General features: G+C 34.5%; 5 protein-coding genes across 5 annotated transcripts; 1 reads left to right on the top strand and 4 right to left on the bottom strand.

The window, feature by feature from the left end:
- Positions 1-2,919: 2,919 nt before the first annotated feature.
- Positions 2,920-6,348, bottom strand: LOC128216062 (M-phase inducer phosphatase 1-like). Its single transcript, XM_052922655.1, has 8 exons — positions 6,332-6,348; positions 5,871-5,916; positions 5,468-5,635; positions 5,063-5,212; positions 4,602-4,757; positions 3,856-4,085; positions 3,347-3,464; positions 2,920-3,057 (listed from the first exon to the last, which is right to left on the bottom strand). The coding sequence occupies exons 1-8, from the start codon at positions 6,346-6,348 to the stop codon at positions 2,920-2,922; spliced, it is 1,023 nt and encodes a 340-aa protein (XP_052778615.1).
- A 4,806-nt stretch (positions 6,349-11,154) lies between these two features.
- Positions 11,155-14,977, bottom strand: LOC128216061 (cdc25-like protein phosphatase twine). Its single transcript, XM_052922653.1, has 8 exons — positions 14,961-14,977; positions 14,458-14,503; positions 14,060-14,227; positions 13,655-13,804; positions 12,791-12,946; positions 12,091-12,320; positions 11,582-11,699; positions 11,155-11,292 (listed from the first exon to the last, which is right to left on the bottom strand). Exons 1-8 carry the CDS (start codon positions 14,975-14,977, stop codon positions 11,155-11,157), a joined length of 1,023 nt encoding a protein of 340 aa, XP_052778613.1.
- Positions 14,978-22,006: 7,029 nt separating this feature from the next.
- LOC128216060 (M-phase inducer phosphatase-like) lies at positions 22,007-24,514 on the bottom strand. Its single transcript, XM_052922652.1, has 6 exons — positions 24,356-24,514; positions 23,826-23,975; positions 23,399-23,554; positions 22,749-22,978; positions 22,424-22,541; positions 22,007-22,144 (listed from the first exon to the last, which is right to left on the bottom strand). Exons 1-6 carry the CDS (start codon positions 24,512-24,514, stop codon positions 22,007-22,009), a joined length of 951 nt encoding a protein of 316 aa, XP_052778612.1.
- Positions 24,515-36,646: 12,132 nt separating this feature from the next.
- Positions 36,647-41,586, bottom strand: LOC128216059 (M-phase inducer phosphatase-like). Its single transcript, XM_052922651.1, has 8 exons — positions 41,582-41,586; positions 39,268-39,313; positions 38,791-38,955; positions 38,293-38,442; positions 37,893-38,039; positions 37,391-37,620; positions 37,064-37,181; positions 36,647-36,784 (listed from the first exon to the last, which is right to left on the bottom strand). The coding sequence occupies exons 1-8, from the start codon at positions 41,584-41,586 to the stop codon at positions 36,647-36,649; spliced, it is 999 nt and encodes a 332-aa protein (XP_052778611.1).
- A 3,586-nt stretch (positions 41,587-45,172) lies between these two features.
- On the top strand, positions 45,173-51,431 carry LOC128216057 (cdc25-like protein phosphatase twine). The gene is made up of 8 exons (XM_052922650.1): positions 45,173-45,177; positions 47,712-47,757; positions 48,486-48,653; positions 48,992-49,141; positions 49,438-49,584; positions 49,955-50,184; positions 50,878-50,995; positions 51,294-51,431. Exons 1-8 carry the CDS (start codon positions 45,173-45,175, stop codon positions 51,429-51,431), a joined length of 1,002 nt encoding a protein of 333 aa, XP_052778610.1.
- Positions 51,432-52,838: the final 1,407 nt, after the last annotated feature.

Here is a 52,838-nt window from a genome sequence, read left to right as displayed (position 1 = left end):
TATATAAAAATAAGTGGTGGTTTACAAATATGGTATATTACTGAATCAATACTTTGTAATAAAAAAAATATTACTTACAAAGTCACAAAGATGATGTTACTGTCCTGATGATAGTTTGGGGATCTAAAATGATTTAATAAATCAACACAACAATTCGTCAGGTAGAAATAGCCCCTCCCCTATTGGCCCAGAGTTTGTTGTCATTTATGGCCCAATAAACGGTTAATTTGCATATTTTTGGCAGGTTTTCATACTGACCCATTTGCTTATCATTAAGGTAGCATTGTGGCTCCTGATTGTTTTTACACGACTCAATTAAGCGCCATAAAATTCCACGTGATAATTTCACCTTCCGTTTTATCGTGTATTGTCAATATGTCAGCTTTATCTGTCAACTTACTGTGGTTTTACCTTGTTCAATGAATCACTGATTTTTCAACAGTTTATAGCTCCTAAGATTTTCTTATACATGCTCTGAAAAACATGACATCTTGAGTCTATCTCTATAAATCCGAAGAAATATTGAACATACATTCCATGACAAATAGGAAAAAAAGTTAAAGTAAGTCGTTTGAAATGCTTTGAAAATGTCAGAGACTACTCAATGATTTTCTATCAAACATATATAGGACGAAGGGGCCTTGTGTAGACGAAACGAATCACAGACCCTTCTACTTAGAGAAATGCTGACGTTAAGATTCCCAAACATTCTATCAGTTCTGAATAAAAAATAATTACTGCCTATTAGATAATAACCTAGTGGCATTTAGTTCCATGTAAAACCGTTAAGAATTGCATCTTCAAATCTTCACAGACATGAGTTGATTTTACGCCTGCATAACATTAGTTTTGAAAAAAAAAATATACTGATACATTGTACACCCCTTTGTATACGCATACAACATTTTATATAAATAGTTTGAAATATTTTTAAATGTCTGCGACTCTCCAATTTATTTCATTAAACATGCTTAGCACGAAGGCAATTGTGTTGCCGAAGCTTAGCACAGACCCTTGTTATTACAGAAAAGCAACATGAAGTTAATAAAGCTCTATATCAATCTTAAGTAAAAAAAAAATGATCAAATGAAATATATTTTAGCAATATTTTTAGGTTGAAAAGAATCTTACTTATTTTGTGTTTACAGCTCGGTATGAAATTTGGTAAAGATTTGCAATAAATATTAATTGACATTAATTATAATTGCATGCGTAGTCGCTTTCACATGACTCAATTAATGAATATACTCCTACCACAAATGGGATGATTACCTTCGATTACATTTACAAGGGCCATATTAGTGGACCATATATAACCTTGCGATCTTATCAGCTTCCGTGCATTTGTACTCAGTCGACGATAGTTTGTAAGTGTCAATATTAAAAAGGGAAGTTATCATATTTCCTGAATATATGTAGTCCATAAGATTTCACTTAATTGTAATCATAATTGTTTTACCCAGAATTGAAGTTCAAATTTCATATCATATCTTGCAAGGAGGAGACATCTTCTATGGTGATAACATATCTATTGAGCGAAACTGTTTGTATGATTTATAGAATACACACATTTATTTATGATATATATTATTCCATTTGTTTTTAGATACATGTTGACAAAATGTATGTATTTCAACATGAATTAGACTGGAAATGTTTAAATCAATAAGTTTTTCGACTGCTGAAATGTGGTTATGATCTTAGTCAGTTTGCACCATTCTTATAAAATCTTAATGATTTAGAAGTGCTCGCTCGTTGCGGTCACTCCGCCCTTTTTATATTGTATTACATACAACAGATCTACATGTACTTAGTATAGATACATTAACATTGTATGAATTGGTACAACACATACCTCATACCCGTTGCTGCTATATTCCAGAATAGTAATAATTCTTTAAACACGATACAGTTGAACAAAATAAGAGTTTGAAAAATACGTTGATGCCGTTGAAATGTCAAACGAAATATGAATTTTCGAACAGAAGTCACTTGGCAAAAAAATATGTCAACGTGAAGTTATTTACAGTTTGCACGTGAAGTAATTATAAAGTTTGCGCTAATACAATACGGAAGTTCCAAACAATCTTTAAATATACAAAGAGTTCAAATAGCGGTCTAGTTTCTTGATGAGGAAATTATAACACTATTTAAATGTAATTAATGCTTCATTTAAGCTAAATACAGTAATCAAGGGCATTCATAATAAACAAGTTGAAAGTCGCGATAAATACAGACGATCGCACCTTTGAGTTGGTGAGATGTCGCGCGCATTGATACAAACGTTAGCCATTCAGAATCATGTATCTCTTATTTCTGACAACAGCAACAGTAAAATATTATCATCTTATATTATTTCATATTATTTTACTTCTGCATTGAATAATTATTTTTATATTTGAGTATTTTGCCATTTTCACATCAGCATCAATTTAAGGAAACAAAGCATAAAATTACGAGAGTTAGATGCCTTATAATTAGGATTTTAAAGCAAAATGCATATCACTTCTTTTCTTTTATTTAAAAAATGTTGATGACAGAAAATAAGAAGACATCATTAAATACAGTCATAAGTTAAAATGAAAGAGCTATATACAACACAACTAAAGTCTAGAACGAAAGAAAAGACAAGAAAGAATCAAGGAGAAATGAGGAAAACACACATTGGAACAAGTCAAAATAAATTAAACTCGAATGACATTCAAAAACAACAAAATAAGATCTCAATATTGAGATAATTGCAAATTATTTATCACAGATCGGCTTTAACTGTCGCTTTCCAACCAAGAGACGATATATATTTTAGAGTCATAGCACTGTCCAGTCACACACACTACTCAGTGGCTTCTGTAACAACCGGCCCTTGCGCATTCGTGTTTCAGGGTGACGTCGCCAAAAAGACATCAGCACAATGGCGTTCTAGAAGCGCAGGCTGGTGCGAAGTCGATTTGCGCGTTCCCCCGCTGTCCAGGACTTTGACTTTGCCCGGAAGTGACGAAGGTCAGTCACGTGGTCCTTATGCAACATCGGCATGTATTGCTTGGGCTCACACTGGACCTAAAACAGGATAAATGGTACATGTATTGGAATGGTTCGATTTTATTAATCATATTCGAATACGTGTTCATATGTCTCAAAATGGCGCCTGACACTCAGAGATCTTAAATGAATAACGGGGATAATCAATTTGATCTTCTTTTTTAACCTTATGCTTAAAATCATATGCTAATTTATGTTATGCTCTTAGAAATATATTAATGTGCACTATAATTCTATGCTGTGCTTCTTAACGCATTTCAAAAATATTTTAATAAAAAAATTAACTTGAATTAAAATAAGCACACGCCATATGTTTGTGGAAGAAAGCCTTGTATCCGCCCTCTAGCAGGTAGACTTCCGGGAAGGCTAGGCGCGGGTAGACGTCCGTGTGGAGGCCACGGTCCTCGCTCCGTAAGTGACGGTACCTGAACATATTATAAGAACATATGTATTTCAGTTTAAAATTATATATCGTAATATGAGGATAAACCCGCTTTATATCATGTTGTTATTTGCAAGCATTTCCTTACATTTCTTCTTAATTTTATGTTTGCATAATGAATACAAGTAATATATAATGTAAAAGTCATCCCCACCATATAAATCACTTATATAAGTCATTCTGTTTAAAGGTACTTAGTTGATGCTCAGGAATATATAACTTCTTGATACATCTTTCCGCAAAACAAAGTCGACATTTTGTCAATGTCAGATGTACAAGTGTAATTGCAATAGAACGTCAAGAACACACGCCAGTACTTTACCATGATAGGTGTATGATTAACTAGAAAACAGTAGATCTTTTGAGACACTTACATCTTTGGTCCCCTCTCAGACGAAAACTCGCAGTGGAAGACAAGCACGTGCCGACCGGAAGTGGCGTCATCGTTCATGTGTGAAAGGAGGAAGTCTCGGACCATGTCTCGCGTGAAGAGATTCACGGCGCCACGGATGTGGCCGCCCTCGAACTCGTACGGGTAGCGGCAGTCGATCACTGTCAGGCGCCCTATTTTGTCGTCATAGCAACCACGCAGCACCGCGTCCATCTGGAAATATCATAGTCAAGTGTTACAAGATTATTGGCAAGTTGTCTCCTCATTTGTTTTTGTTCTCTATATTCTTTCTTTAATATTTTTTATATATATTTGATATAATAGTTTGAGAATAATATTATTACCTCATAAACAGCAAATATATAATATACTGAGAAGGGATATCGTTTTTGGACCAAAGGTCCTGTTAAAAAAAACCTCCAGAATGGTACGGTTTATATTGTACATGTATGCTTATTATAAAACAAGTTAATTCACTAAAATGATAGAGCACTAACCTATAAACTCGCTGAAGAAAATTGCAATTTATAAAAAAAAAGTTAACGGGCCAATGTGGTCCCTTACACGGATATGAATGATATATTACACCAAAAATTGGCCCGCTTTAGAAAATTGCAATTAAATAAAGGAAGACGGGCAAAAGTGGTGTCTAACAATTTATAACTGAGATATGTTACAAGAAGCATCACCGATTTCAATGACTAAAAAGAAAACAGGCTATGAACTTACAGCATCGGGTGAGATGGCCTTGAGGTCCTTGTGTTTGCCGGGTATTGTGGGGATGGTGTAGGGCCGGGAGCCGTCCGCCACTACTTCCGGATCCGTGGACAGCGTGTTTACCACCGACTTGATCTCATCTCCGCGGCCGCTAGGGGTCTCCACATTCTGGATAAGAAACATGTTGCTATACCAGACATCTAAATCAATCAGTATTGACATAGCATAATGCATTTTTTATTGTTGTTGTTGTTGTTGTTGTTGTTAATGATGTTTTCATTTAAAATACTGACATATTTGTCAACGGAAGCGAAACGTCCCATAATTATTTTCATTCAGCAACACATTGACTCATTACACAGGTCACATTGGAAGTTCTCAATATTTTTAAATGAATTGTTAATGTTATCGGTTTAGTTGTTTGATGTAAAAATATTAATAGTTAAAATATGCTTAATGAAAAGAGAACATACGTCTAAAGTGATGTTGCTAAGGGCGACCGCTGTCTCTTTCAGACGCTTGCTGCCCGGAGTGTCCTCGTGTTCATCGGCTAAACGCTTGCTTGAAAACAGGCTTCTCTTAACATCGAACGACAAGAATCGGCCCAGTGGCTTCCGGCACACCTGTTGGTTACAACACGCACATTGTTTAATGATAAAATCAAATAGCTATTCATCTTTTTAAATCAATCAATTATTTCATCATTCAATCATCTGAACAATCACTCATTCATCATCCAATCAACCAACATAACCATAACTTTGATAGCTGCTGACAACGAGTCTTTAATTTACTAGACAATCTGGTTTATTTTCATGGCGATCTCAGCCTAGTATTTTTTAATTACTAACGTTATTATTGATCTTGATTTAACTCGCCTCAATATTGGATCTGTCATGACCGGAAATGACGGTTGGGGTGTCGGTGGCTGCCCATTCGTCATCCTTGTCTGCAGTGTTTCCTCCCCTGACTGGCGGAGTGAGAAAGATGCCGATATCGCTCTCTTCCGGCTTGCTTGGTGTCGTAAGTCTCAACATGTCGCAAAGCTACACGGGAAACAATGGACAATTAGTATTTTAGTACAAAATCAATAACATACTTTGAAGCTGTGTATCAGAAAGAAAATAAAAGGTTCAAAACTTAAAAGACAACAACATTGTACTAGGATGCGTGCGTGTGTGCGTTAGCGTGTAGCGGGTAATTTATATATAATGCAAAAACATTCGTGTACATCTTTATCTTTATCAAAAATAAAAGTAAGCAAGAAACATGTTAACTTACAGTTGAAGGTTCGCTGCTGCAGATGCTACTGGTCTCAGTCTTGAAACTGGAATTACAAAACACAGTAATATACCATACATCTTTAGCACACCCTCACGGATTCATATTATCACATAGCGCATCTTTAATTAGCGCAATTATCGGTCTACAGTCACATAGCCCGGTATGGTCACAGCTAGTCCGGGCTATATGCCACCATAAAAGACAATGATTACGCATCGCCATGATCAAAGACGCCGCGGGTGCTTGATTGGACCGATCAAAATATACGCTGAGTACCATAAATCACGGCATGCTACGACATGTGGCTGCATCTCAAGTGGCTTACCGTCCGTTAATATGTCCTTAAATAATATTAATTCGCCAATCTAAAACAACAGTTAAAATAAAAGTGTTGTTGATGAAATTTCATCTATTATGCATTACACACCTTTAATACATTACTAATAAATATAACTTACGTCCGTTCTCTCTCCATATTTTAAGCACAAATGAACACTGTTTGTGTTTACTATAGAAACTGTTTTATTATATGAAGTCAATCCACAGACAGACACAAATTGTCTGGCTCTGATAACATATAAGTATGTATTTTTACAACCTAAATTCCACGTTACTGCACTAAGCTTATAATGCGAATTTTACATACAGTGATGTAAGGTTGTTCAACATTATGTTTTCCTTTACGTTTTGAGTAAATGTGCTCAAACTGTTCTCTCTCTAATCTTGTTTTTCTTGCCTTAAATAAGTGCGGTCTCTGCTTTTACAGCATAAATTTATGGAACGCTTATAAACTTCAGGCAATCGAATGCTCGGGCTTAAAGGGATCTTCAACATTGTCCATCAATTTCTGTATGATGCTATAAAAGCCTTTAGAAGCAAACTGCTACAACACTCAAGATGCTACGAAAACGCCAATTGAGTTTGTTTATGAAAATATTTCTCTATAAAATGCAAAGCCTCTTATATACAAATCTCAAGATTACAAAATATATAAATATGTGGTGATTTACAAATATGGTATATTACTGAATCAATACTTAATAAAATAAACATCACTTACAAAGTCACAAGGATGATGTTACTGTCCTGAAGAACGTTTGGGGTTTTAAAATGATTTAATAAGTTTAATAAGTCAACACAGCCATGCGTCAGGTAGAAATAGCCCCTCCCCTATTGGTCCAGAGTTTGTTGTCATTTATGGCCCAATAAACGGTTAATTTGCATATTTTTGGCAGGTTTTCATACTGACCCATTTGCCCACCATTAAGGTAGCTTTGTGGCTCCTGATTGTTTTTACACGACTCAATTAAGGGCCATAAAATTCCACGTGATAATTTCACCTTCCGTTTTCTCGTGTATTGTCAACATGTCAGCTTTACCTGTCAACTTACTGTGGTTATACCTTGTACAATGAATCACTGATTTTTCAACAGTGTATAGCTCCTAAGGTTTTCTTATACATGCTCTGAAAAACATGACATCTTGAGTCTATCTCTATAAATCCGAAGAAATATTGAACATACATTCCATGACAAATAGGAAAAAAGTTAAAGTAAGTCGTTTGAAATGCTTTGAAAATGTCAGAGACTACTCAATGATTTTCTATCAAACATATATAGGACGAAGGGGCCTTGTGTAGACGAAACGAATCACAGACCCTTCTACTTACAGAAATGTTGACGTTAAGATTCCCAAACATTCTATCAGTTCTGAATAAAAAAATAATTACTGCCTATTAGATAATAACCTAGTGGCATTTAGTTCCATGTAAAACCGTTAAGAATTGCATCTTCAAATCTTCACAGACATGAGTTGATTTTACGCCTGCATAACATTAGTTATGAATTTTTTGTTATACTGATACACTGCACACCTTTGTATACGCATACAACATTTTATATAAATAGTTTGAAATATTTTTAAATGTCTGCGACTCTCCAATTTATTTCATTAAAGATGCTTAGCACGAAGGCAATTGTGTTGCCGAAGCTTAGCACAGACCCTTGTTATTACAGAAAAGCAACATGAAGTTAATAAAGCTCTATATCAATCTTAAGTAAAAAAAATGATAAAATGAAAGATATTTTAGCAATATTTTTAGGTTGAAAAGAATCTTACTTATTTTGTGTTTACAGCTCGGTATGAAATTTGGTAAAGATTTGCAATAAATATAGAGATGGAGGGAGCGAGAGCCTGCGTATGCCTAGGGCCCGGAAAATATAGACAATGGACATTAATTCTAATTGCATGCGTAGTCGCTTTCACGTGACTCAATTAATGAATATATTCCTACCACAAATGGGATGATTATCTTCGATTACATTTACAAGGGCCATATTAGTGGACCATATATAACCTTGCGATCTTATCAGCTTCCGTGCATTTGTACTCAGTCGAAGATAGTTTGTAAGTGTCAATATTAAAAAGGGAAGTTATCATATTTCCTGAATATAGGTAGTCCATAAGGTGTCACTTAATTGTAATCATAATTGTTCTACCCAGAATTAAAGTTCAAATTTCATACCATATCTTGCAATGAGGAGACATCTTCTATGGTGATAACAATGTATTGAGCGAAACTGTTTGTATGATGTATAGAAGCCTCACATTTATTTATGATATATATTATACCATTTGTTTTTAAATACATATTGACAAAATGTATGCATTTCAACATGAATTTGACTGGAAATGTTTCAATCAATAAGTTTTTCGACTGCTGAAAAGTGGTTATGATCCAAGTCAGTTTGCACCATTCTTATACAATCTTAATGACTTAGAAGTGCTCGCTCGTTACGGCCACTTTGCCCTTTTTATATTGTATTACATACAACAGATCTACATGTACTTAGTATAGATACATTAACATTGTATGAATTGGTACAACACATACCTCATGGCCGTTGCTGCTGTATTCCAGAATGGTAATAATTCTTTAAACACGATACAGTTGAACAAAATAAGAGTTTGAAAAATAACCGTTGAAATGTCAAACGAAATATGAATTATCGAACAGAAGTCACTTGGCAAGAAAAGATGTCAACGTGAAGGTATCTACAGTTTGTACGTGAAGTAATTATAAAGTTTGATTTTATACAATACTGAAGTTCCAAACAATCTTTAAATATACAAAGAGTTCAAATAGCGGTCTAGTTTCTTGATGAGGAAATTATAACACTTTTTAAATGTAATTAATGCTTAATTAAAAGTAAATGCAGCAATCATGGACATTTAAAATAAACAAGTTGAAGGTTGCGATAAATACAGACGATCGCACCTTTGAGTTGATGAGATGTCGCGCGCATTGATAGACACGTTAGCCCCATTCAGAATCATTTAGCTCTTATTTCTGACAACGGCAAGATTAAAATAGTATCATCTTTTATTTCATAAAATGATATTTTACTTCTCCATTGCATTGATATTTCTATATTTGAGTATTATAGAAGATATCTGTGATTTATTGTAAAACGTTGCGTGCTCGCCGAATGGTTTTAACCCGATAGCGAGAGTAAATAGGCTCCCCCCACCACATTGAAATGTTATTTTTATATTTCAGTATTTTACTATTCACACATAACTGATCTTTTACATGATTGCAATACAATGGTAAATCGCCATTGCAATTACGGTAAGGCGGCACAAATTGTTATTTTGCTCGTTGTTTAATGCATTCTTTGATGTGGATGCTACAGAATATTCAATTCAAACCACCTTTTTCACTGTATTTTTGTAACCTTAAACATGGTTCTTTTCTATTAATATTAACTCCGTTAAACATATCTGTCAAATGAGATGAGTGGATCAAGTACGCTCAAGGATGGTGTTCAAATCAGTACTGAATACCTCTTAAATAAGTAATTTGATATGAAAAATACTAAAACTAATAATATGGATGTCATATACAACTTTGCAGTCTTTATGATAGATTTCGCTTGAATGATGTATTCAATTAACCCATATCCAAAACAAAACTTTAGATAGAAAGACCTGTCTATTATTGACCCGGGCTTATTGCCATGTGTTGCCACAAAGTTTAAATTGCTTCCATTAGTATGGTATGGAATGGATATTATATATTAATATTGAAGTATAGAATATCCCCAAGGAATATTACGCTCTATGAGTTTATTGATAATCCACTGGTAGCTTTCTGAGTTTTCGAAAATATTTAATAAGGCAGCGAACAAAGCCATGCATGACCTATTTCTTAAAATAAATAACCTTAAGCAAGCTGTAGATCTTCCAATGAAAGTTTTCCGCTTCAATATACGGATGCGAAGACTGGGGCTTTGAAAACCTGGAGCTAATGAGTTACTGCATAGCAGGTTTTTGCGCCGAATAACACTTACTTGAAAAAACAACAACAAGGTTTTATGCACGCCTTAGAAATGAGTAGATACAATCTTAATGTAAAAGTTAAAACTCGAATGATAAATTTGGGAGTAAACTCATTTCATCCGCTAAATCGAAAAAAAGTTTCTTGTTCTATAAATACATGATACAATATCCCGTAGCCCAATCATATTAAGTCAATACTTGATCAAACTGGAAATTCACATGTCTGTCTTACGCGGAACGTTAGTTCACTTGTCAACTCCACTTTTGTTGACAAATTTCAGCAAACCTGTTTCGAACAGTTTAATAGCTCATCTCAGGGTTAAATGTATTCCTAATTTATATCTGATGAAACATTTAAACAGTACATAGTATATTACCGAACGTTCTGTGATTTCATTTATTAATGCGACTCTAATTTAAACAATGAAATTGAGCATCAACTTATGGAAACAAAGCGTAAAATTACGAGAGTTAGATGCCTTATAATTAAGATTTTAAAGCAAAATGCATATCACTTCTTTTCTTTTATTTAAAAAATGTTGATGACAGAAAATAAGAAGACATCATTAAATACAGTCATAAGTTAAAATGAAAGAGCTATATACAACACAACTAAAGTCTAGAACGAAAGAAAAGACAAGAAAGAATCAAGGAGAAATGAGGAAAACACACATTGGAACAAGTCAAAATAAATTAAACTCGAATGACATTCAAAAACAACAAAATAAGATCACAATATTGAGACAATTGCAAATTAGTTATCACAGATCGGCTTTAACTGTCGCTTTCCAACCAAGAGACGATATATATTTTAGAGTCATAGCACTGTCGAGCACTAATTCCAGTCACACACACTACTCAGTGGCTTCTGTAACACCCGGCCCTTGCGCATGCGTGTTTCAGGGTGACGTCGCCAAAAAGACATCAGCACAATGGCGTTCTAGAAGCGCAGGCTGGTGCGAAGTCGATTTACGCGTTCCCCCGCTGTCCAGGACTTTGACTTTGCCCGGAAGTGACGAAGGTCAGTCACGTGGTCCTTATGCAACATCGGCATGTATTGCTGGGGCTTACACTGGACCTAAAACAGGAAAAATGGTACATGTATTGGAATGGTTCGATTTTATTAATCATATTCGAATACGTGTTTATATGTCTCAAAATGGCGCCTGACACTCAGAGATCTTAAATGAATAACGGGGATAATCAATTTGATCTTCTTTTTTAACCTTATGCTTAAAATCATATGCTAATTTATGTTATGCTCTTAGAAATATATTAATGTGATCTATAATTCTATGCTGTGCTTCTTAACGCATTTCAAAAATATTTTAATAAAAAAATTAACTTGAATTAAAATAAGCACACACCATATGTTTGTGGAAGAAAGCCTTGTATCCGCCCTCTAGCAGGTAGACTTCCGGGAAGGCTAGGCGCGGGTAGACGTCCGTGTGGAGGCCACGGTCCTCGCTCCGTAAGTGACGGTACCTGAACATATTATAAGAACATATGTATTTCAGTTTAAAATTATATATCGTAATATGAGGATAAACCCGCTTTATATCATGTTGTTATTTGCAAGCATTTCCTTACATTTCTTCTTATTTTTATGTTTGCATAATGAATACAAGTAATATATAATGTAAAAGTCATCCCCACCATATAAATCACTTATATAAGTCATTCTGTTTAAAGGTACTTAGTTGATGCTCAGGAATATATAACTTCTTGATACATCTTTCCGCAAAACAAAGTCGACATTTTGTCAATGTCAGATGTACAAGTGTAATTGCAATAGAACGTCAAGAACGCACGCCAGTACTTTACAATGATAGGTGTAAGATTTACTTGAAAACAGTAGATCTTTTGAGACACTTACATCTTCGGTCCCCTCTCAGACGAAAACTCGCAGTGGAAGACAAGCACGTGCCGACCGGAAGTGGCGTCATCGTTCATGTGTGAAAGGAGGAAGTCTCGGACCATGTCTCGCGTGAAGAGATTCACGGCGCCACGGATGTAGCCGCCCTTGAACTCGTACGGGTAGCGGCAGTCGATCACTGTCATGCGCCCTATTTCGTCGTCATAGCAACCACGCAGCACCGCGTCCATCTGGAAATATCACAGTCAAGTGTTACAAGATTATTGGCAAGTTGTTTCCTTATTTATTTTTGTTCTTTCTTTCTTTAATATTTTTTATATATATATGATATAATAGTTTGAGAATAATATTATTACCTCATAAACAGCAAATATATAATATACTGAGAAGGGATATCTTTTTTGGACCAAAGGTCCTGTTAAAAAATCTCCAGAATGGTACGACTTATATTGTACATGTATGCTTATTATAAAACAAGATAATTCACTAAAATGATAGTGCACTGACCAATAAACTCGCTTAAGAAAATTGCAATTTATCAAAAAGTTAACGGGCCAATGTGGTCCTTTACACAAATATGAATGATATATTACACAAAAAATTGGCCCGCTTTAGAAAATTGCAATTAAATAAAGGAAGACAGGCAAAAGTGGTGTCTAACAATTTATAACTGACATATGTTACAAGAAGCATCACTTACAGTATCTGGTGAGATGGCCTTGAGGTCCTTGTGTTTGCCATGGACGGTGGGGATGGTGTAGGGCCGGGAGCCGTCCGCCACTACTTCCGGATCCGTGGACAGCGTGTTTACCACCGACTTGATCTCATCTCCGCGGCCGCTAGGGGTCTCCACATTCTGGTTGAGAAACATGTTGCTATACCAGAAATCTAAACCAATCAGTACTGATATAACATAATGTACTTTTTTTATTGTTGTTGATGTTTTCATTTAAAATACTGAAATATTTGTCAACAGAAGCGAAACGTCCAAAAATTATTTGTCGGCGGCCACTACTTTAGAAATATTCCAACTAAGGGACTAGTTCATAAATTGCAGAACAATGCTTTCAACATTTTCCACTTTGCATGATAAAATATGAAGTTTAGTATGTTTTATAAACCTTTACACTTTAACTGATAATGAAACCTTAAATTATAATAGCCCTGCTTATCATTTTGAAAATTTTGATTTTAAATACCAACTCAATCATAACAACTCAGCCATCTCCGTCAAGCTTCGAGATAGATACAGGCCGAGGTGTTCCGATTGATACCAACCTCCGCCCAAATAGATGAAGGTTACACGGAACTATTTTTTTTTTTTACAATATCCCTTATGTTTGTAAACCTCCTACGCTGTAATCTCCATTGGTAACAGAAAAAAGGCGATTTTTGAAATATTAACATTGAGCTTATTTTCATTTAGCAACACATTGACTCATTACACAGGTCAACATTGAAAGCTCTCAATATCTGTAAATGAATTGTTTATTTTATCGGTTTAGTTGTTTGATGTAAAAATATTTATAGTTAAAATATGCTTAATGAAAAAAAGAGAACATACGTCTAAAGTGACGTTGCTAAGGGCGACAGCTGTCTCTCTCAGACGCTTGCTGCCCGGAGTGTCCTCGTGTGCATCGGCTAGACGCTTGCTTGAAAACAGGCTTCTCTTAACATCGAACGACAAGAATCGGCCCAGTGGCTTCCGGCACACCTGTTGGTTACAACACGCACATTGTTTGATGATAAAATCAAATAGCTATTCATCTTTTTAAATCAATCAATTATTTCATCATTCAATCATCTAAACAATCACTCATTCATCATCCAATCAATCAACATAACCATAACTTTGATAGCTGCTGACAACGAGTCTTTGATTTACTAGACAATCTGATTTATTTTCATGGCGAGCTGAGGCTAGTATTTTTTAATTACTAACGTTATTATTGATCTTGATTTAACTCGCCTCAATATTAGATCTGTCATGACCGGAAATGACGGTTGGGGTGTCGGTGGCTGCCCATTCGTCACCCTTTTCTGCAGTGTTTCCTCCCCTGACTGGCGGAGTGAGAAAGATGCCGATGTCGCTCTCTTCCGGCTTGCTTGGTGTCGTAAGTCTCAACATGTCGCAAAGCTACACAGGAAACAATGGACAAATAGTATTTGAGTACAAAAATCAATAACATACTTTAAAGCTGTGTATCAAAAAGAAAATAAAAGGTTCAAAACTTAAAAAACAACAACATTGCACTATGATGCGTGTGTGTGTGCGTTAGCGTGTACCGGGTAATTTATATATTATTTAAAAACATTTATGTACATCTTTATCAAAAATAAAAGTAAGCAAGAAACATGTTAACTTACAGTTGAAGGTTCGCTGCTGCAGATGCTACTGATCTCCGTCTTGGAACTGGAATGACAAAACACAGAAATATACCATAAATCTCCGCCACACGCTCACGAGCTCATAATATCACATAGCGCATCTTTAATAAGCGCAATTATCGGTGTACAGTCACATGACCCGCTGTGGTCACAGCTAGTCCGGTCAATATGTCACCATAAAAGCATATAATTACGCATCGCCATGATCAAAGACGCCGCGGGTGCTTGATTGGACCGATCAAAATAAACGCTGAGTACCATGTTACGACATGTGGCTGCATCTCAAGTGGTTTACCGTATGTAAATATGTCCTTAAATATTTTCATTTCATCAATCAAAAAACGGAAAACAACAAGAAAAATTTCACCAATCTAAAACAACAGTTAAAATATTAAAAAGTGTTGTTGATGAAATTTCATCTATTATGTATTTAATTGCCGATGCTAAACACCTCAAATACATTACAAATAAATATAACTTACGTCCGTTCTCTCTCCATATTTTTAAGCACGAATGAACACTGGGCGTTTTTGCTATAGAAACAGTTTTGTAATATGAAGTCAATCCACAGACAGACACGAATTGTCTGGCTCTGATAACATGTAAGTATGTATTTTTACAACCTAAATTCCACGTTACTGCACTAAGCTTATAATGTGATACTTTGGATATAATTTGCAAATTTTACATACAGTGATGTAAGGTTGTTCAACGTAATGTTTTTCTTTACGTTTTGAGTAAATGTGCTCAAAGCTATTCTCAGTCTAATCGTGTTTTTGTTGCCTTAAATAAGTGCGGTCTCTGCTTTCACAGCGTAAGTATATGGAACGCTTATAAACTTAAGGCAATCGAATGCGTGGGCTTAAAGGGATCTTCAGCATTGTCCATCAATTTCTGTATGGTGCTATAAAAGCCTTTAGTAGCAAACTGCTAAAACACTCAAGATGCTACGAAAACGCCAATTATGAAAATCTTTCTCGCGGAAATGCAGAGCCTTTTATATACAAATCTAAAGATATATAAAAATAAGTGGTGGTTTACAAATATGGTATATTACTGAATCAATACTTTGTAATAAAAAAAAATATTACTTACAAAGTCACAAAGATGATGTTACTGTCCTGATGATAGTTTGGGGATTTAAAATGATTTAATAAATCAACACAACAATTCGTCAGGTAGAAATAGCCCCTCCCCTATTGGCCCAGAGTTTGTTGTCATTTATGGCCCAATAAACGGTTAATTTGCATATTTTTGGCAGGTTTTCATACTGACCCATTTGCTTATCATTAAGGTAGCATTGTGGCTCCTGATTGTTTTTACACGACTCAATTAAGCGCCATAAAATTCCACGTGATAATTTCACCTTCCGTTTTATCGTGTATTGTCAATATGTCAGCTTTATCTGTCAACTTACTGTGGTTTTACCTTGTTCAATGAATCACTGATTTTTCAACAGTTTATAGCTCCTAAGATTTTCTTATACATGCTCTGAAAAACATGACATCTTGAGTCTATCTCTATAAATCCGAAGAAATATTGAACATACATTCCATGACAAATAGGAAAAAAGTTAAAGTAAGTCGTTTGAAATGCGTTGAAAATGTCAGAGACTACTCAATGATTTTCTATCAAACATTTATAGGACGAAGGGGCCTTGTGTAGACGAAACGAATCACAGACCCTTCTACTTACAGAAATGCTGACGTTAAGATTCCCAAACATTCTATCAGTTCTGAATAAAAAATAATTACTGCCTATTAGATAATAACCTAGTGGCATTTAGTTTTATGTAAAACCGTTAAGAATTGCATCTTCAAATCTTCACAGACATGAGTTGATTTTACGCCTGCATAACATTAGTTTTGAAAAAAAAAATATACTGATACATTGTACACCCCTATGTATACGCATACAACATTTTATATAAATAGTTTGAAATATTTTTAAATGTCTGCGACTCTCCAATTTATTTCATTAAACATGCTTAGTACGAAGGCAATTGTGTTGCCGAAGCTTAGCACAGACCCTTGTTATTACAGAAAAGCAACATGAAGTTAATAAAGCTCTATATCAATCTTAAGTAAAAAAAAATATGATCAAATGAAATATATTTTAGCAATATTTTTAGGTTGAAAAGAATCTTACTTATTTTGTGTTTACAGCTCGGTATGAAATTTGGTAAAGATTTGCAATAAATATAGAGATGGAGGGAGCGAGAACCTGCGAATGCCTAGGGCCCGGAAAATATAGACAATGGACATTAATTATAATTGCATGCGTAGTCGCTTTCACATGACTCAATTAATGAATATACTCCTACCACAAATGGGATGATTACCTTCGATTACATTTACAAGGGCCATATTAGTGGACCATATATAACCTTGCGATCTTATCAGCTTCCGTGCATTTGTACTCAGTCGACGATAGTTTGTAAGTGTCAATATTAACAAGGGAAGTTATCATATTTCCTGAATATATGTAGTCCATAAGGTGTCACTTAATTGTTATCATAATGGTTTTACCCAGAATTTAAGTTCAAATTTCATATCATATCTTACAAAGAGGAGACATCTTCTATGGTGATAACATTTCTATTTAGCCGAACTGTTTGTATGATTTATAGAATACACACATTTATTTATGATATATATTATTCCATTTGTTTTTAGATACATGTTGACAAAATGTATGTATTTCAACATAAATTAGACTGGAAATGTTTAAATCAATAAGTTTTTCGACTGCTGAAATGTGGTTATGATCTTAGTCAGTTTGCACCATTCTTATAAAATCTTAATGATTTAGAAGTGCTCGCTCGTTGCGGTCACTCCGCCCTTTTTATATTGTATTACATACAACAGATCTTCATGTGCTTTGTATAGATACATTAACATTGTATGAATTGGTACAACACATACCTCATAGCCGTTGCTGCTGTATTCCAGAATAGTAACAGTTCTTTAAACACGATACAGTTGAACAAAATAAGAGTTTGAAAAAACGTTGATACCGTTGAAATGCCAAACGGAATGTGAATTCTCGAACAGGAGTCACTTGGCAAGAACATTTGTCAACGTAAAGTTATCTACAGTTTGTACGTGAAGTAATTATAATGTTTGATTTTATACAATACGGAAGTTCCAAACAATCTTTAAATATACAAAGAGTTCAAATAGCGGTCTAGTTTCTTGATGAGGAAATTATAACACTATTTAAATGTAATTAATGCTTAATTAAAGCTAAATGCAGTAATCAAGGACATTTAAAATAAACAAGTTGAAAGTTGCGATAAATACAGACGATCGCACCTTTGAGTTGGTGAGATGTCGCGCGTATTGATAGACACGTTAGCCATTAAGAATCCTGTAGGTTTGACAACGGCAAGAGTAAAATAGTATTATGTTATTATATGAAAAAATATTTTACTTCTCCGTTGAATTGATGTTTTTATATTTGTGTATTATAGAAGGTATCTGTGATTTATTGTAAAACGTTGCGTGCTCGCCGAATGGGTATAACCCGTCGGCGAGGGTAAGTACATTAACATACATAAGTTTTATTAGCATTAATGTTGTGGCAACATCATAGCCATACAAAAGATAACATACAATGAAATACAGTGGTACAAGTACACAAGAACACAAACTTTTACATAGAAGAAGAGTGAACATTTAATTTCCACCTCTATTGCAAAATGAAAAATAAACAAACTTTGATAACTTTAGGAGTAATTTTGGCGATTTAGTTGTCATAAGGTTTTCGAATTTTGTTAATGTTGGCCATCTGCAGTAAAAATTGCTTAAATACTTTTTTCGCAGTTCTCTGTGTTTAGGGCAAACTAGAAGGAAATGGTATTCATCCTCAATAGTTCTCATGTTACAATTATTACATAATCTTTCGTGCCGACGAGTATTAGTATATCTGCCTATTTCTATTTGTAGATCGTGAGATGAAGTTCTTAGTTTGGTTAATGCAATTCTAAATTTATTTTCAGTGATATCACTAAGGTACGTTTCCTGCTCAAACTCGTGTTTAATTAATGAATATGAGCAAAGTTTAGGTAGGTTGTTTATTTGTCCATACCATGTCTGTTTATAATTGTCGATTATTCTTATCCTTATAGGTATTATATCAATAGATAACGTATCTTGATTAAGCCAAATGTTAGCCATCCCAAGGCGATTCAATAAGGTTTGTATATGATAAGCCCAATTATTACCGTTATACGTAGTATCATTGCTAATGTCATCACGTAGCATATTATATACTATTTTGATCAGGCTATTATTCGGGGAGTTAAGAATTTTTATCCAGTATCTGATCATTATAATCGTTCTATTAATTTTCATTGGGACCCTTCCTAATTCACCATACAAACATTCTAAATTTGTTGATCGTTTAACACATAATAATTTTCTGCAAAATTTAGTATGTATCATTTCAACATCTTTGGCATCGTGAAAACCCCATACTTCTGCCGAATAGTTAAGAACTGGTGTCACTAGACTATCAAATAATTTATTTTTTTCTTTTATAGGTAGGTGCAGTTGGCTGAATACAATAAACAAATTATGCATAGAATATGAGGCGTGCTGTGCTAATCGCTTTTGTGTTCTGTTCCAGTTATTGTTCTTATATAGATGCGTCCCAAGATATTTAAAGGAAGTAACCATTTCTATCTCGGCGTCGTAGAGATAAAATTGGTAGGCTGTGTGACGGCCTTTTTCAAAAATCATAGCTTTCGTTTTTTTAGCATTAATTTTTAACCCCCAGGTGTTACAATAATCTTGGAGATCATTTAACATGCATTGTAGAGAGTTTGGGTTATGTGAAAATAAAGCTGCGTCATCCGCAAACATTAGGAGAAATACCTTTATGTCGTTTATAGTAAATATTCCTTCTTGGTTACTGTTAATATAAGACGTGACGTCATTCACGAAGAATAAAAATAATAAACTTGAACTCGGGCAGCCTTGCTTCAGGCCAGTGCCAGATTCGAACCAGTCTGATCTTGACTGTTTGTATCTAACACAACATTTGACCGCAGAATACATCGCCTGAAGCGAAAGTACTATTTTAGAGCTTACATTTTCTTGTATGAGCTTTGTCCAAAGCTTAATTCTATCGATTTTGTCATATGCCTTTTCATAATCAACAAAAATGCAATACAGTTTTTTACCACCATTAAGGGTTTTAGCAATGATAGAGAATAACACGAATATACAATCAATAGTCGATTTTCCTTTCTGGAAACCAAATTGTGAATCGCTTATTTTTTCATTGTTAATTGCCCATTTATTCAGCCTATTTAATAATATCTGAGAATACACCTTACTTAATATATTGCTTAACGTAATGCCTCTATAATTTTTAGATTCACTAGCGTTACCACCTTTAAATATTGGTGTTATTATACCTTCTCCCCATGACTGCGGGTATTCTGCGCTATTAAACATTCTGTTATACAATTTGAGCAAATATGGGGAAGTAATTTCAAATGAATTCTTAAAAATTTCCGCAATTAACATATCATTGCCGGGACTTTTCCCGCTTTTTTGAGAAAATATAGCATTCTTGAGTTCCGATTCCGAGATAATCCCATCCAGCGATTCATCCGCCAAAAAGGGCACATTAAAATCTTGTTCATTATTTGTAGCACCAAAAAGGTTATTAAAATGATCATACAAATCATCAATAGATAAACCTTCAGAGCTGGGTATATTTTTCTTGTACTGGTTTTTGATATTTTTCCAAAACTGTTTTGGTTTTGTTTTTGCCAGCTTAGCAATTCTAACACCCTCATTTTTAAGGAAGAGTTTCTTTTCTTTTCGTTTAATCCTATTATATGTTTTTTTAACATTAAAGTATTCCTGACGTAACTGGATATTGTGTTTATTTTTTACGAATCTATTTCGAGCCTCCTTAAATGCTTTTCTAGCATTGTAACACTCTGAGTTAAACCATTTCTTTTTGTTTGCTATATTCTTATTATTATTATTATTATTAGTAGCAGTAGTAGCAGTATTACAATCATTAACCGTATTTCGGTTTTTACCCATAGTGTTTTTTGCACAATTTAGCAGTATTTCAGTAAATGAATTAACTGAGTCATCAATGTTTGTATTGTCGATATTGTCACACAATGAGACTAATCCGTTACTGTGCGACTGTAGTAAATTTATGAATGAATCACGCTTATCGTCCTCCCACGCGATGTGTATACTGGGGATATCCGATAGATCACGTGATTTAGCTTCCGTTTGAAAACAAATACCCTGCAAACATACTTTAATTGCCGAGTGGTCAGAAAATTCTGTAGGGAGTAGTATTTCAAAATCGCTCAAATGAGAGAAATATCGATAATTTATGATAAAAGTAAGGTCACCCCCTCCCTCCTACATTGAACTGTTATTTTTATATTTCAGTATTTTGCTATTCACACATAACTGATCTTTTACATAATTGCAATACAATGGTAAATCACCATTACACTTCCGGTAAGGCGGCAAAAATTGTTATTTTGCTCGTTGTTTAATGCATTCTTTGATGTTGATGCTACAGAATATTCAATTCCAAACCACCTTTTAGACTCTATTTTTGTAATCTTAAACATGGTTATTTTCTATCAATATTATATCCCTTTAACAGATTGTCAAATGAAATGATTAGAGCAAGTACGCTCAAGGATGGTGTTCGAAATTCATACAAAGAGAAATGCATAAACTTTAAAGACATTTGTCCAAATGTTTTTGCAGCACGACATCTCTCGTACTCATTAATCAATCTTCTTGTCGATTTCTGAACGGAATGTCGGTTTGCTTCAAATGTTTGGTTTCCATTTTTGTAATGACGTCACAATTTTACATAATTAATTGATAAACCATAATGTATACAAATGGTTACCATACTTTGAAACATGATTAAAATCCCATTAAGAAACTTGTGTTATATTGTTATATTAAAAATGACTCAACATCATCATTCAAATATAAATTTATTCATATCATATATATAAACATATATGTAGCACATGTTTGAACGACTGGCGCTCATTAATAACAATAACAATTATACATAAAGCAATAGTATAAAAATATTTTTTCACCACAATTTTGTTAAAACCAGTTTTTGAAATGTATATTAATTATGTAAATATTGTTAGTTGATTTCAGTTATTGTGTCAAAGTTTGCCTGTTATTTAAAAATGCTTTTCACGGAAAATTAGAAATCAATGAATACAATCAAAAGTTCATATGAAAGAGATATATGCAAGACAACCAAAGTCTAGAACGAAAGAAAAGACAAGAAAGACTCAATAAGAAATGAGGAGAATACACATTGGAACCACACACAATAACAAATGCAAATCTTCTATCACAGATATGCTTTAGATGTTGCTATACATTTAAGAGTCTTAGCACTGCCCTGCAGCACTTATTCCAGTCAAATATAAAACATAGGGTCTTCTATATCACCGTATCTTGCGCGTGCGCGACAACTTTGACGAAAGCACAATGGCGTTCTAAAAGCGCAAGCTGGAGCGAAGTCGGTTTGCGCGTTCCCCCGCTGTCCAGGACTTGGACTTGGCCCGGAAGTGACGAAGGTCAGTCACGTGGTCCTTGTGCAACATCGGCTTGTATTCCTGGGGCTCGCATTGGATCTGAAAAAAACAACAATAACAATGTATTACGCGTTTTCCCGGGTATAAACAATAAACATGATACTCAGACGATTTAACACGGTACACCATTTTATTTTATTTGTTGCTGTATTCTCTTGAGTTGTTTAGCCAAGTATATTTTTGCTAGGCTCAAAAATGAACATAATTAATTCGCTCAATAATTCTATCTGAAAACATGGTGCTGAAAATTGAAAACATATCTCTGAACTAATTTGATATATTTTTTACCTAAAAAACCTACTTTACTTTTGTACATACCATATGTTTGTTGAAGAAAGCCTTGTATCCGCCCTCTAGCAAGTACACTTCCGGGAAGGCTAGGCGTGGATAGACGTCCGTGTGGAGGCTCCGGTCCTCGCTTCGTAAGTGACGGTACCTGAACATGATAGAACATATGTTTTACAATTTGAAATAAAACAAAAACTTTTCATTACAATAAAATCGCTTTATATAACGCAGTTGTTTTCAAGCACTTTTCAAAGTTTCCTTCTCACTTTTAGAATTGCCGAATGTAATTAAACTAATATCTCATGAAAAAGGCTTCATGATTTACTAGAAAACATTATATCATTGGGACACTTACATCTTCGGTCCCCTCTCGTACGAGAACTCGCAGTGGAAGACAAGCACGTGTCGACCGGATGAAGCATCATCGACCACGTGCGCGAGGAGAAAGTCTCGCACCATGTCTCGCGTAAAAAGATTCACAGCTCCCCGGATGTGGCCGCCTTCGAACTCGTACGGGTAGCGGCAGTCGATTACTGTCACGCGCCCGACCTTGTCGTCATAGCACCCACGTAGCACCGCGTCCATCTGGAATATGAGAGAACATAACGTCAAGCATAACATGACGATTTCTCACTTAAAATATCAAATTCATCAACATATTAACACAAGTGACAGGACCACTCAAAATTTCGGACACAATCATGCGGGCATTCTTTATGTCTTGTATTTGCGTTGTTTTAACAAATTTCACTCACAACTTTAAAAGTATAGCATCGAATATATATAATATATTTAAATGAACATTTTTTATAAGAATGAATTCACGTGCCAAATCTCCTGAAAAGACAGTTTAATGTACCAAAAGTTTGCCCACATAAGAACATTGCGATTAGTTAATGTGGTTTTCAGTGGACACTCACCAGTTTATGAGTGAATAGTTTACATGATGAGTACAATAACGTCACTTCAATGACTAAATAGGTAACCGTCTTCATATGAACCTACCGTATCAGGTGAGATGGCTTTGAGGTCATTGTGTTTTCCGGGGACGGTTGGGATAGTGTAGAGCCGGGAGCCGTCCGCAACCACTTCAGGGTCCATGGAAAGCGTGTTTACCACCGACTTGACCTCTTCTCCGTAACTGCTAGAGGTATCCATATCCTGCAGAAGAAACATGTCGCTATTAGCAAGACAAATCAACCAATCAATTTACATGTAAGATTGTAGTCCGGTACATTTTAAGTAATAGCAGAATATCATTTATAATTATAATACTATTCTACTTCAATTAAAACAGCAAGAAATGGTCATATTACATAGCTGAAATAGCTATTAATGTATTGTTATTATTGTTTTTTTTTATTTTTGATGTCGTTATTTGTTTGCTTTTCTGATACTCTAAAAAATGTTGAACAAACAAATCAAAACATACGTTTAGAGTAATGCTGCTAATGGCTACCTCTGCCTCCCTCAGGCGCTTGGTTGGTGGAGTATCCTCTGGCTCATCAGCAAGACGCTTGCTGGAGAATAGGCTTCTCTTCACATCGAACGACAGGAAACGGCCCAATGGCTTCCGGCATACCTGATCGTTCAAAGAGTCACAGTTAGGAAATGAAATAACATAAATATAATAACAAAACGATAAAACTATCGACATATATATACTGGTTTCGATGAATTAATCATTCGATGAAGTATTCATTCATTCCGTCATAACATAATTCCTTAATTAATGTTTTTATTTAAAAATCACTAAATCATCACTCATTTATATTATCATTCATCCATCGATCAACCAATAGAGCAATAAATAAAAGACTTCGGTTACTCCTTTCGATTGAATAAATTGTTATAATATTCTCATCTAAATTTAAGAGTTTAATGCTTCAGAGTTTATTTCCAGATTATTAAGGAATGTGCAATTAAATAATAATCAGTTTCCATTATTTTGATATAACTGACCTCAGTGTAGGATCCGTCAAGACCGGAAGTGGCGGAGGGGGTGTCGGTGACTGCCCAGTGGGCACCAATATCTGCTGAGTTGCCTCCTTTTGCCGGCGGCGTTATGAAGGCGCCGATGTCGCTCAATTCCTGCTTGCTTGGGGTCGTCAGTCTCAACATGGCGGATATCTGCGCGGAAACAACGTACATGCACAATTAGTATTTTGAAAACACACAATAAATAATAATAAACTTTAATCTATAAAAAACACAATAGCATAATGTTCTGTTAGATATAATACAAACATATACAGTTTCGTCTGACACGACAATTAATAGTTTTTTTTTAACATCTTGCATTATGATAAACACATGTAGTTTAAGTTAATAAATAAAGCGTATGAGTTGTTCCATTTCTCAGTAAAATTATATTCATCAAAATTAAAATTAAAACACATAAACTTACAGTTGAAGGTCCGCTGTTGCAGATACTATTGGTCTCAGTTTTGGTACTGGAATGACAAAACATAGCAATATACCATAAATCTCCGGCACGAGCTCATATTATCACACAGCGCATCTTTAATTAGCGCAATTAGCGGTCTACAGTCACATGGCCTGGTATGGTCACAGCTAGTCCGGGCAATATGCTATAATAAAAGAAAATGATTACGCATCGCCATGATCTAAGACGCCGCGGGTGCTTGATTAAACCGATCATAATAGACGCTGAGTACCATAAATCACGGCGTATTACGACAAGTGGCCGTTTCTCAATACGGTTACCGTACGTTAATATGTCCTTAAATATTTTAATTTCACCAATCCAGAAAGGTTAAACAACAATTGAATATTGAAATCCGGGGGGGGGGTATCATCCTACACTCTATTTCGTGCTATTAAATATGGAGAGAGAACGGACGTAAGTTATATTTATTAGTAATGTATTTAAGGTGTTTAGCATCGGCATTTTAATACATAAGATGAAATTGCATTAACAACACTTTTCAATATTTCAATTGTTGTTTAACCTTTCTGGATTGGTGAAATTAAAATATTTAAGGACATATTAACGTACGGTAACCGTATTGAGAAACGGGAGTGTAGGATGATATCCCCCACCCCCGGATGATTGCCCCCCCCCCAGACATTAGCCCCTAGGACCATATCCCCCCCGGATGATAGCCCTCCCAGACAATAGCCCCCCCCCCAGACAATAGCCCCCCTGCATATATATAAATGACTTAACATATATACACTCTTTTAAATTTGCATATTCATAAAACTCATAAAACATAAAAAAATGCCATCTAGTGATCCTTTTCTAGTTCTCTATACAGACTTGTTAATCAAGTGTGCAGCGAACAATAAGCAATAATACACTGATAAGACAGATCATGTATGAGCCACCTGATCTGGGTCCACACTGTTTGCAAATGTCCCTATTACCATCAAATAGAATTGTAGTGTTGAAGGGTACAATGAAGGGTGGCCAATGTTGTGGGAATTAGTGTTACAAGTTCGATTTTGACTTGTAAAAATAGTCCTCACAATTTCGAGTCATTGAGGTTTGAAAATATCATACAATAAGAAATAACAAATAAAACAGTAGTTGATTAACTTTTATATAAATACTGATATATATCTATCACGCAATGCAATGCTTGGAAGCATTAACCCTTTCCATTCAACAGCCTGTAGGGAAACCATATTATATTTATGTGATAAATATAACCCATATAGTCCATGATCACTTAGCACAATCACTTAGCACATTTCAATGATTTAAAAAAAAAGATTTCTTGACTGAAGTATTAATTAAAGTAGTTTTATCCTTTTCTTCATTGATTTATGCCTTTGGGTTGTTTCATTTTATAATAAAAATCATTGTTTTGCAAATTTGCTTAAATAAACTGGTTATAATATGCATTTTAATATTGGGGGGGGGGGATATCGTCCGTTTTTTCACTAATACGGGGGGGGGGGGGGCTATCTTCCGAGAGGGCTATGGTCCTAGGGGCTAATGTCGGGGGGGGGCAATCATCCGGGGGGATATTATCCGTACCTCCACGAAATAACACTGGGCGTGTTTAATATAGAAACCGTTTTATTAAAATAAAATAAAGCAGAACTAGTTTCCGGTATGAAGACAATCCACAGACTGACAATAATTGTCTGGTTCTTATAACATGTTACTATGTATTTTTGCAACCTAAATTCCACGTTACTGCACTAAGCTGATAATGTGGTACTTTGGATATAATTCGCAAATTTTACATGCAGTGATGTAAGGTTGTTCAACGTAATGTTTTCCTTTATATTTTGAGAAAATGTGCTCAAACTGTTCTCAGTCTAATCGTGTTTGTCTTGCTTTAAATAAGCGCGTTCTTTGCTTTGACAGAATAAGTATATAGAACGTGTATAAACTTAAGGCAATCTTATGCGTGGGCTTAAAGGGGATTTCAGCATTGTCCTTCAAGTTATGTATGATGTTAGAAAAACCTTCAGTAGCAAACTGCTAGAACACTCACAATGCTACGAAAACGCCAATCGAGTTTGTTTGTGAAGATATTTCTCGAGCAAATGCCGAGCCTTTTATATTCAAATCGAAAACTAAGCAAAGCCACTATATTCCGATTCTTATCCCCCTTTCAAGTGGTGATTTCCAAATATGGTATATCTATTGAATTAATACTTTTTAATAATAAAAATATCTCTTACAAAGTCAAAGATGATGTTTCTGTTCTGATGATGGTTTTTGGTTTAACATATAATTTAAAAAATCAACCGAACATCGAGTCAAGTAGAAATAGCCCTCTTCTATTGACCCACAGTTTGTTGTCATTTATGGCCCAATAAACGGTTAATTTGCATATTTCTGGCAGGTTTTCGTTTGAAAACCTTGATCTGTTGGAGCAACTTCACTGTAATTTTTTGCGACGGATTACATATACTAGAAAAAGTACTCCACGGTACATGCTCTACTCGGAACTGGGTAGATACCCCCTTAACACCATAGTTAAAACCAGAATGATTAGTTACTGGAGTAAACTCGTTTCATCCCATGACTCGAAAATAAGTTTTTTGATATATAAAGGCATTTTACATAGTAATAATTCAGCCTGGACCAGTTACATCAAGTCAATACTTGATTCAACGGGTTATTCATACGTTTGGCATAACCAAACAAGAGTACCTGTAAAACATATCAGTAAACTTGTGAAATCTAACCTTGTAGACCAATTTCAGCAAAACTGTTTTGAACAATTTAATCTTTCGTCTAAGGGTAAAATGTATTCTCTGTTTAAGTCTGATATTAAATTTGAGAAGTACCTTAATATTTTACCCAAATCTCTACGTTTTACATTCTTGCATTTCCGCACTAGTAATCATAAATTCCCTATCGAAGTCGGTAGATGGAGACAGAATGCTGTACCACATGTCAATAGAAAGTGTCCGTTTTGTAATCTAAACGATATCGGTGACGAACTGCACTATTTACTTACATGTCCATTTTTTAATCCTACCAGAAAACAATACATAAGTAGTCGTTTTTACTCAAGACCTAGTGTCTTACACTTTAGTGAAGTTTTAAATTGTATGAACCCGGATACCTTAAGGAAAACAGCAATTTTTGTTAAAATCTTAGTTAATCACTTTAAACGAATCTGATCATGTATTTTATAGTTTTTCATTTGATATCTCATAATTATACCGATCATATTGTATCCTACGTCAAATAAATGAATTAGTTTTGTTATAAATAAATAAATAATAATAATATTTAAACTAACCACATTCCCCTTACTTACTAATTATATTTGTTTTGTATAATGATAAACTCTAAACCTGTTGTGTAGCCGCCATTAACCCACATATTTATACCTGTGTTAACATATATATATTGCGTTTTCACATGCTTTTACTTAAATGTAAACTGTGATATAATAAAAGAATATTGAGTTGAGTTGAGTTGAGTCATACCGACCAATTTGCTTACCGTTAAGGTAGCATTGTGGCTCCTGATTGTTTTTACACGACTCAATTAAGGGCCATAAAATTCCACGTGATAATTTCACCTTCTGTTTTCTCGTGTATTGTCAACATGTCAGCTGAAACTGTCAATGCATTGTGTTTATACATTGTACAAAGAATCACTGATTTTAAACGTTAACTGGATATCTAATACTTTATAAATATGACATCTTTTGTCTCATTTCAATACTTTCTGTCGGTTCTAAATAAAAAAAACACTTATGAATGCCAATGAAAGCGTCTTATGGCCGTAATGAGTTCGACGTTAAACCGTTAGGAAAGCATATTTTAATCTGCACAGATATGACGGCATAATTTGTCCCTTCCACCTGCATAAAACTGGTTTTGATAGTATTTTTATTGAGACATATACAGTATATCCGTATGTATACGTATAGAAACATTTATGAAAAAACTGCATTGACGTATAGAAAGCGTTTAGTAGTTTATCTAAATAAGCTTTTAAAAAAGGTCTGTGACTCTTCAATTAATTTCCATTAAACATGCCTAGCACGAAGACAATCGTGTTGCCGAAACATAGCAAAGGCCCTTGTCATTACAGAAATACAATATGAAGTTAATGAAGCTCTATATCAATCATAAATATAAGAAAGTTGATTAAATGAAAGATATTTTAGCAATCTTTTTAGGTTGAAAAGAACCTTACTTATTTCGTATTCTTGTTGCTTTTCGTGCTTACAGCTCGGTATGAAATTTGGTCAAGGATTGCAATAAATATAGAGATGGGGGAGCGAGTACCTGCGAATGCCTAGGGCCCGGAAAATATAGACAATGGACATTAATTCTAATTGCATGCGTAGTCGCTTTCACGTGACTCAACTAATGAATATATTCCTACCACAAATGGGATGATTATCTTCGATTACATTTACAAGGGCCATATTAGTGGACCATATATAACCTTGCGATCTTATCAGCTTCCGCGCATTTGTACTCAGTCGGCAATAGTTTGTAAGTGTCAATATTAACAAGGAAAGTTATCATAGTTCCTGAATATAGGTAGTCCATAAGGTGTCACTTAATTGTTATCATAATGGTCTTACCCAAAAGAATAAAGTTCAAATTTCATATCATATCTTGCAATGAGGAGACATCTGTTATTATTGAGCGAAACTGTTTGTTTTATGTATGATGTATAGAAGCCCCACATTAATTTATGATATATATTATACCATTTGTTTTTAAATACATGTTAACAAAATGTATGCATTTCAACATGTATTTAACTGGAAATGTTTAAATCAATAAGTTTTTCGACTGCTGATCTTTCGCTCGTTGCGGTCACTCCGCCCTTTTTATATTGTATTACATACAACAGATCTTCATGTGCTTTGTATAGATACATTAACATTGTATGAATTGGTACAACACATACCTCATAGCCGTTGCTGCTGTATTCCAGAATGGTAATAATTCTTTAAACACGATACAGTTGAACAAAATAAGAGTTTGAAAATACGTTGATACCGATGAAATGTCAAACGAAATATGAATTATCGAACAGAAGTCACTTGGCAAAAAAAGATGTCAATGTGAAGTTATTTACAGTTTGTACGTGAAGTAATTATAAAGTTTGCGCTAATACAATACGGAAGTTCCAAACAATCTTTAAATATACAAAGAGTTCAAATAGCGGTCTAGTTTCTTGATGAGAAAATTATAACACTATTTAAATGTAATTAATGCTTCATTTAAGCTAAATACAGTAATCAAGGGCATTCATAATAAACAAGTTGAAAGTCGCGATAAATACAGACGATCGCACCTTTGAGTTGGTGAGATGTCGCGCGCATTGATACAAACGTTAGCCATTCAGAATCATGTAGCTCTTATTTCTGACAACAGCAACAGTAAAATATTATCATCTTATATTATTTCATATTATTTTACTTCTGCATTGAATTATTATTTTTATATTTGAGTATTTTGCCATTTTCACATCAGTGGTCTTTTACATGATTGCAAAACAACGGTCACTCACCATGACACTTTCATTAAGGAGTTAAAAATCGTTATTTTGCACATTGTTTAATGCATTCTTTGATGTGGATGCTACAGAAATTCAATCCAAACTACCCTTCAGACTTGATTTTTGTTACTTTAAACATGGTTCTTTTCTTTCAAAATTATCTTCGTTAAACAGATCTGTCAGATTATATGAGTGGAGCAAGTACGCTCAAGGATGATGTTCGAAATGCGTACAATGATAGTTACATAAACTTTAAAAACATTTGCCTAAATGTTTTTCCAGAACGACATCGCTCGTACTCATTTAATCAATCTTCTGGTCGATTTCTGAACAAAATGTCGGTTTGCTTCAAATGTTTGGTTGCCATTTGTGTAATGACGTCATATAGCTTTACAAAATTAAGTCATAGACCATAATATATAGAAACGGTTATCATTTGTGTAATCACGTCATATAACTTAAAATCCCAAACAGAAAAGTGTTATATTTTTATATTAAAATGACTAAACATCATCATTGAAATATAATTTTATTCATATCATATACATAATCATATATGTAGCACATGTTTCAACGGATGCCGTTCATTAATAACATTACAAATAACGATTATACATAAAAAAATAGTTAAAACTAATTTTTCACCACAATTTTGTTAAAACCAGTTTTTGTAAATGTATATTTATTATATAAATATTGGTAGTTGTTTTTAGGTATTGTGTCAAAGTTTGCCTGTTGTTTGAAAATGCGGAAAATAAGAAATCAATGAATACAGTCAAAAGTTTATATGAAATAGGTATATACAACACAACAAAAGAATGAAACGAAAGAAATGACAAGAAAGACTCAATGAGAAATGAGGAGAATACACATTGGAACAACACACAATGACAAATGCAAGTCTTATATCACAGATCAGCTTTAAATGATGCTATACATTCTATAGTCAAATCTCTGCCCAGCACTAATTCTGGTCACATATACAACTTAGGGTGCTATAACACCGTCTCTTGTATTATGCGCGACAACTATGACGTCCCAAAATGACATCAGCTCAATGGCGTTCTAGAAGCGCAAGCTGGGGCGAAGTCGGTTTGCGCGTTCCCCCGCTGTCCAGGACTTGGACTTGGCCCGGAAGTGACGCAGATCAGTCACGTGGTCCTTGTGCAACATAGGCTTGTATTGCTGGGGCTCGCATTGGACCTAAAACAACAATAATTATGTATTACGCGCTTCCCGGGTATAAACATGGTACTCAGACGGTTTTAAAACTGTATAGTTAGAAAACCATTTTATTTTATTTTATGCTATATGCTCTATAGTTAATGCCTAGTATATTTTTGCTAGGCACTTACAATTATAACCATAAATCTCCGGCACGAGCTCATATTATCACACAGCGCATCTTTAATTAGCGCAATTAGCGGTCTACAGTCACATGGCCTGGTATGGTCACAGCTAGTCCGGGCAATATGCTATAATAAAAGAAAATGATTACGCATCGCCATGATCTAAGACGCCGCGGGTGCTTGATTAAACCGATCATAATAGACGCTGAGTACCATAAATCACGGCGTATTACGACAAGTGGCCGTTTCTCAATACGGTTACCGTACGTTAATATGTCCTTAAATATTTTAATTTCACCAATCCAGAAAGGTTAAACAACAATCCGTACCTCCACGAAATAACACTGGGCGTGTTTAATATAGAAACCGTTTTATTAAAATAAAATAAAGCAGAACTAGTTTCCGGTAAGAAGACAATCCACAGACTGACAATAATTGTCTGGTTCTTATAACATGTTACTATGTATTTTTGCAACCTAAATTCCACGTTACTGCACTAAGCTGATAATGTGGTACTTTGGATATAATTCGCAAATTTTACATGCAGTGATGTAAGGTTGTTCAACGTAATGTTTTCCTTTATATTTTGAGAAAATGTGCTCAAACTGTTCTCAGTCTAATCGTGTTTGTCTTGCTTTAAATAAGCGCGTTCTTTGCTTTGACAGAATAAGTATATAGAACGTGTATAAACTTAAGGCAATCTTATGCGTGGGCTTAAAGGGGATTTCAGCATTGTCCTTCAAGTTATGTATGATGTTAGAAAAACCTTCAGTAGCAAACTGCTAGAACACTCACAATGCTACGAAAACGCCAATCGAGTTTGTTTGTTAAGATATTTCTCGAGCAAATGCCGAGCCTTTTATATTCAAATCGAAAACTAAGCAAAGCCACTATATTCCGATTCTTATCCCCCTTTCAAGTGGTGATTTCCAAATATGGTATATCTATTGAATTAATACTTTTTAATAATAAAAATATCTCTTACAAAGTCAAAGATGATGTTTCTGTTCTGATGATGGTTTTTGGTTTAAAATATAATTTAAAAAATCAACCGAACATCGAGTCAAGTAGAAATAGCCCCTCTTCTATTGACCCACAGTTTGTTGTCATTTATGGCCCAATAAACGGTTAATTTGCATATTTCTGGCAGGTTTTCATACCGACCAATTTGCTTACCGTTAAGGTAGCATTGTGGCTCCTGATTGTTTTTACACGACTCAATTAAGGGCCATAAAATTCCACGTGATAATTTCACCTTCTGTTTTCTCGTGTATTGTCAACATGTCAGCTGAAACTGTCAATGCATTGTGTTTATACATTGTACAAAGAATCACTGATTTTAAACGTTAACTGGATATCTAATACTTTATAAATATGACATCTTTTGTCTCATTTCAATACTTTCTGTCGGTTCTAAATAAAAAAAACACTTATGAATGCCAATGAAAGCGTCTTATGGCCGTAATGAGTTCGACGTTAAACCGTTAGGAAAGCATATTTTAATCTGCACAGATATGACGGCATAATTTGTCCCTTCCACCTGCATAACAGTTTTCAAATGTAGAATACACGATGCGTTTAAACAAGATTGGTATGGTACTTTAGAAAAAAGCACGGTGCTAGATATGTATAGAAATTTTAAGACTAGTCTTGAATATGAGAGTTATTTAGACATTATACCCCAAAGTTTACGATTTTTCTTTTGTAGACTGCGACTCTCCGTGCACCCACTCCATATTCAGACTGGTAGATACGCTAGAAATAATGTTGTTCGAAACCAAAGATATTGTCTTTGTTGTAATTCCAATGATATTGAAGATGAATTTCACTTTATCTGTGTGTGTCAAGCTTTTAATGATTATAGAAAAAAATATATTAAGAAATGCTATTATACAAGACCGTCTGTATTTAAATATTTACAACTGTTGCAATCAAATGATAAAATAGAGCTTATTAAACTATGTCTGTTTGTTAAAGATTCGCTTAAAGTAAGATCCACGATAATTAATGTTATGACTTAATACTGTAATATTAGTTCACCCTCTGATTTAGATAGATGATTTATTTATTTTTGTATTTATATATACTTATTAGTATTACATTGTTTGTTATTATGCATACACGTTGACAATGACTAGTATAAACATATGTGTTGTTGACGATGTACATTGTACAAGTCGAAATAAACTGTCTGTCTGTCTGTCTGTCTGTCTGTCATAAAACTGGTTTTGATAGTATTATTATTGTGACATATACAGTATATCCGTATGTATACGTATAGAAACATTTATGAAAAAACTGCATTGACGTATAGAAAGCGTTTAGTAGTTTATCTAAATAAGCTTTTAAAAAAGGTCTGTGACTCTTCAATTAATTTCCATTAAACATGCCTAGCACGAAGACAATTGTGTTGCCGAAACATAGCAAAGGCCCTTGTCATTACAGAAATACAATATGAAGTTAATGAAGCTCTATATCAATCATAAATATAAGAAAGTTGATTAAATGAAAGATATTTTAGCAATCTTTTTAGGTTGAAAAAAACCTTACTTATTTCGTATTCTTGTTGCTTTTCGTGTTTACAGCTCGGTATGAAATTTGGTCAAGGATTGCAATAAATATAGAGATGGGGGAGCGAGTACCTGCGAATGCCTAGGGCCCGGAAAATATAGACAATGGACATTAATTCTAATTGCATGCGTAGTCGCTTTCACGTGACTCAACTAATGAATATATTCCTACCACAAATGGGATGATTATCTTCGATTACATTTACAAGGGCCATATTAGTGGACCATATATAACCTTGCGATCTTATCAGCTTCCGCGCATTTGTACTCAGTCGGCGATAGTTTGTAAGTGTCAATATTAACAAGGAAAGTTATCATAGTTCCTGAATATAGGTAGTCCATAAGGTGTCACTTAATTGTTATCATAATGGTCTTACCCAAAAGAATAAAGTTCAAATTTCATATCATATCTTGCAATGAGGAGACATCTGTTATTATTGAGCGAAACTGTTTGTTTTATGTATGATGTATAGAAGCCCCACATTAATTTATGATATATATTATACCATTTGTTTTTAAATACATGTTAACAAAATGTATGCATTTCAACATGTATTTAACTGGAAATGTTTAAATCAATAAGTTTTTCGACTGCTGATCTTTCGCTCGTTGCGGTCACTCCGCCCTTTTTATATTGTATTACATACAACAGATCTTCATGTGCTTTGTATAGATACATTAACATTGTATGAATTGGTACAACACATACCTCATAGCCGTTGCTGCTGTATTCCAGAATGGTAATAATTCTTTAAACACGATACAGTTGAACAAAATAAGAGTTTGAAAATACGTTGATACCGTTGAAATGTCAAACGAAATATGAATTATCGAACAGAAGTCACTTGGCAAAAAAAGATGTCAATGTGAAGTTATTTACAGTTTGTACGTGAAGTAATTATAAAGTTTGCGCTAATACAATACGGAAGTTCCAAACAATCTTTAAATATACAAAGAATTCAAATAGCGGTCTAGTTTCTTGATGAGAAAATTATAACACTATTTAAATGTAATTAATGCTTCATTTAAGCTAAATACAGTAATCAAGGGCATTCATAATAAACAAGTTGAAAGTCGCGATAAATACAGACGATCGCACCTTTGAGTTGGTGAGATGTCGCGCGCATTGATACAAACGTTAGCCATTCAGAATCATGTAGCTCTTATTTCTGACAACAGCAACAGTAAAATATTATCATCTTATATTATTTCATATTATTTTACTTCTGCATTGAATTATTATTTTTATATTTGAGTATTTTGCCATTTTCACATCAGTGGTCTTTTACATGATTGCAAAACAACGGTCACTCACCATGGCACTTTCATTAAGGAGTTAAAAATCGTTATTTTGCACATTGTTTAATGCATTCTTTGATGTGGATGCTACAGAAATTCAATCCAAACTACCCTTCAGACTTGATTTTTGTTACTTTAAACATGGTTCTTTTCTTTCAAAATTATCTTCGTTAAACAGATCTGTCAGATTATATGAGTGGAGCAAGTACGCTCAAGGATGATGTTCGAAATGCGTACAATGATAGTTACATAAACTTTAAAAACATTTGCCTAAATGTTTTTCCAGAACGACATCGCTCGTACTCATTTAATCAATCTTCTGGTCGATTTCTGAACAAAATGTCGGTTTGCTTCAAATGTTTGGTTGCCATTTGTGTAATGACGTCATATAGCTTTACAAAATTAAGTCATAGACCATAATATATAGAAACGGTTATCATTTGTGTAATCACGTCATATAACTTAAAATCCCAAACAGAAAAGTGTTATATTTTTATATTAAAATGACTAAACATCATCATTGAAATATAATTTTATTCATATCATATACATAATCATATATGTAGCACATGTTTCAACGGATGCCGTTCATTAATAACATTACAAATAACGATTATACATAAAAAAATAGTTAAAACTAATTTTTCACCACAATTTTGTTAAAACCAGTTTTTGTAAATGTATATTTATTATATAAATATTGGTAGTTGTTTTTAGGTATTGTGTCAAAGTTTGCCTGTTGTTTGAAAATGCGGAAAATAAGAAATCAATGAATACAGTCAAAAGTTTATATGAAATAGGTTTATACAACACAACAAAAGAATGAAACGAAAGAAATGACAAGAAAGACTCAATGAGAAATGAGGAGAATACACATTGGAACAACACACAATGACAAATGCAAGTCTTATATCACAGATCAGCTTTAAATGATGCTATACATTCTATAGTCAAATCTCTGCCCAGCACTAATTCTGGTCACATATACAACTTAGGGTGCTATAACACCGTCTCTTGTATTATGCGCGACAACTATGACGTCCCAAAATGACATCAGCTCAATGGCGTTCTAGAAGCGCAAGCTGGGGCGAAGTCGGTTTGCGCGTTCCCCCGCTGTCCAGGACTTGGACTTGGCCCGGAAGTGACGCAGATCAGTCACGTGGTCCTTGTGCAACATAGGCTTGTATTGCTGGGGCTCGCATTGGACCTAAAACAACAATAATTATGTATTACGCGCTTCCCGGGTATAAACATGGTACTCAGACGGTTTTAAAACTGTATAGTTAGAAAACCATTTTATTTTATTTTATGCTATATGCTCTATAGTTAATGCCTAGTATATTTTTGCTAGGCACTTACAATTATAACCATAATTAATGCGCTCAATATTTATATCTGAAAACATGGTGCTGAAAATTGAAAACTTATCTTTAAACTAATTAGATTTATCTTTTTTCTTACGACCTACTTTACTTTTTGTACATACCATATGTTTATTAAAGAAAGCCTTGTATCCGCCCTCTAGCAGGTACACTTCCGGGAAGGCTAGGCGCGGGTAGACGTCCGTGTGGAGGCTCCGGTCCTCGCTTCGTAAGTGACGGTACCTGAAAATGATAGTACATACGTTTTACAATTTAAAATGAAACAAAAACTTCACATCATTTCAATAAAAGCGCTCTATATAACGTAGTTGTTTTCAAGCACTTTCCAAAAGTTTTCCTCACTTTTGCGTTTGTCGAATGTAATTTAAGTAATACCTCATGAAAAAGGCTTCATGATTTACTAGAAAACCTTATATAATTCGGACACTTACATTTTCGGTCCCCTCTCGGACGAGAACTCGCAGTGGAAGACGAGCACGTGTTGACCGGATGTAGCGTCATCGACCACGTGCGCGAGGAGAAAGTCTCGCACCATGTCGCGCGTGAATAGATTCACAGCTCCCCGGATGTGGCCGCCTTCGAACTCGTACGGGTAGCGGCAGTCGATAACTGTCACGCGCCCGATCTTGTCGGCATAGCAACCACGCAGCACCTCGTCCATCTGGAATATGGGAGAACAAAGTCAAGTAGACGATTAATCACTAAACATATCAGATTCATCTTGATAGTGACATGTTAATTTAGAATTTATTTGAGTTGTTTAACAAATTTATTTTACAAAACTATTATGACAAGAACATTGTAATTAGTTAAAAGTGGCTATTATTGGACCCTCACCAGTTTATGACTGATTTGACTTTACATGAATAGTACAATAACGACCCTTCGAGCATCTCAATGACTAAATAGGTAATCATCTTTATTTGAACCTACAGTATCGGGTGAGATGGCCTTTAGGTCCTTGTGTTTGCCGGAGACGGTCGGGATGGTGTAGGTCCGGGAGCCGTCCGCAACCACTTCCGGGTCCGTGGACAGTGTGTATACCACCGACTTAATCTCATCGCAGTGGCCGCTAGAGGTCTCCACATCCTGCAGAAGAAACATGTCGCTATTAGCAAACAAATCAACCAATCAATTTACATGTAAGATCATGATTATTGTCCGGTACAGTAATAGTAATAGCAGAATATCATTGTCAAATTTATAATTATTATACTATTTTACTTCAATTAAAACAGCAAGAAATGGTCGTATTACATAGATGAGATATTTGTGAATTTATTGTTATTATTGTCTTGATAAAACAAGAACAAACGAACAAAACAAAACATACGTTTAGAGTCATGCTGCTATTGGCGACCTCTGCTATTCTAAGGCGCTTGGTGGACGGAGTATCATCTGGCTCATCAGCTAGACGCTTGCTGGAGAATAGGCTTCTCTTCACATCGAACGACAGGAAACGGCCCAGTGGCTTACGGCATACCTGTGTTGAAAAGAAATGACATAGGTATTATTATAACATGATAAATCTATCAACACATAAATGAAGTATTGAATGAATTATATTTTCGATGAGGTATTCATTCATTATATAATTCCTGTAATCAATCTTAATTATTTCATTTATCAAATCACTAACTAGGAATCATAATATCACTCATTCATATGAGTCTTCGGTACTCCTTTAGATTGTTTAAATCGTTATAATATTCTCAGATGCATTTACTAGTTTAAATTCACATCAATGTTTTATGTTTCAGAGGTTATTTCCAGATTATTAAGACATGTGCAATTAAGTAATAATTTTTTCCATTATTTTGATATAACTAACCTCAGTGTAGGATCCGTCAAGACCGGAAGTGACGGAGGGGGTGTCGGTGACTGTCCAGTGTCCAATATCTGCCGAGTTGCCTCCTTTTGCCGGCGGCGTTATGAAGGCGCCGATGTCGCTCAATTCCTGCTTGCTTGGGGTCGTCAGTCTCAACATGGCGGATATCTGCGCGGGAAACAACATACATGCACGATAAAAAGAGTAAACTTTAAATCTATAAAAAACAACAGTATAATGTTTCTGTTAAATATAATACAAACGAAAACAGTTTCGTCTGACGCCACAATAAATTGTTTCATTTTTGACCATTTTGCTCATCTAGTTATAGTAATAAATAAAGTATATGGGGTGTTCCATTTCTAAGTAAAATGGTTCGAACTTTAATAAGCTCTATATCCTTATTTTCAGAATTCTTCATCCTAGCTCAAAAAGATCATTAAGGTCCATCAAAATTGAAAATAAAACACATGAACTTACAGTTGAAGGTCCGCTGCTGCAGATGCTACTGGTCTCAGTCTTGGTACTGGAAAGATAAAACACAGAAATATACCATAAATCTCCGTCACACGCTAACAAGCTCATATTATCACACAGCGCATCTTTAATTAGCGCAATTTGCGGTCTACAGTCACATGGCCCGGTTTGGTCACAGCTAGACCGGGCAATATGCCACCATAAAAGACAATGATTACGCATCTCCATGATCAAAGACGCCGCGGGTGCTTGATTGAACTGATCAAAATACACGCTGAGTACCATAATCACGGTGTGCTACGACAAGTGGCTGTTTCTCAAATTGTTTAAGTTAATATGTCCTTAAATAATTTCATTTTATCAATCAAGAAACGGAAAACAACAATAAAAATATTTAAACTAACCTAATATAATTAATTTACTGATGTTAAGTAATTCAGTTGTTTTAATAATAAAAGTTGCTTACGTCGCTTCTCTATCCATATTTTAATCAAAAATCAAACGCTGAGCGTTTTCACTATTTAAACCGTTTTACTGTAATATTAAAAAGCAGAACCAGTTTCCGGTATGAAGTCAATCCACAGACTGACAATAGTTGTCTGGCTCTGATAACATGTAACTATATATTTTTACCCCCATATTGCACAAAGCTTTTAATGTTGTTATTTTGATATTGTTTGCAAAGTGTACATACGGTGATATAAGGTTTCGCAACATAATGTTTTTCTTTACATTTTGAGTAAATGTGCTCAAACTGTTCTCAGTCTAATAGTGTTTGTCTTGCTTTAAATAAGTGCGTTCTTTGCTTTTACAGAATAAGTATATAGAACGTGTATAATCTCAATGTGTGGGCTTAAGCCAGTTTCGGGCATTGTCCGTCAATTTCTCGTATGATATTGCAATAACCTTTAGTAGCAAACTGCTAGAACATTCACGATGCTACGAAAACGCCAATCGAGTTTGTTAAGTTTATTATGAAAATATTTCACGCGAAAATGCCGAGCCTTTATATTCAAATCGGAAAAGACGCAAAGCCACTATATTTCGTTTTTAACCCCTTCTCAAGTTAAGGACATATGCAAATAAGTGCATCCAATTGGTGTTTTATAAATCTATCGAATCAATAATTAAATAAAAAAAAAACATCACTTACAAAGTCAAAGATGATTTTACTGTCCTGATGAAAGTATGATTTTTTTTTTTAAATTATTTTAATAAATCAACCAAACAAGGCGTCAGGTAGAAATAGCCCCTCCCCTTTTGACCTATGATTCTTGTCGTGTATGACCCAATAAACGCTTAATTCGCATCTTTCTGGCATGTTTTTATACCGACCATATTGCCCAGCACTGTGGCTCTTGATTGTTTTAAAACGACTTAATTAAGGGTCATAATATCCCACGTGATTATTTCGCCTTCTGTTTTCTCGTGTATTGTCAACATGTCAGCCTTAACTGCCCATGCACTGTGGTTACACCTTGCACGATGTCACAATCATTCTTTTAACATTTACCTTCCTCTAAATATTTATAATACATTTCGAAATATGACGTGTTCAAGCTATCCCTATGCCATCGTCGCTTTAATAATTACCAATCACACATTGAACTATACTAGGTTAAAAAGAATCTTACTTATTTTGCATTCCGGTTGTATTTCTTGATTTTAGTTATCTTTGCATTTTAAACATGGAGAGAGAGAGAGAGCGCGTGCGCCTGCGAATGCCAGCACGTTAAATACAGACAATGGGCAATCTTTCTGTCATCAGAAAAGAAAAGAATAGAAATGAACGATTGTGTTCTTGTCAACATTTGAGGTGTTTATTAGACTGAACTCATTTCCTATCACAAAGGTGGGGTGTTTATTAGACTGAAGTCATTTCCTATCACAAAGATGAGGTTATTGTGTTACAAAGGCCACATATTACCGAGCGATCTTATCGACTTCCACCTTATTATACCCCAAAAAACGAAATGGATTATCAAATAAATTGCTATTTATTCACCTCAAATATTGTACTATTTACCACATTGCTTGTTGATGTCATTTGTACTATTTGTATGTTTTATGATCAAATAAACGGATTGTTATAGATTGACTATTCCAAAAAGGTAATGTAACCATGTATAGTTATACTGTTTAATGTTCTTGTTTATAGGAAGTCTACAACGTATCACAAAATGTTGATAAGAGGTTTGTATTTTCCTTATAATAACAAGTAGTTAAAGACTTCATACGTTTCCCAGGAATACTATTTTGTATCTCACTGTAAGACTCATTTTACATGTACATGAATTCTAGAGCCTTCAGAACATACCTCATATCTGATGCCGTTGTATTCCAAAAAGGTAACATTTTGTACAGCATAATGCAATATTACAATGTTATCAAATGAAAATTGTGTTGATACTGTACAGATGCCTAACTAATAATAAAATCGGGAACAGGAGTCACTTGGAACGAAAAGTCGTCACCATGAAGTCATTTACAGTTTGTACCTGAAGTAATTATAAAGTTTGTTCTGTTTACAATACGAAAGAAATCAAACAATGTTTAATATACAAACAGTTAAAATATCGGTCTTATTGTTTGTTAGGACATTAAAGTACAATTTAAATCTAATTAGTTCTAAGTTGTAGCTAAATGCAGCAATTAACTACGTGTTTAATAAGCAAGTTCAAAGGCGTGAACAATACGGACGATCGCACCTCTGAGATGTAGAGAGATATCACGTATCTTGACATACATGACGATGATGATGAGGAGGAGGAGGAGGAGGAGGAGGAGGAATCAGTCCATAAACATTTCAACCATCCAAAAAACTCTGATAACTCATTTTTTAACAAGTCATAATTTACCAATCATATCATATTTTTCCTAGTTTTAAAAACTGTAGAATTATTGTAAATCGTTGCGTGCACCCCGAATGGCTTTAACCCGTAAGCGAGTGTAAATATGCTTACACCCCGCCACCCCAAGATCACATTTCAAAAACAATAGATATTGTGTAACAAAATTGATATTTCATAACTTCATGCCATCATTTCTTATCCTTGTTGTTACATATAGTCTGTCTATAACTTGGATTTTTACATAACCTGGATTTGTGGTATATAACATTTCATCTCTTTTATGTATGATTCCGGACATGTTTAAGGTATCACACCGTATTTAAAATTATTACATACACCTGTATAAAAACATAAATTTTGAGAGATCAACCGTTTATTACTCACTAAATAATGTATGTACGGAAAATGATTATTTTTTTTATAACAAACAGACAGACAGTTCATTTCGACTTCTGTAGTGCACATCGTTTCAACACATGTTTATACTGATCAAGCAACGTGTATGCATAATAACAAGACTGTAACCGTGTATTCAATAGCTGGAAACGCAAAAACATTAAATGATTGGTGAAAGTAAATAACTTTTCTGATGTTAAATACTTCAGTTTTATTAGTACTGAAAATTGCTAACGTCGCTTCTATCTCCAAATTTTTAAACCAAGAACGAACGAAACCGTTGTATTAAGATATAATATAGCAGTATAAGTTTCCGATATGAAGTCCACCTATAGACAGACAAAATTGTCTGGCTCTGATAACATGAAAGTATGTATTTTCACAACTTCTATTTCACAAAAGTCCACTAAGATGATAAGGTCTTCATTTTGATATTATTTTCAAATTTTACATACAGTGATGTAAGGTTGTTCAACATATATTTTCTTTACATTTTGAGCAAATGTGCTCAAAACTGCCCTCAGTCTAATCGTGTTTGTCTAGCTTTAAGTAAGTGTGTTCTTTGCTTTTACAGAATAAGTATATGGAACGTGTACAATCTTAATGTGTGGGCTTTAGCAAGTTTTGGGCATTGTCCGTCAATTTCTGTATGATATTGCAAACACCTTTTGCAGCAAACTGTTAGAACACTCACGATGCTACGTAAACGCCAATCGAATTGCTTAGTTTGAAATGAAAATATTTGTCGCGAAAATGCAAAACGCAAAATGAAAATACGCAAAGCCACGTCAATTCGTTTCTTTACCCCTTCTCCAGATTACAAAATATGGAAATAAGGGCAATTATTGGTGTTTTAAGGGAAAGTTGCATTTAAAATAAGAAAACGAGAATCAGGCACTCTTTTCACTTATATTCTTGCGTATTTGAATGAGATGAATAAACTCGAACAAGTTCAATACCTATAAAATTTAATGTAACCACGCCGATGGACCACGTGAATGACCTTCGTCAAAGTCCAGGACAGCGGGGAACGCTCTAATAGACTTCACGCAAGCTTGCGCTTCTATAACGATTTTGTGATGACGTCATTAATGCCGACGTCATCCTTGTTTACGCACGAGCAAGGGCCTGTGCGATAGAAGACACTGACTTGTGCATATGAATGGAAAAGTGCTTTGCAATGCTTAGACTCTTGAATGTATAGTAACATTTAAAGGTGATCTGTGGTAGAAGACTTGCATTTATCTTACAATGTTTTGAGATCCCGTTTGTCTGTTTATGGATGCCTGTTCGGGTTTACTCCTGATCTATTCTTGATTCTTTGTGGGGGTTTTCTTTCGTCTTTTGTTGTGTTGTGTAAAGCAATTTAATTTTAACTTTTGATTGTATTCATTAATTTCTTATGTTCCGTGAAAAGTGTTTTAGAATAACAGACGAACTTAGTCACAACAACTTAAAATAACTACCACTATTTACATACTAAATATTCTTTTTACTACTAGTTTAAACAAAATGTGGTATAAATATATTTTTAATTATTTACTCTATGTAGTTTTATTTGCAATGTTGCTAACGATAACATTAGTTCAAATATGTGCTTCATGTATGTCTATATATACGATATGAATACTATTATATTTGCTGTTAAGTCATTTTAAAACAAACATGAAACTCATTCTTTATGTTTCAAATCTAGTAACCTTTTAAAATAAAAAACATATTTTACACAAATGGCAACCAAACATTTTAAACAAATCGCCATTCGACGAGAAGATTAACTAAATGAGTAAAAGCGATGTGCTAGTCGTTATGGAAAAAACATCCAGTTGTTAGTCATGCACTTATTCAGGCAAAGGTCTTTATGCATTTGTCTGTGTACAAATTTGAAACACCATCCTTGAGAGTACTTTATCCATGATATTGAAAGAAAAGAACCATGTATAAGTTAAAAAATCAAGTCTAAAACGTAGTTTTGATCGCATATTTTGTAGCATGAACATTAAATGTTGCATTAAACAACGTGCAAAATAACGATTTTTGACGCCTTACCGAAAGTGTGAACGTGGATAACCATTGTGTTGCAATCAAGTAAAAGACAAGTAAAGAGTTAATGGAAAAATATTCAAATGAATTAACTTCTAATAATAGTTTAATGTAGATAATAAATATTTGTTTATAAAAATAAGATTTTAATGCTGCTGTTTTCAGTTTTCGGAATTTAGAGCTCTATGATTCTGGCTTATGTGTCTGTCAATGCGCGCGACATCTCACCGACTCAAAGGTGCGATCGTCTGTATTTATCGCAACTTTCAACTTGTTTATTATGAATGTCCTTAATTACTGCATTTACCTTTAAATAGGCATAAATTACATTAAAATAATTTCCTCATCAAGAACATAGACCGCTATTTGAACTCTTTGTATGTTTAAATATAGTTTGGAATTTCCGTATTGTATTAAAGCAAACTTTATAATTACTTCACGTACAAACTGTAGATAACTTCACTTTGACATCTTTTCTTGCCAAGTGACTCCTGTTCGATAATTCACATTTCGTTTGACATTTCAACGGTATCAACGTATTTGCAAACTCTTACTTTTTTATCAACTGTATCGTGTTTAAAGGAATGTTGCCTTGCTGGAATACAGCAGCAACAACTATGAGGTAAGTGTTATGTATCAATTCATACAATGTTAATGTATATATACATAGTACATGTAGATCTGTTAAATGTAATGCAATCCTAATCGTATGTGTGAGTAAACAGCGTTTGACTTGAATCGTTCGATACATTTTGTCGCTTCGATGATACGATCAACAGCAATATTACTTCCAACAAAATTTCAATACACAATATGTATATTATTAACAAGCGTATTTAAAACAAAATGGTAAAATATGTATCATAAATAAATGTTGGGTTTCTATAAATCACACAAAAGCAATTTGTTCCGCTTAATAGATACGTTTTCAGCAAGGAAGACTTATTGCAAAACATGGTATGATATTTGAATTTTTTGGATAAGACAGCTATGATTACAATAAGTGACACCTTGTAGACTTCCTATATTCAGGAAACATGATAACTTCCCTTGTTAATGTTGACACTTACAAACTATTGTCGACAGAGTACAAATGCACGGAAGCTGATAAGATCGCAAGGTTATATATAGTCCACTTATGTGGCCCCTGTAAATTTTATCAAAGATATTTATCTCTTTATTGAAGAAATGTATTCATTAATCACGTGAAATCGATTTCCCATGCAATCACAAATAATTTCCGTTGGCTATATGTTTCGGGCCCTAGGCATTCGCAGCCTCTTTCTCCCTTCATCTGCAATATATATTTTGCAAATCTTTACTTCTTTGCTTTCTATACGTTAATGATATGTTTTATAAATAATTCTTGTTTGAAATTCATTAACTTGAAGGAATCTCATTCTAAAGAGTTTCCTAAACCATCCCTACCAATGCCATGACAGGGGCGGTGAGTGCTGTTATGCACCGAAGTTCTACGAGAAAGAGTTATACTACTAGTATATTAATATAAAAATTACCATCATTTTAGGCTCAGCCTACATTTTTTTATAGAAAATGTCTAGATAATAAAAGCATCTAATTGTTCATAGTTGGGATAAATTTATATCAAATGGTTTAATGCGGATTTATAGGAATAGACACAAGGTGTCCTGTTTGTGAAGAGCATGTTTGAGAAATCTAAGGAGCTATAACATGTTGAAAAATCAGTGATTCATTGTACAATGTATAGTCACAGTACCTGGACGGTCAATGCTGACATGTTGACAATACACGAGAAGACGGAAGGTGAAATTATCACGTGGTAATTGATGGCCCTAAATTAAGTCGTGTTAAAACAATCAGGGGCCACAAATCTACCTTTTTGGTGGGTAATATGGTCGGTATAAAAACATGCCAAAAATATGTAAATTAACCGTTTATTGGGCCATGTATGACAACAAACGCTGGGTTAAATAGGGGACAGGCTATTTCTACCTGAATCGTTGTTCGGTTGATTTAGTAAATCATTGTAAATCCAAAAACTATCATCAGGACAGAAACATCATTTTGACTTTGTAAGTGATATTTACTTTATTAAAACCTACTGATTAAGTTAATATACCATATTTGTAAATCACCAATTATTGATGTATTTTGTAATCTTGAGAAGGGGATAAGAATCGGAATTTCGTGGCTTTGCCTATTTTTGATTTGAATATAAATGGCTATGCATTTTCTCGAGAAATTCTTCATAATAAACTTAACAAACTCGATTGGCGTTTTCGTAGCATCGTGAGTGTTGTAGCAGTTTGCTACTAAAGGATCTTATAGCATCATACAGAAATTGATGGACAATGCTGAAATCCCCGTTCAGCCCACGCATTCGATTGCCTTAAGTTTATACACGTACCATATACTTATTCTGTAAAAGCAGAGACCGCATTTACTTAAGGCAAGAAAAACAAGATTAGAGAGAGAATAGTTTGAGCACATTTACTCAAAATGGGAAGGAACACATTATGTTGAACAACCTTACATCACTGTATGTAAAATTCGCATTATAAGCTTAGTGCAGTAACGTGGAATTTAGGTTGTACTAACATGTTTTCAGAGCCAGACAACTATTGTCAGTCTGTGGATTGTCTTCATACAGGAAACTAGTTCTGCTTTATTTTATGATAATAAAACGTTTTCTATATTAAACGCGCCCAGTGTTAATTCGTGCTTTAAAATATGGAGAGAGAACGGACGTAAGTTGTGTATTTAAGGTGTTTAGCATAGGCATTTTAATACATAAGATGACATTGCATTGACAACACTTTTTCAATATTTCAATTGTTGTTTAACATTCTGAATTGTTGAAATTAAATGATTTAAGGACATATTTACGTACGGTAACCGTATTGAGAAACGGCCACATGTCGTACCACGCCGTGATTTATGGTACTCAGCGTCTATAATGATCAATCAAGCACCCGCGGCGTCTTTTATCATGGCGATGCGTAATCATTGTCTTTTATGGTGGCATATTGCCCGGACTAGCTGTGACCATACCGGGGCATGTGACTGTAGACCGTTAATTGCGCTAATTGAAGATGCGCTGTGTGATAATATGAGCTCGTTAGCAAGTGCCGGAAATTTATGGTACTAGTATATTTCTGTGTTTTGTCATTCCAGTTTCAAGACAGAGACCATAAGCATCTCCAACAGCGAACCATTAACAGTAAGTCAACATGTTTCTTACTTACTTTTATTTCTGATAAAGATTTATATGAATGTTTTTGCATTATATATAAATTACCCGCAACATGCTCACGCACACACATATACACACGCATCCCAGTACAGTGTTGTTGTCTTTTTAAGGAATGAATTGCGGGGTTGATGTCATTACCCCCGCAATTCATTCCTTATATTTACACCAAAAGTTCATTATTTCATTCAAGAATTGTTAAAAAAAATCTTCATTTCATTTAAGAAAACCTTTCAGTAATTCGTTCTTACCCATTCTGTAAATAGAACGACCCGACTATAACCGGAAACATTTCTTTCAAATGACGTCACAATAACGCGGGAAAAGATCTACCACTTGAAATCACTTTAAAACGTAAAATTGAAACACTTCTGGTACCATTATATTTAAAATATAATAAACTAACACTTTCAAAAATGTTGATCTATATTTTACGGGACCTGCAGACACAATACAACCAATAAGATCAATAGCTTTCATGTATATTGTTATGCAATGACTTACCATCCGAACATATCCGAAGATATTGCGTTCATCGATTGATGAACGCAGTTGCCGAAAGGCAGTTCATTTAAGGAATGGAAGTTGAGGTGTAAATATTAAGTTGTGAACCTTTTATTTTATTTTTAATACATAGCTTCCAATAATATTATTGATTTTTGTACTAAAATAATAATTTTGCCTTATTTCCCTTGTAGCTTTCCGACATGTTTAGACTTACGACTCCAAGCAAGCCGGAAGAGAGCGACATCGGCATCTTTCTCACTCCGCCAGCCAGGGGAGTTAACTCTGCAGACAAGGATGACGAATGGGCAGCCACCGACACCCCACCCGTTACTTCCGGTCATGACAGATCCGACACTGAGGTCAGTTATATCAAGAGAAATAATTACGTTAGTTTTAAGAAAAAAAAGTCAATTTATTAGATATTTCTAAATAGTTTTAGCCTGAACTCGCCATTCATAAAACAAAGAACGAGATATTCGAGCAAATATAAGGCCCGAAAACTTATCCGAGAACATTTTAATGAGTTTTGCCATTGCAATCAGCTATCAAAGTTATGGTTATATTGATTTATTGGATTTGATTGATTCAATGATGAATGATCGATTGTACGGATGATAGAATGATGGAATAATAGAATGATTCAAAAAATAAAAATAGTTAATTGATTTTCTGAACAAGAGGATTTCTGAACCAACAGGTATGCCGGAAGCCACTGGGTCGATTCCTGTCGTTCGATGTGAAGAGAAGCCTGTTCTCAAGCAAGCGTCCAGCCGATGAACACGAGGACACTCCGGTCAGCAAGCGCCTGAGAGAGACAGGGGTCGCCCTTAGTAACCTCTTTTTGGACGTATGTTGTCTCTTGTTTTAAAACACGTTCTTAACTATCAATATTTTTACCCCAAACAAACCAACCGACTACATTAACTATGCGTTTACAAATATTAAGAGCTTTCTTCGCTGAGCTGTGTGATTAGTCAATGTTGCTATTCCGAAAAGAAATTTGGGATGTTTCGCCTCCGTTGGCGAATGCTTCAGTATTTTAAATGAAAACATCAACAGCAACAAAAAATACTTTTTGTAATGTCAATAATGATTGGTTCAGATGTTTTGTAACGCGTCATGTTTCTTAACCAGAATGTGGAGACCACTAGCGGCCGCGGAGATGAGATCAAGTCGGTTGTAAACACGCTGTCCACGGATCCGGAAGTAGTGGCGGACGGCTCCCGGCCCTATACCATCCCCACCGTCCATGGCAAACACAAGGACCTCAAGGCCATCTCACCCGATACGGTAAATTCATAGACTGTTTTCTTTTTAATTATTATGGCCAGATCACTTTTTAATGAATTGCAGTTTTCTAAAGCGGGTTAATTATTGGTCAGTACACTGGCATTTAAGGGAATTAACTGAGTATGTTTGGCACGTTAACTAGTTCTTATAATAAGCATAGATCATTCTTGGGTTTTAATCAGGACCTCCGTTTTTTGGTCCAAAAAAATATTCCTTTTCAGTATATAATACATTTGCTGTTTATGAGGTAATATTATTCTTCTGTTTGTCAAATTTTAAAGAATAAAGAATATAAAGAACAAAAACAAAAGAGCAGACAACTAACCAATGTGACTTGTAACACTTTACTTATATATGTTCCATACTCCAGATGGACGCGGTGCTGCGTGGTTGCTATGACGACGAGATCGGGCGACTGACAGTGATCGACTGCCGCTACCCGTACGAGTTCGAAGGCGGCCACATCCGGGGCGCCGTGAATCTATTCACGCGAGACATGGTGCGAGACTTCCTCCTCTCACACATCGACGATGACGCTACATCCGGTCGACACGTGCTTGTCTTCCACTGCGAGTTTTCATCCGAGAGGGGACCGAAGATGTAAGTGTCATAGAAAGTCTAATATTTTCGAGTAAATCATAAGCCAAACTCTTTGCTCAAGTTTTTAAACAACGTTTAATCGATAGTTTTTTACAAAAGTGGCGTGCTGATATTGCAAACAGTTTAAGTCATAACCGTACAATCACTGTCGTGACTATTAATTAATCTGCATTTCCATAATGTATCTAAATAACTAGATAAACAGCTTCTTATATCTAGTATTATCAATATTGTTATACGTGAACATTCTCCATATTTCTTGAGCTATCTTGAATTGTTATTGATATTGGCTAACTTGTAACGATGATCACAAGCATGAATATTTTGTTTAATTGTATATATTTGTTTGACGAGATGCTTTGTTGCATAAGTCGAAATAAACTTCTGTTCTGTTTTGTTCTGGTATTGACGTTGTAAATCTGACACTGACAAGATGTCAATATTGTTTGCCTTTATATATTAAAATGATTTTACATGTTCCATAGCAATAACTAAGTAACCTAAACAGAATATGATTGATGTATATTTGCGCATCAGATATAATTGGCTTTCGTTTTGCAAAAATAAAATTAAGAATAAATGTAAGGAAAATGCTAGGAAAGTAGATGTACAACATAATAAAAAGCCGTTTTATGCTTATAATACGATATTTTATTCTAAACTGAATTACATATTTTTTTGATGATATTTTAGGTACCGTCACTTACGGAGCGAGGACCGGAGCCTCCACACGGACGTCTACCCGCGCCTAGCCTTCCCGGAAGTGTACCTGCTAGAGGGCGGATACAAGGCTTTTTACCACAAACACATTGTATGTACTAATTTATTCAAGTATGTTTTTTTAATTAAATTATACTTAAAATGCGTTTAAGAGCAGTTTAACATAGAAATATAGAGCGAATTAATCGTTTTAATAATTCTAAGACCTTAGCATAGATTAGTATATGATGTATGCCATTAGCTAAAAACGAAGATCAACGGTGTTATCCCGCCTAGGAATTTTAAGAATGTCTAAGTAACAGACGCTCTTTGAGAAACATAAACACGTATTTGAATGCGATGAATAAAATCGAATAAGACCAATACATGTACCATTTATCCTGTTTTAGGTCCAGTGCGAGCCTCAACAATACATGCCGATGTTGCATAAAGACCACGTGACTGACCTTCGTCACTTCCGGGCCAAATCCAAGTCCTGGACAGCGGGGGAACGCGCAAACCGACTTCGCACCAGCTTGCGCTTCTAGAACGTCACTGTGCTGATGTCATTATAGCAACGTCATAGTTCTCGCGCATGCACAAGAGAAGGTTTTAAAGAAGACACTGAGTTGTGTATAAGAATGGTAAAAGTGCTTGGCAGTGCTTAGACTATATAATATATAGCAACATTCAAAGCTAATCTGTGATGCATATGTCTCAATTTGGGGATATCGTTTTGTTGTTGATGAACGCCTTCGAATATAACTTTGATTGTCGCTCCAATGTATGTTTTCATCATTTCTTCTTAAGTCTTTCTTGCCTTTTCTGTCGTTCTGGTCCTTTATTTTGTTGTATATAGATCTTTCATTTTAACTTTTGATTGTATTCTTTTGATTACCGTGGTAAGCATTTTTTTAATAACAGAGAAACTTTGACAAAAATAAATCTCATATTTACATAATAATTAATATTTCTTTTAAACTATTTGTTTATGAATTGTTATTTGCGGTGTTAATAATGAGTGATATTCGTTCAAACATGTGCTACATATATGATTATATATATTGTATGAATAAAATTATATGTGATTCATGATGTTAATTCATCTTTAATACAACACATATTTCTTAATGGGATTTTCATCATGTTTCAAATATGGTAACCATTTGCATATATTATGTTTTATGAATTAATTTTGTAAAGCTATATGACGTCATTACACCAATGGCAAACAAACATTTGAAGCAAACCGACATTTTGTTCAGAAATGGACAAGAAGATTGACTAAATGAGTACGAGAGATGTCGTGCTGGAAAAACATTTAGGCAAATGTCTAGAAAAATTATGCATTTATCTTTGTGCGAACACCATCCTTGACCGTTCGTGCTCCACTCATCTCATTTAACAGGTGTGTTAGTTAAACGGTGATAATATTGATAGAAAAGAACCATGTTTAAAGTTACAAAAGAAAATGTATGCGAAAAACTACAGAAACAAGCTCAGTAGAAAAAAAGTTTAAATAAAAAATATAAAAGGGGATTTGAATTGAATATTCTATAAAATCTACATTAAAGAATGCATTAAACAACGTGCAAATTAACGGTTTTTTACGCCTTACCATAAGTGTAATGGTGATAAACCATTGTATTGCAATCATGTAGAAGACCAGTTTTGTGTGAATAGAAAAATATTCTGATATAAAAATAACAATTCAATGTAGAAGTAAAATACAATTTTTTATAAAATATAAGATTTAATATTTTACTGTTGCTGATGTCAGAAATAAGAACTACAGGATTCTTAATGGCTAACGTGTCTGTCAATGCGCGCGAGATCTCACCAACTTAGAGGTGCGATCGTCTGTATTTATCGCAACTTTCGACTTGTTCATTATGAATGTCCTTGATTACTGCATTTAGCTTTAATTAAGCATTAATTACATTTAAATAGTGTTA

This window comes from Mya arenaria, chromosome 14 (genome assembly GCF_026914265.1).
Source record: "Mya arenaria isolate MELC-2E11 chromosome 14, ASM2691426v1".
NCBI classification, from domain to species: Eukaryota; Metazoa; Mollusca; class Bivalvia; order Myida; family Myidae; genus Mya; species Mya arenaria.
The sequence above is the reverse complement of the archived record's forward strand: the minus strand, read 5'-3'. Positions and strand labels throughout refer to the sequence as shown.

Coding starts and splice junctions, on each gene's coding strand:
- LOC128216062 (XM_052922655.1), bottom strand. Junction 4,086..4,601: donor AGGCCATCTCACCCGATGCT/GTAAGTTCATAG, acceptor TGATATTTCCAG/ATGGACGCGGTGCTGCGTGG. Junction 3,058..3,346: donor CTTTCTTCCACAAACATATG/GCGTGTGCTTAT, acceptor ATCCTGTTTTAG/GTCCAGTGTGAGCCCAAGCA.
- LOC128216061 (XM_052922653.1), bottom strand. Junction 12,321..12,790: donor AGGCCATCTCACCAGATACT/GTAAGTGATGCT, acceptor TGATATTTCCAG/ATGGACGCGGTGCTGCGTGG. Junction 11,700..12,090: donor TCTGAGAGGGGACCGAAGAT/GTAAGTGTCTCA, acceptor TAATATGTTCAG/GTACCGTCACTTACGGAGCG.
- LOC128216060 (XM_052922652.1), bottom strand. CDS start 24,514: ATGTTGAGACTGACGACCCCAAGCAAGCAGGAATTGAGCGACATCGGC. Junction 22,979..23,398: donor AAGCCATCTCACCTGATACG/GTAGGTTCATAT, acceptor CTCATATTCCAG/ATGGACGCGGTGCTACGTGG. Junction 22,542..22,748: donor TACGAGAGGGGACCGAAGAT/GTAAGTGTCCCA, acceptor TATCATGTTCAG/GTACCGTCACTTACGAAGCG.
- LOC128216059 (XM_052922651.1), bottom strand. Junction 38,956..39,267: donor GCAGCAGCGGACCTTCAACT/GTAAGTTCATGT, acceptor TTTCCCGCGCAG/ATATCCGCCATGTTGAGACT. Junction 38,040..38,292: donor ATAGCAGCATGACTCTAAAC/GTATGTTTTGTT, acceptor CAGGATGTGGAG/ACCTCTAGCGGCCACTGCGA.
- LOC128216057 (XM_052922650.1), top strand. Junction 47,758..48,485: donor CCAACAGCGAACCATTAACA/GTAAGTCAACAT, acceptor TTTCCCTTGTAG/CTTTCCGACATGTTTAGACT. Junction 48,654..48,991: donor ATGACAGATCCGACACTGAG/GTCAGTTATATC, acceptor CTGAACCAACAG/GTATGCCGGAAGCCACTGGG.